Genomic DNA, 72,089 nt, shown 5'->3' on the forward strand with positions numbered 1-72,089 from the left:
AGACAAGTTGCTTCTTTTGGGTGCCTCAGTTTCTTTAATTGTTTAAACTGTTTTAATGTTTAAAGGGGCTGGATTGAATGGTCTCTAAGACCTATTAGAAAGCCCATTTTACGGTCTAAGGTCCCTCCCTGCTCTGATGTTCTGTGTTCTGAGATCTCTCCTAGCTCTGCCATTTTAAGTTCTAAGGTCTCTCCCAGATTTGATATTCTAAGTTCTAAGATTCCTCTCAGCTCTCATACCCTATGTTTTATATTCTATTGTGCCTCTCAACTCTGTCAGTCTACATTCTATGTCTCATCCACTTTGGACACAGCATATGTCTATTAAAAACAACTCATCTACTCTCAATATAAAATAGACGTGGTTGAAGAGCTAGAGAATTCTTTTTTGAATACCTGTTTTGTGTGTGACATTGTGCTGGGTAGAGATCCCCAGGAAAGGCAGCAGCAGCTGAGAAGGCTCAGAAAAAGAAATGAAGCTTCTGGCACAGGTGTAAGAACAATTTGCTTGTAAACTTTATTATTTTCTTACAGTAGAAACATACAGTACAAGCTACACTGAGTATTCATTTTACAGTAAAGCCTGCCAATATAATGTAAAACTAATCTATACCCAAAATGTAAAAAAAGAAAATGGCACGTTATTTTTTCACATCATCTGCATTTTTTTTTATTTTTTTATATATGGCATTAATTCTATAAGAATCATTTACTCTTTTCCAGCACTACATGACCTAGGTGTCAGCTGCTGCAGCCAATTACTACATTTGTTCCTTCTGAGAGGGTCATGAGAAGGGTGAGACTGCATGGTGGCAAATGGATTCAATGAGGAGTCAGGTGACCTAAGTTCTGGTCCCCATTTTGCCACTAGCTGTGAGACCTTGGCCAAGTCATCTCCTCTCTGGGTCTTGGCCATTATACTAGATCATCTCCAAAGCCCCTATCAGCTCTACAAGTCTATGATTCTGCCACAAATCTCTCCACTGATAGCCCTGTATTGAGCTCAAAGTGGAGAAACTGTTTCCAAATATGATTTCACATTCAAGAGGACATGAAAAGCACAGCTTTCCGTCCAGAGGGCTTAATGCTACAGCACAGAGATATGGATCTTAACCCATCTGATGGAATCTACCCTTTTGAATATGGCCTCCTCACTAGCAATAGGGTTCCTGGAGACTGGTTCTTTCTTGGGTGACACTCAGAAGCTTCTGTACGAGGAAAGTATTGTGACTCTACTCTTTTTCTAATACTACAGATAATTTTAAAATACTCTAGCACTAAAATTCAGAACCACAGGGTCCAATTTTGCCTTTGGTTGCTATTCTTTGGAGCAACTCCAATAGGAGGTATTTTGGGCTCCACTAAAGACAAAATTTGGTCCATCGTTTTAATTCTGTGACATTGGAATGGGTTGTCCCTGTACAGAAATGGCTCAGGCTCATGTGTGTTAGGCCACCTTGTCATTAGTCAACAGGAAATGGGATCAGTTTGAAGAAGATGTATCTGACATTCCAGAACCCAAGAGGTTGACAACAGCACATAGAGATTCCTTCCTCTACATGACCACTTCAGGCTCAATATTAAAGAGCAAATCATCATTTCCTCTTCGAACTTCAAGAAGTAGGGGTGACTCTTTCATCACAGCTTCCTGCAGTTCGCTGGAGTTCTTCAAGGGACGGCCATTTACCTTCACAATGATGTCTCCATCTTTGATTCCGCCTCTGCCAAGGAGATCAGTTGGAATAATTATAATTCATATGTGGCATAACATCAGGTGTTCAGCTGTGGCCGAGGTTACTTATTCTTAACTTTATTTGACTTAGAGATGGTGAACTTGAGAATATGCTTTTGCTACTTTTTGCTGCCTGGGCAACACAGTATGGTGTATTGGAAATATTACATATAATTACCCTAATTCAGGTTTCATCACTTTTGGCTTGAAATATTTTAATAATCTCCTAATTAATTTCTCTGCTTCTACTCTCTCCTTTCTCTAATTCATCCTTCACACAACTACAAAAGTAATCTTTCTAATATACATTGGTCAGTCATTTCAGTCAGGTATGACTCTTCGTGACCCCATTTGGAGTTTTCTTGGCAGAGATATTGGAGTGGTTTACCATTTCCTTCTCCAGCTCATTTTACAGATGAGGAAAGAAAGGCAAACAGGATTCAATGACTTGCCCAGGGTCACACAACTAATAAATGAAAGATTTAAACTCAGGAAGATGAGTCTTCTTGACTCCAGGCCAGCATTCTATCCACTGAGATACTCAGCTGCCCTTTTTAATGTATATGACCTTTCTAATGACCATACCAATCTTTTACTCTAGAGACTTAAGTGGCTACTCATGGCCTCTAGGACAAAATGCAAATTGTTTTATTTGGAAATTGAAGGCCTTACATAATCTGGATTGACCTAGACTCATTTTACATTGCTCCCTTTTCACAAATCCCCCTCCTGAACTGGGTCATAAGGTTCATAAGATGTTAGTGCTGCAAAGACCTTTGAAAGAATCTAGGCCAAATGAGGAAACTGAATCTCAGCGAACTTAAGACTTATGTGGGTCATTTGGCTAGTAAATGGTAGAGCTGAGATTCAAACATGACTCCAAATCCCTGATTCACAAATCTCTTAATTCCCAGATCAATATGCTTTTCATTATACTACACAGCTTCTTCCAAATGATCAGCAATTCCATGATCCTGAACACATGGTCAAAGTAAAACAAATGCCCCAACTTAGCATTCCTCTAGGTTTATCACGAAAAGTTCAAACAAAAAAAAATCACACCCTAACACCCTTTATCTTGAATAACTACAAAACACAAGTTAAATTAGAAACATAAATCTAAATAGGTTTTAACTGCCTGAATGATGTCTTTTAGACTCAAAATTGTTCTTATTTGCTCACCTTTGAGATGGTGAATTTGGAACAACCTCATGTACATAAATCCCACTGCTGACATCAGGAAAATCAGAATTGTTATCCTTCAGTTCTTCCACCAAACTGAAAAGAGATTAAAAAACAAAACAAAACAAAAAATGAAAAACACATTGTTATCATTAATTTACCTTAAGGTCTTCATGAGAAATCTAAGGCTCAGAGACAATCGAAGCACTTGCCGTCGATTGCTCAGACAAATAGGTGAAGTGACAAGGATGTAGTGGACAGATCACTTGTCCTTCCCACCACACCCCCTATTTCCAGCTCTGACATTCGACTCTTTAAAGCCCCTTCTAGCTCTGACATACTTTGTTCTAAGACCCCTTACAGCTCTGATGTTCTATATTCTATGAACCCTTCCAGCTCTGACATTCTGTGCCTTAAGGTCCCATCCAGCTCTGATGTTCTAGTTTCTAAGTTCCGTTTAGTCTTGAACATTCTAGGACTCCATGCAACTAAATAACAGGGACAGCTAAAGAATAATTAGTGAGAGTTGCAGTACATGTGGTAACTAGGGAGGTTTTCCCAGGAGTTCTAATTGATGTAGAACTACAAAAGTGTAGGTTAGGGAGTCCTTGGAATCTGCTGTATCAATATATTCTTCCTAAGAACTTTTCTTAGTAGATGTTTACTCCCCTAATAGCCAGGAATTGAATTAAATTTAAAGAACTTTGTTAAGTGCCTACTCTGTTCAAGGCACGGTGCTAGGCACTATATAAACTATATATGATGAACACACCCACAGGTACCATGTTCTAAGTTCTGTTCTTTTTTTGGGGGGGAGTGGTGTTCAGATGGTGGCACAGAGGACATGAATTGGGTTTGAAGAAAAAGAAGAAATAAAGTTAAATTGATTTTTAAATTTTTGTTTGTAGTGGTGGTGGTGGATGACTGGACAGACAAAGCATCCTGGCACTCAGATATATTTCTAAGAGGTAAATTTAAGAATCAATTGTTTCATTAACAATTGAAAATGGAGAGGTGTGAATAAATTCCTTCCTTCCTAAGTTCAAAACAATTAAAGCCCTTTATAAAGCCATAATCACCCTAGAGTCTGGGCTTTTGTGGGGACACATAGGAAGGACAAGGAAGGAGATACATGAGCATTCTGGAGACTGTAGTTTGTAGATCAGGCTTCTTTATAACCTCGTATGGCTGCCTGCAGGGCAGGTAGGTGGTGCAGTGGATAGAATGCCAGGCTTGGAGTCAGGAAGACTCAGCTTCCTGAGTTTAAATCTAACCTCAGACATTTGTCAGCTGTGTGACTCTGGAAAAGTCACCTAACCCTATTTGCTTCAGTTTCCTTATCCGTAAAATGAACTGGAAAAGGAAATGGCAAATCACTCCAGCATCTTTGCTGAGAAAACCCCAGTTGGTGTCATGAAGAGTTGAATGCAACTCAACAACACCAACAGATGGCTGCCTAGGATCTCCTTTTTGTGTTGAATAAGTAGGAATAGAAATATCCTCTCTTGGGGGCAGCTAAGTGCACAGTTCATAGAGCACCAGCCCTGGAGGCAGGAGGACCTGATTTCAAATCCGGCCTCAGACACTTACTAGCTGTGTGACTCTGGGCAAGTCATTTAACTCCAATTGCCTTGCCAAAAAAAAAAAAGAAAGAAAGAAATATCTTCCCCATCATTGGCTAAGTGAGCTATCTGTCTAGACAATGATGGTATAATAACCAAGGAAGGCCATTAAACCTTGGCTTGATGTTGACTGACAACTCAGCCAGACAGTGATATGAATCAAAAATTGTATCAAGAGTAACCTCCAGCTTCCACAAATGTTTTCATTTCTGGGGCTTTATTAGTACAAAGTTTTTGTGCAGAGCCTTTATAACCCTGTGGTTGGAATAATACTGATCATAGATTTATAGATTCAGAGCTAGAAGTAATTTTAGAACTGATTAAGTCCAACTCCTCAATATGTTATATATCAGAACACAGGAACACTGAAATCGCCATGTGGGTTCAGCCCAAGGTTCTATATCTGATTGGAGATTCCAGGGACAGAGTGTGGGAAGATACAACTATCCCCCATGGTGCTACCCTGGGAAGGGTATTCCTAGACAGGGGTAGGGAACCCATGGCCTTAAGGCCACATGTGGCCCTCTAGGTCCTCAAGTGTGGCCTTTTGACTAAATCCTTAATAAAAGGATTTGTTCTGTGAAGTTTAGATTCAAAGGGCCGCACTTGAGGATCCTGAGGACCACATGTGGCCTCAGGGCTGAAGGTTCCCCACCCCTGCCCTAGGACATATTGATTTCACATAATAAACAATTACAGGTTTTTGTCACGTGGAGCTGGTGTGTTCCAACAGATGTGATTTGGCTCAAAATATTTTCAAATGTGCAATCACAAACTAACAGGAATGCATTCAGTGGAGAGGAACCAAGATGGCGAAAGGACAAGACACTTTATCAGATGAGGCCTGGTTGAAGGAACCTGTAATGTCTAGCTTGCATAAGAAGAGTCTTAGGTGGAAGGGGGAGAGAGGGAGAGATTTGATCTCTGCCTTTAAGTATTTAAAGGTCTGTCCTACAAAACGTGGAGTAGACTTCTTTTGCTTGGCCCAAGATAGCAGAATTAGGACAGATAGGTACAAGTTGCAGAGAGACAGAGTTAGGCTCGCTGTAAGAAAAAACTTCTAATAAAGAGATCGGTACAACAATGGAACAGGCGATCTTAGGAAGCAGTGGGTTCTCTTTTGCTTGGGGTCATCAAGCAAGGCTTAATTACCCCTTGCTGGAGATATTGTAGAGGGAATATTCTATAGGCACAGGTTGGACAAGCTGCCCTCCGAGGTTCCTTCCAACTCTGACTGTCTACTGCGCCATGATTTTACCCTGAGCCGAATTAGGAGCACGAGAATGAATACACAGAGACAACTGTAACAGTACTTAACATGTTATGGGATCCCCAGCCCCCTCAGACACCTACACTGGTGTAATGGTCCGCATCCGTATGCCAATGAAGCGCTTCTTCACATCTGGAAAAGAAATGGTAAGATATTGTTAGTTTGGCATGACCAGTTTCTTCCTTGAGATAATGAGCCTAGCAGAGCTCCCCAAACATTCATTTCTCTCCTTTGCACCCTCAATGATATAAACAGGAAATTGGCTTATTATTCACATAGTGCATGGTACAAGGCAGTACACAGTACAGTAAGAAGAACCTTGGCTCTGGAGTGAGAGAATCTGGGTTCAAATACTGCCTCAGATGCTTACTAATGATATGAGACCTTGGGCAAGTCGCTTAACCATCCTGGGCCTCTTTTTCCTCATCTGTAAAATGTAGACTCTGAGGCCACTTTCAGCTCTGGGACTAGAATCCTATGATCTTGACTTAATAACTGCCTTCATGTTTTTAAAGAACTGTCAAGTCAAAGATGAATTGTATTTACTGTATTTGACCTTAGAGGTCAGAACTAGGAGAAGTTACAGAAAAGCAAGTTTCAGCTGAATGTAAGGAAAAGTCTCATTAACACTTGATGGAATGAGCTGCCTCAGGAGGAAGATGGTTCCCAATCACTGAAGTCTCTGTTGAAGATGCTATAAAGGGGGCTTATGCTGGCCATAGTCCCTTCCAACTCTGAGATTCTGTGGTTCTAAGATCCTTCCTAGATCTAACATTCTGGGAGTCCTACCACTTTATCAAGCATTGACCATATGTCTAGTCAATGCTGGGGATTGTTATTGTTCAGTTGTTTAATTATGTCTGACTCTTTGTGACCTTGTGGACCATACTGTCCATGGGGTTTTCTTTGCAAAGATACTAGAGTGGTTTGCCATTTCCTTCTCCAGTGGATAAAGCAAACAGAGGTTAAGTGACTTGCCCAGGGTCCCACAGCTACTAAGTGTCTGAGGACAGATTTGAACTCAGGTCTTCTTGATTCCAGGCCCAGTACTCTATTCACTGAGCCATTTAGCTACTGGAGATTAGGAACATACAAAGAAGCATATGACAATATGCTGAATCTTATATTTATCATTTAAAATTTTTAAGCACAGAATTTGGACAATACAGCTTTGCTTTTTGTCATAAAAATAGCTATCTAGCCCACCAAATACACAGGATGCCCCAGAAATCTTAGTGTGGTTTTAAGCGATTAGGCTATTAAGCTTTAGTAATTCAATAATTATATTTAAATAATTTAATAAGCTTTATAGCTTAATTACTTAAAACCACACTAAGACTTTTGAGGCACCCTATGTTAAGGTAGCTTAATGCAATGGAAGGAAGGTTAGACCAAGAAACGGGGAAGCATCATAGTCCCAGCACCACCATGGCCTTTCCTCAGGCAAGTTTGTTAAACTCAGAGCCTCAGTCTTCCCATTGATCAGGGGGGATAAATTGTGCCTCCAGTGATGTTATAAGAATCAAAAGAGGTAATGAATATGAATAAGCTTTTTATGTTAGAAACCTCAAACACCATTCTTATTGGGCTATTTTTTAAAGCTGTCTTAACAAGATTGTGCAAGCTTTATTATTATAAAGTTACAGATAATATCAACTCCAGCCAGGCATATGCTTTTGAGAAATCATCATGTGTTTGAAGAAAATCCTCTTCCACCTGTTTAACCCAACTGGTGATATTACTATGGCCCAGTCTACACCTTGCCTTGCATTTTAGGTCATTTGTATGCATGTGGGCAAAGAATCATGTTCTTGTCATCTGTGAATCCCTCCACTTCCCAGATCATCAGCATATTCTCAATAAATAGAATTGCAAAGTTAGAAAATGTCCTAGAAGTCATTCAGTCTATTCCTCCATCCAAAGCTCAATATCCCTGATATATGGTAACCCCATCTGCTCAAATATGCCCATGGATGAGGAATTCACTACTTTTTGTGGTAACGCATGCAGTTTTAGGGAGAAGGGAAAGTATTTATCCTCTAATTGTTAGGAAATTCCATCTTATATTGAAGAAAAATTTGCCTTTTATCTTCTTTTCATTGGTTCCATTCCTGTCCTCTGTTGATCTGACAAGTAATTTTGCACATTAATTTCAATCTCATCATCTTAAAGAAATAATAGAAATGTGCCAAGTCAGCTGCACACATATTTTAGCCAATGAATCAGTTCTCTGTGGACAGAACTTTGTCTTAGAACTACAGTTCATCTGTAAGATCTTTAAGGATAAATGGTGCCTTAAATTTTGGTAGCTAAGTCCTCATCCCTTCTCCCAGTGCTGGCAACCAGTAGGTAAGTAACAACAATAACAAACATTGGGTTTGGGTCTCAGAAGGTCTGGATTTGAATGCTTGCTCTGCTATTGACCACCTATGTAGCTCTGAGCAAACCTCATCTGTCAAATAAGGTGGTTGAAAAAGATCCCCTTTAAGGTCCCTTCCAGCTCTTAATCTATGATCCCTGTTTAATCTATGTAATCTGTCCAATCTTAATCTATGATCTCTGTTTGCTGAGCACTGGGAGAGGTAGGGAGACATCAAGTTTAGAAAAGAAAGAACTTCTGCCCTTAAGGAGTTTTATGGTCTAGAAGGGGAATGAGGCATAGATGGATAGCTACAATATACACTGTGACTTGATAAGTGCATTGAATGGTGCAAAAAAAAAAAAAAAGCCCCAGTATGTGAGGTCTGTGTGGGAAAGTTAATGCTCACCTGGGGTATAGACTCCTAGGTACTTCAAATACCAAAGTACAGTAAAAATCAACAACCAAAGTATGCTTAGGGAAAAGAGGACGTTTAGGTTAATTGGGTATGTTTTCTAATTAACAAAAAATCAACTAGGTAATTCTTTTTGTTTTCTCTCTCATTGTTGAAAAGCCTCTTTATAAAGGGTATGGTCTAAGCAGCTGGGTGGTTCAGTGGATAGAGCACCAGCCAGCAGTCAGGAAGACTCATCTTCCTGAGTTCAGATCCTGTCTGAGACTGTGTGATCCTGGGCAAGTCATTTAACCTGTTTGCCTCAGTTTCCTCATCTGTAAAATGAACTGGACAATTGACAAGAAAACCCCAAATGAGGTCATGAAGAGTAAGACATGACTGAAAACATGAGTTCATAGTGTGGTGAAAAGAGAATTGGATTGAGGACCAGGAGACAGTGGTTCTGGATTCTAGCCAATTCATTTCTATTCACGGAACCTCAGTCTCTTCATTTGTAAAATGGGAATATTTCTACTAGCCCTACATGCCTCACAGGTTTATTGTAAAGATGAAATGATATAATGGGTATGAAAGTGCTTTGAAAATTCATGTTTAATCACTCTTTCCTGCTTCAGTAAATATTATATGCTGAACATTATGAATTTTTGAATATCATAATTTTTGTAGTAGGAACACAAGGTCGTCACTTAGGTCCTTTTGTGCAGGGCAGCGATTGCAGAAATTCCAGGAGCAGGAGTTATAGCATAGAAGTGAATTTTCTAATTAAATCTCTTGACAGTTTCTCCTAAAAGTGAGTCCTATTTACCCAATGTTTCTCAGCAATTGTAGTTCAGATGATCAAATCCAAAGTATCAGGCACCTCAATCTCATCAACTGAGAACAACCACCTTACAACAAAGCCCTGTCTGGGGTCAGTTGATACCTAATTGATGAGGTTTTTATTGCAGAGTTCTTCTCATTTCTAGTTTGGATTGTAGCAGTGCTAATAGGCCTTTGGACAGAAGAATAACACCTGGCGTATAGGGAATGATTAACACCCGTTGACTGTAGATTACAGGCAGCCTGGTACGGTGGAACCTGTGGATACTGGAATTGGGAGTAAGAAAAGCTGGGCCTGAGTCCTAACACTGCTACTTCCTAGCTCTGTGCCCCTGAGCAAGTCATTCACCTTTCTGGGTCTCAGTTTCCCATATGTAACATGGGACCAATAATACTGATATTACCTAAACTACAGTTATTCAAAATGATGTAATATATGAGATCAGGGATATAAAGTATATGGTAGACTACAAAAGGTTATAGAAATGCAGACTAATTTAATTACTCTACAAAACTCCCCTTGAGAAAGAATTGGGAATAGAAAGAGAACTAAATTCAGAATTGGGATGGCAGCGTTCTTTACACAGGCAGTAAGGATAGTCACAGTAGGACTCACTTACTGTCTGTGTCAACTTGGGCAAGTAATTAATCTCATTGTTTTCGGTCTCAGTTTTCTCATCTGTACCATGAGAGGGGAAGGGTTGAGCTACGTTATGTATAACTTCCTTCCAGCTCTAAGTCTTCTGGTCTACTCAGAAATGCATTTGAAGGCATTCACATGACAATGTGAGAAGCAGTGTGACAAGTAGACAGAGGGCTGGCCTGAGTCAGGAAGACCTGGGTGTGAGTCTTGCCTCTGACACATTGTGGCTGGGTAGTTCTGGACAGGTCACCTCCCAGCAGGTTGTTGAGGACCTTTCAGAAGGTCTCAGGACCCCAGGAAATTCTTAAGAAAGGGGAGTTGCAGTAAAGTTGACCATCTGCCTTGGTAGAGGGAGATTTCCTTTCCACAGTTTCTTACACCAATGAAATTATGACAGATTTGGACCTAAAAAAGAACCAGAGCAGGTTTGGCCTCCACATGGTTCATAGAGACTTGTAGGGATGGATTCACTGCCATCACATATACTTTGGGGAAAACATATCCAAAATAGAGTTCAAGAAGGCACTCTATTCTCTGGAAGGTTTGAAGAATTATTATTATTATTAACAAAAATACAATAGTTGACATTTATATAGAATTTTATGGCCACAAACTTTTTTCCCACACATACATGATCTCATCTTCATAACAGTATTATGAGGTAGGAAATTTTTAAGGATTACTATGTTCATTTTATAGATGATGAAATTGATGCTCAAAAAAGGAACCCAGGAATATAGTTATGTAACATAATAGCTTAGTTTGTATATGTTTGCATGTTGGCTCCCCCGTTAGATTGTAAGCTTTTTGAGGGCAAGGACTATCTTTTACCTCTTTTTGTATACCCAGCACTTAGCACAGTGCCTGCCTCATACCAGGCACTTAATAAACGTTTATTCATGATTATTGATTGACTGAATATTCTGCCTGGCCACAGAAGACAAAAATAGGAGCAATGGTAATAGAAAGGAAGATTTCAACTCAGGGTAATAAAAATAAAATGTCCTCACTATTAAACTTGTATAAAAGCAGAATTGGCTGCTTAGCTTAGGAAGTAATGATTTCCCTATCCCAGGAGGCCTTTGAGTAGTGGCCGGATGGTTGCTTGTGAGAGATCTTGTAGAGGGGATTCCTGTTCAGATATGGGTTCTTGGGATCGTTATGGATGGATTAGACACCATTTGAGCTCTCTTCCAACTTCCAAAATGAGTAAGTCTGCATATGTGGCATCTTAGAATTATTAGGGTTTCTGAGAGCTGATAGAGACCAATGCCTTCATTTTACAGAGGTGGAAACTGAGGTAGTATGAAATGAAGTGACCTATGCAGTTACCTAATTAATAAGGTACAGTACTGAGATTAGGACCCAGGTCTTTTGGCTTTTTTCACCACACTGACAGTGAGTCTCCTGCCACATTCTTTCTTCAGCCTCATTAAATTTCCTATTGTGAGTATCCTAAAGCCCAACAAACTGAAAACCCTGGCATGAGCTTGGAAATGACCAAATTGTTTCCACTTCAGGGGCCAGATGGCACACCTGAGAAGCCAGAGGATCCAGCAGGGAGCGTATGCATAGCCTGTCTCAGAGTAACTCACATTTCCATGGGCTCAGGGCTCACAGATGACTGTTGTCAGTTGGTCAATTTCTACACATGTCATGGGGCTTCAAGGATTTTTAAAAAGTGGCATTAACTATTCACACTGTAAACAACAAACAAAAGCTTCATACCCTTTACATATTGCACCAGAATTCCTGGTGAGGATTGTGACGAATGGAAACATTGGAGGCTCTTTAATTTAAAATGCAGAGATAAAAGGACTTTGGATTAACAGAGTTTGGATTATCTTTTATTATTGTTATTATATATGGATTATGCTTTTATTAAAGGAAATGGCAGACTCTTGAATCAGTTGAGGGACCCAATCTGTGCATCCTTTTTGGTAAATGGAAAATGGCTTAACAAAGTTTGGCTATATTCTGAAGAATTACAGGATTGCAGAGTATTTTCTTTTACTGGTAGGTGAGGTATTAAACACTGTACAGGACAGTACCTGTCCCCTAAGAGTTTATATTCTTAAATACAACCATAGACACCCATCCATTTTATTTGAGCCAGTCTGGTGTAAATATGGAGAAGCGACAGTTTCTCTGTCCTCTCTGGTCAGACCAAATCTGGGCAACTATGTTCAGTTTGGGGGTTCATGTTTTTGAAAGGACATTGACAAGTTAGAGTTACCAATGGAGGACAATCAGATGATGAGGGGACTGGAAACCAGGTCATATGAGGATTAATGAAAGAAACTGGGAATGTTGATCTTGGAGAAGAGAAGATTTGGGGTGGGATAAGAAGGGGATTATAGCTATCTTCCACTATATGACAGGTTGTTATACGGAACAGAGATTACATATTTTGTGAGGCTCCAGAGGGAGATGCTAGGATAAATGGGTAGATAATCCAGAAGAATGAATACATTTTAGCTCAATATAAGGAAGAACTTTCTAATAAGAGCTATTCAAAAATGCAATGGGCTGTGAGGTGAGGTGGTAAGCTCCCTGTAACTTACAGTGTTCAAGAAGATGTTGGTTAGGCCCATATTGAGGATAATTTAGAAGAGATTCCTGCATTGGGAGGAGAGTTGGTGACCTCTTAGGCCCCATCTAGCTCAGATTCTCCTGGAGAGAATATGTGAATAAGAAAACCAAAATGGAAGTTGGATATGGTGATCATAATGTAACCTCGCACGACTGCATGGGGCTCAGTGTCCTTAGATGGTGGGATCTAAGGGGAAAGTGGTTATGGTCGATGTCTTCTCTTTCCCAGATGATTATGTTGGAATCTGAACTGGAGCTTTAAAGCGATGGAAGGTTAACAGCTATTTGAGAAGCCTACAGGTTCAGTTTCAAAGAGGTGGTGTTGGGAAAATGACAACAAAAATAAGGACCACTGACATTGATGGTGCTTTAAAGTTGGTGAAGCCCATTCCAGACATCACCTCATTTGATCCTCACAGTAGCCCAATGAGATAGGTATTATTACCCCCAATTTACAAATGAGGAAACTGAGGCTGAGAGACGTTAAATGCCTTGCCTAAAGTCAGAATTAGCCTCAAACCCAGATCTTCCCCTTTCCAAGAAATGAACAGCTGAAACTGGAGAGGAGGTTAGCTCAGCAAATGAAAACTCAGTGGGGAGAAGAGAAATGTGGTAGGAGCAGAGAAGGCTCTGAATGAGAAGGGCTAGTCACCCAAATTCAAGATGGAACATTATTGGGCACCACTGATTTTATTAAAGGGCAGAGCAATAATGCCTCACACTACCCTAATGCTACATAATATAAAATATTTAGGATTACAAAGGAAAGCAATTTAAATACAGTTATCAAAATATTTAAAAAAAAAAACAAACAAGTTCACAGACCACCCCTCCACCCCCCAGCCCCTGCCCAAGTTAAGAGCCCCTGGACTGGATGATCTCTGAGATTCTACCTTGCTCTGAATCTTATGATGCTATGAGATGAGACTGTTGATGACAGGCAAGGAAGAAGTTGAGCTTGACAACTACCTGAGTGTGAAGTGATGTGGGTGAGGGGGCACAGAAGAGACAGGGAGAAGCTGGGGATGACTCACTTCGTGTCTCAACTCTGTGTAAAACCTTTGGGGGAAAAGGGATGAAGCTAGCACCAGGAGACAAGACAAGCAACATCTTCACAACATATTGCTTTGATCCAAGCCCAAGGGACTATTTTCTTCTGCTTTGGCTCTCCATGAGAAGAGAGTTGTTAGACTTGGCACGGTCGCATCCCTGGTCCAGGGCTGGCTCACATGCTTTATTCTCAGGCGTCAGCCTTTGTTTGCACCCCCACGTTAACTGGCCGAAGCTGAGACCTCACTCTTCAGGGGAAGTGGGCATTTTACAGGGAGAATTGTTTCTTGTTTTTGTTTTTCCAATCTTCTGAGGGTTGGTTTTTCTAAGGTCTCCAGGCAGGGACTTTACCTTTATTTTGCTTGTCGTAGGACTCGGTGAGGAAGCGTGTGATACGATCTGAAGGAATAGCGAAGGAGATCCCAGCTGCAACTTTTAATGTGTTTATTCCAATGACTTCTCCATCCTGTGCAAAGAGAGTGGATTAAGTGGTCACTAGAGGACAATAAAGCAAGCCACATTGCCCACAACTTTAAAAAAGAAAGATAAAAGTTAGTCCAGGTTTCTAGAAGAAACAGCTGCCCAGTCAGTGTAAAATGCCTCACTCTAAAATGCTTCCCCAAAGTAACCTTTTAAAGCTGACTGCTTCACTTATAACAGCCAATTTCCCATTCTATTCTCTCCAAACTCAAGGAGGAGCTGAATGAGCCCAAACCTGACTAGCGCCTCTAAATGGGTGAGAGTTGGCTTTCCAAGAGACATAAGAAAAAAAATAGGAATGTCCTCCTTAGATATGCATTTTACAGATAAAGAAATGGAGGCATGGAGCTAAATGGTTTGCTTACTATCACATTGCTAGAAGTTTTCATACTTCTTCCATCACTCACACTAAATTCTAAATAACCCATGTCACAGCTTACTTAGAACCATAAAATTCTGGAATGGGCTTTTCAATATAGAATGTCAGACCTAGAATACAGATCACAGAGTATTAGAGTAGAGATTTTTTCAGAGATCACCTGGTACAAACTACTTATTTACAGATTTGGAAACCATGGCTCAGAGAGAGGAAATGATTTCCTTAATGATTTAATTTAACTCAATGACTCCAAAGCCCTTAGCACAGTCTGATGGCTGTGACATCAGAGAAGAAGCACTCTCATCTGCTTTGCTGATGCACCCCAAAAACACTGGGGTTTTTCCATCTGACTTGAAGCTGAAACCTTCCATATGTGTTCTTTTCCCTTTTAGAATGTGAACCCCTGGAGAGCTGACACTACTTCGATTTTTTAATTTGTATCTTTAGTGTTTTGCACACAGTAAATGCTTAAGAAATACTTTGCACACAGTAAGTGCTTAATAAATGCTTCATTCATTTCTATATTTGAAAAAAGAAACTTTCCAACAATGAATGTCCCTTTCTGTCTTCCATTTCTACCCTCAATGTTCACCATACTTTGTCCCCTGCAGTTCCCAGACACAGCTCAGCTAGAGAAGTTTTGGAGGAGTCTGCCAATCTCAGGGTGATTGATCCTAAAGTTCCAGGAGATGGGAGGTGAGGTGGAGGGCCCTTGCACAGTGGAAGTCTTGGGGAAATCAAGCAGCATTCTAAATGCCCCACAGACAGGCTTCTTGGAAACAGCTCTAAAGCCAAAGCTCCTAAGAGTTTCTCCTCTTAGCAGTAATACTATCTGATATTGAAGACTTAATCCTGTTTTATGGAGAGACTAATGATCCACTCGGTGGTTTGCCTGGGCCCTTTGCTCTCCCATCATGCTCCTTCTTGGTAGTCACTTCCAGGCTCATTAGTAAGAAATTTCTGGAAATTCAAAGAGACTTTTGATCTAAAACCAGCTTTCAATCATGTACTTACCAGATTAACTAGAGGTCCTCCTGAGTTTCCATACTGTAAAAAGAGAATAAAAAGCAACTATTAGATTTTCAATTTTAGGAAAAAAAAGCTATATTAAAAATATAGTTCAAAGAAGTGCCATAAAACATTGGAGCTGGAAGGGACCTTGGGACCATAGCACACAGCTTCTAATCACTTTCTAACTGTGTTGCCTCCCTAGGTAGAAGGTAAGTTTCTTGAAGGCAGGGACTGTTTTTTGCTTTTCTTAATACAGTGTTTAATAAATGCTTATTTAAGAATTGATTATAAATATATACAGGAAATGGGGTATAGAAATCTATCCTGCCTTATAGGAAAATTGAAGGGGAAGGGGATAAGAGAAGTGGGGAGATAGGAAGGGCAGATTAGAGGAAGGGGTGTTCAGAATGCATGCCATCTTGGGGTGGGGGGAGGGGCGAGATGGGGAGAAAATTTGGGACTCAGAATCTTGTGGAAGTGAATGTTGAAAACTGAAAATAAAAAAATTAATTAAAGAATTGATTATAGTTGGAAGGCACAGAGGACACAGTGAGCAAGACCTGAAAGAATCTTAGAACAGGGACCAGCGGAGCTCAAGAGAATATTAAAACATCAACGCAGAGCTGAGAGAGTCCTCAATTTTATACAGGCTCAGAGATGTGAATTAACTTCCCCAAGGACACACAGAGGATTAGTGGCAGAGCTGGGGAGTGAAATCAAGTCTTCCACTTCCTAGTCTGAGACCTTACCATTGTACCACAGTGCCCAATTTTCAAAAGGGAACTCCTAAAACATTCTTACTAAATGGCAGATTCATTGATAAAGGTGTACAACCTCCCAAGGGGATCAACTTTGAAAGGGTAAACATTCTTTTGGATGGAAGATTTTTTTGGTCTGTTTGTTAAAAGATCTGTCTCAGATTATAGCCATTTTTTGTACATGATTACAACCTATCTTGAGCCATCACAAAGAAAGAATGCATCTTAAAAATCAATTATAAAGAACTATATAAATGTGGATTATCATTTATGTGGAAATACCCAGAAAAAAACGATAAAACCCTATGGAGACTCAAGGATGCAGTAATGAGCTCTCTGTCACAGAAGTTGTGCAAGTGGAGGCATTTTGTCTCTGTTTTCCTAATGAAGTAATATTTAAAAAAGGAAAGTCATTCACGTCCCCTCCCCCTCTCCTACTTTAAGCACTAGCAGCTACCTACCATTCATTTGTCCTAAGGTGTGTGGAAGGGTGAGGTTTAAACATTGATTTGTCTTGAGGAAAGGGCTCTGAACCACATGATTTTTTAAACATTTTTTTTACTATGAACTTAATCATCTACAAATCCAAACACTTAAACAAAGAAGAACAAAATGAAGGATTATAAATGAAATGGTGAATTTCTGTTGCACCGAATTTGTTTTTTAAAAATATATTTACACATATACATATACATACATACATATACACATACACACTACACCTCTCATGAAGTCTTTTTTTTTAAGTTCAGTGACACTCTGACAACTCTGTACTTATTTGTTCCTCTGGATCAGTAAGAACTCTTCTTATTTTTTCACAAGTACACAAATGTTCCTGATTTGGGTGGTGCTTAAGCCTTAGGAGCACTTTAGAAGGAAACATCCATCCATCATTCACTCCCTATTCCCCTGAGGGAAAAGGTTGAAACTTTATGGATCCCAAGGTAGGAGGCATCTTCCCAGCTGAACTAACAAATCTAATTCAATAAGTCAATGCCAAAAACAACAATAATGATTTTTAAATGCTGATTTTCCATACTAAACTGTAATGAAACCACCTTTTTTGCTCAAGTCAGACTACATCTGGAATATTATGTTCAGTTCTAGGCATGACATTTTGGGAGGGACATTGACATATTGAGTACAGGGGAGGGTAATCAGGATTATGAGAGGACTGGAAATTATGTCATATGGTGACTAGTTAAAGGAACTGAAGTTTAGCCTGGTGTCTTAGGGGAGACATGAAGGCTGTTTTTATATATTTGATGGATTGTCCCATGGAGGAGGGATTAGCTACTCTCTAAAGGGGAGAGCAAGTAGAGGATAATATAAGAAAGAACTTTTTAGCCATTAGAGCTAGAAAATGAACTTCCTCCTGCCTTATATGGTGAGTTCCCCATAACTCTTGAGTGTCCAAGCAGAGAATGGATGACTATTTGTTAGATATGCTGGGAAAGTGAACTAAGGTCCCTTATTAATTCACTTACCAACTTAGTTTCATCAGCTGTAAAATGAGGATGATAATCCCTGTTCTATGTACATCACAGTCCATAACTCATAAAATAGAGGAAGCCAATTTATTTAGAATATGCCCCCACCACGTACCTAAGGGATTTAGTACTATTTCATAATATCACTTCTTTTGGAAAAGTAAACAGTCATTTAATCCATTCCCAGACTAGAAGCCTTAATAAATGTGAAACTTCAAGTAAGTGGGCCAGATGGGTTTGGCATAACCATAACTAGGGTGAGGTGACTGGTACTTTGCCCCAGGCTGCTGAATTTAGATGGCACTGACAGTGCTTTCAGTCCTTCAGCAGGGCAGAAGCAACAGAGCTTAACACCTAATTAGCTAAAATAGGAAAATAACAGATGAGTGCTTTTTCTGGCAAGCTTTCCCTCCCAGGCTTCTGTTAGCCCTGGGCAAAATTGATGAGGTTTGCTCCAGGCATTAAAATTTTTAATTACGGCACTGGTCCTTAGCTCATCCATACAAATGTATTATATGTGTGTGTGCACACATATACATATGTATGTATGTGTATATGTTATATATGTATATATAGATACCTATGTTTGACTATATATACAATACATATATGTGTATAGGTATATATTTATATATACATATATATGTGTGTGTGTATATATATATACACACACACACACACATACATATAGTTTCCTCATCTGCAAAATAGGGATAATAATAGTACTTACCTCCCAGCATGTGGTGAGTATCAAATAAGATAATATTTGTAAAGTTCTTACCACAGTGCCTGGCACACAATAGGTGCTTAATCAATGCTTGTTGCCTCCCTCCTGTCTGCTTCCTCTCAGATGTACCTATACGTGTTCCGATTCATAAGCAGAAACCAGCCCATCTACAAACATCATTATTGATGTTGGACAGTTCAAATACAGCTATTGGCATCAACAATATGTTATCAATATTAAATGGGTGACTTACATTGATGATGGCATCTGTTTGAATGTAGTCCATGTCAGAATCCTTAAGACCCAATTCCTTCCCATCTCGCTGGGCTGTGCTGACAATCCCTGTTGTGACTGTGTTTTGTAAGGCAAAAGGACTCCCAATAGCCACCACAAACTCTCCTGGCCTCAGGTCTGCTGAATGACCCAGCAGTAATACAGGTAGTTTTTTCTAAAGGAGAGAAAATTGAACATAGGAAGATGAATGCCAGAATTCTTTCATTCATTCAACAAATGCATTGGTCAGATTTCTTAGGAAGAAAATAATGAGTTACTTTTTAAACTGTACCTATGGTTTCATGAATGTGGGGTACTCCCAACGAATGACTTCCTTTCCCGATGCCCATCAGCCAAAGCTCTGCATCTTATTGTCTTAGAGAATTGCCCAGGGATACTGAGGGGTAAAGACACTTGACCAGGGCCACACAACCAGCATGTGACAGGGACAGGACTTGAGGCTGAGCTTTCCTGAGCCTGAGGTCAGCTTTCTATTCAGTTAGTCATGCTGCTGCTCTCAATGAAAGGTAAAGGTGATAAACTTTTACCTGCTCATATTAATAGTAACAACAATAATAACATGATATTTTGGTATCCAGATAATAATAGCCAGCATTTTACAGAGTACTTCAAGGTTTGCAAAGTGCTTTACATATATTTTCTCATTTGATCTTTAAAATCACCCTGGGAGATAGGTGCTATTATTACCTTGTCTTTGCAGATGAGGAAACTGAGATAGACAGAGGTTAAGAGACTTGCCTTGGGTCACACAGCTAGTAAGTGTCAGGCAGAATTTGAACTTGGGTCTTCTAAAATCCAAGCCTAGCATTTTATCCACAGCATCAGGTCTTTATGTGGAGTTGTTATTATTATTATAATTATTATTATTTTGGTGTCAGAAGAAACCTAGTTCAAATTCTGACTGTAACACTAGATAGCTACATAGCCATAGATGAGTTATTTCACATCTGAGTCTCAGTTTACTCATCTGTAAAATGGCCACAATACTTTCACTCGATACCTAAGTATCTTGTGGAGAAAATGTGTTGTAAACCTTAAAGTAGGGCAAAAAAATGGGCAGCTAGATGGTGCCATAGTGTTTAGAGTGCCAGGCCTGGAGTCAGGAAGACTCATCTTCCTGAGTTCAAATCCAGCCTCACACCCTGGGCAAGTCACTTAACCATGTTTGCCTCAGTTTCCTCATCTGCAAAATGAGCCAGAGAAGGAAATGGCAAACCCCTCCATTATCTTTGCCAAGAAAACTCCAAATGGGGTCACGGAAAGTCAGATACAATTGAAATGATGGAACAATAAGAGCAAGACCTTAAAATGCCATAGAAATATGAGTTATTATTCTTTATTGTTATTATTATGATTTATGTGGAGCTCTGTAAAATGTTTTTGTCTACGGAGGCGGTATGGTATAGCAGAAAGAGGATTGGCTTGAAGTCAGAAGATGAAGATTCTATACGTACTCTACCTGAATGATCGTAGACAAGGCACTGGGCCTCAGTTCTTTCACCTATTGAAAGAAGGGGTTGGTGGAGATGACCTCTGAGATCCCTCCCATCTCTAGCTCATCTGTCCTATGATCTTCATGACAGCCTGGAAACTGAGGCTCAGAGAGATGACTTTCCCAAAGCCAAAATACGCTCAATTCTTAGTATGTCCAAAGCCCCAGGGCCCCATCTAACTCAAGATACAACTCCCTCCCACACCAGTTCTCTCCTCCACCCAGGCAGGATGGGGGAATGCAAACTCATTTGAGTTTGAGCCTAAGCTAAACCTAATTATAGCCCCAATCTATAAAAGTCACGCAATGCATACCAAAGCCAAATATAAACTGTTTCTGGATGAAAGACAGCCTAGTGTAGTGGAAAGAACTCTAGCCTCTCATTTGAGTTCTCTTAATTCACTCTATGGCCTTGGGCAAATAAGAGCTGGAAGGGGCTAGATGTTCTCTAAGAACAACCTTTTATTTTAACATTGAAAAAACCAGTGCTCATGTACTTGTCTCTTTCGTTCCCTGGTACTCCATTTCCTCCCTTTGTAAAATGAGGGCTATCTCTAAGGTCTCTTCCAGCTCAGAAATGCTATGTCCAATGTTGGTGCATTCCTCTTTGTGCAAACATCAATTGTGAAAGCCCAAGTTTGCACAAAAGGTAAAGAGCTGAAGATTAAAAACTTCACAGAGTTCCACTTTATTGAATAAGACTCACCATTGAAGTATCAAAGGGGGGGCCCAAGGTTGCTTGGACATTTACAAAATTAGACCAAACCCACCATTCCATCCCTCCTCGATTAAATGAGTTCAAAAGCAATCCTTGTGTGACTTTGGACAAATAACTCGCTGATCCTAAGCCACAGTTTTCTAATTTGTAAAATGAGGGAGATCTCTTCAAGTCCTATGATCCTGTTGGTCCTAACTCTTTGACCCCAAATATTAAATGGAAACGACATGCATTTGGTGAAATGAGAGGCCCTTTCAACTTTCTTAGATGATCATTCTAGACTTTATTAGGACTATTATTACTGGGGAGCAAGTGCTTTGGTTGGCCTATGAATTAGGAGACAGGGAGTCTTATTTCCCCAAGTTTTAATTTCATGACCTAAGTCAGTCTCTGAGCCTAAGACTGATATTTGTAAAATAATAATATGCACTTATCTGCACCCTCTCACAGGTTGTCTGGAGGTCAAATTTTAATAGGTAAACAGAAAACTTAGCTGGAAAAAAATTTTTAGAGCTGAAAAGAACCTTAGAGATTATCCATCCAACCTCTTAATTTTATAAGTGAGAAAAATGAGGCCTTGCTTTCCTAATTTGGGACTGTCTCCCCAGGACTACCACTTTAGCAAGGACCCTGGCCAGACTTCACTTAACTCTTGCCTGCACTCATTCTTTGGACTTCTCCTTCTCCTAGGCTGTCACCCTAGAGAAACCCTTACTCTGGGACCTTGCCTGCCCGATGGGTGACTCCCTTCCTGAGACCCACCATTGTAGGAGGGCCCTAGTCATGCTTCATCTTATCCTCAGGGACACTTCTCCTCCCTCTCACCTGCCTTCCTTGCCTCTTTCTCCATCTATCCTTCTCCTTTCCATCTCCCTCACATGTTTGTCTTTCCTCATTAGATTTCCTCCATTGAAGGCAGAGACTCTTTTGCCTCTGTTTGTATCCCCAGCACTTAGCACTGTGCCTGGCACATAGTAGGTGCTTAATAAATGTTTCTTGGTTGATTGATGGAATATTGAAAAGAGGGAACTGAGCTAGAATGGTTCTAAGTTCCCTTCTAGGGTTAAACTTTTAGGTTCTAAGTTCTCTTCCATATCTGGCATCCTGTGAGCCTACAGTGCTCTTGAAACATTCAAGAATTCAAACTATTTTCTGCCTGATAAGAACACTATCTTCACTACTTGCTTACCTTGGGATTGATCTTGATCGTGGCAATGTCAGACTTCTTGTCAATGTCTTTAATTGTCGCCTCATAAGTGTCTCCACTCTGCAGTTGAACCTTCAACTGCTGTCGTCCAGAAATGGCATTGGTGCTTGACACTACGTGGGCATTGGTCACAATTAAGCCAGATTCCGAAATGATAAATCCAGATCCACTGGACAAGGGCACATTTCGACCAAAGAGGGGATGCCTGTGGCAAAGTAAGCACAAACAGGGACCTTTTTAGGTGCTGTCGCAGTGGTTGGGAGGCTATACCCAAAGTTCATCAGCACATAGCATGCAGTGTGACCATCATAGATGGTCAGAGCTGGATAGAACCTTAGAACATAGAACATGGAAAGTCAGAGCTGGATGGAACATGGAATGCCAGATCTAGAAGAGGCCCTAGAACATAGTGATGTTAGAGCTAGGAAGGGCCCAGTTATTATCTTGTTTAATATCATCATTCTACAATTGGGGAAACTGAGGGCCCGAGAATGTGGCTTGCCTAAAGTCACACAGGTATTGAATACCAAAATTTGAACCCAGCTCTCTTGATTAAGATTCTAGTGCTCTTTCCTTTACACCATAAAAGCAAGTCATCAAGAAGCATTTATTAAACATCTGCTATGTGCCAGACCCTGTACTAAGCGCTGAGGATACAAAGAAAGGCAAAAGACAGCTAGCCTCTGCCCTCGAGGAGCTCACACTCTAATGGAGGAGACAACATGCAAACTATGGATAAACTAGATCTATACAGAGCAAATTGGTGATCATCTCAAAGGGAAAGCACTAGTGTTGAGTCATCATGAGAAATTGTGTTACCTGCTGAATAATTCAGACAGTCTATTTCAATACAGTGAATGGTTTGAAGGACTAAGTTTCTTTAGGCTGTTGAGGAAAAGACCAAAGGGGACTTGGGAAACAGGATGGGTGTCTTTAGTTATTTAAAGGAGGACTATGTCCCACTCTTCGTGACCCCATTTGGGGTTTTCTTGGCAAAGATACTGGAGTGGTTTTCCATCTCCTTCTCCAGCTCATTTTACAGATGAGGAAACTGAAGCAAACAGGGTTAAGTGATTTGCCCAGGGTCACAAAGCTAGTTAGTCTCCAAGTCTGGATTTGAACTCATGAAGATGAGCCTTCCTGATTCCAAACCCTGTGCTCTAGACACTGTGCCACCTAGCTTCCCAGGGGTAGATGTTACAGGGAAACCAATTTGGGCTCAGTATAAAGAAGCCATTCCAACAACCATACGGGCTAGCTTGAGATAGCAGGTTTTCTAGAGGGACGCTTCCTCCACCAGGCCTAGAGGGCTGCACTGGGGGATGCCTGGGGTTCTTTGCTACTGTAGGACCCTATAATTCCAGCATTACCTACTCACAAGAGCAAGTAATTGGATTTCAGAGTTTGAAGTGGTACTTTAATAAAAGGGTAATTAAACTAAATGGGGCTTGGTCCTGAGATGATTAAGGAATAAATTGTTTACTTTCTTGATGTAAATCAACTCTTTAGTGCCAAGATTGTACTCTTTAGACCAAATGGAGCGGCCATATATGAAGTAAAATGCTCAGGTCTGGAAAGGTTCTTTCTCAGCAATGGGATGTAACAGAGGAGACCTGGGTGTTCATGCTAGATCACAATTAACTCTATCACCTGAACTCAGATAAGTCTCTTCATCTCTCAGTTCCCCCTCTATTAAGGAAGGGGGTTGCCAAACACCTACAATTACCTAGGAGCCCTTGGGAAAATTATTTAACTTCCCTGGGCCTCAGTTTCCTCATCTGTAAAATTCAGGTGTTGAACTAAGTGGCCCCTGAGGTCTGTGCTCCTATGACCCCTGCCAGATGACATGCTCTGCGTTAGCTTCTGATGTTCTGATATTATTTGTTCTATGTTCCCTTCTGGCTTTAATAGTCTGTGAGTCAATACCAACCCTTTTACAGAAATTCGTTTTATTAGCTGACTAAGCCAGCCTTTTGCTCTGTCTGCAACCTGTCAGCTCAGTGGCTTATCTGCCTTCTTCGAGCACCTGCAAATTTCTGCTGATTATATTTGTTTTGTCTCACCTTTCAGACAGCAGACTCCTACAGGGTGGGGACTGTATTTGTCTGTCAGTATATACCCCAGGGACCTATGGCAAGTTCCATGAACTCTATGGAAATTCAACGAATGTTTGTTGACTGACCATTATATTTTGTTTACTAGATCATTTTTATCAGCATGGCCCAGTCAAAAGGGCGGTATCAGGTAATTTTATCAGTGTAGCCCAGTCAAAAGGGCAGTGTCTGAGAATAAGGAGACAGTGTCCAGTCTGGGCTTCATCACTAACTGAGTAACCCTGGGCATGCACTTCAGAGTGCCTCAGTTTCTTTGTTTGTAAAATGAGATAATAATACTTGCCCTCATAGGACTTTTTAAGGTCAAAATAAGGTTAATACATATAAAAATATTTCCAAAAATGTAAAAGTTAAATGCATCATATTAACACCAGGTATTATTATTGGGCAGCTAAGTGGTGCAATGGATAGAGAGAAAGACATGTCTAAGTCTGGTCTTGGACACTTTCTAGCTGAGTGACCCTGGGCAAGTCACTTAAACCCTGTTTGCCTCAGTTTCCTCATCTGTAATGTGAGCTGGAGAAGGAAATGGCAAATCACTCCAGTATCTTTGCCAAGAAAATCCCAGATAGGATCACAAAGAGTTGGATATGACTGAAAACAACTGAACAACAAATTGTTGTTATTATTTTTTCTGTTATGTAAGTTCTTATAATAATATTATAACATCATCATCATCATCATCATCATCATCATCATCATTATCATCATTAGATGTCTGTGTGGGATAGTGAGAAGAGCATTGGATCTGTAATCAGGACTCCTGGGCTCTAGTCTTACTTTTTTCCAGTTATTGGCTGTGTGACCCTAGTATGAGTTATTTAAATTCTCTAAGCCTCAGTTTCTACAACTCTAAAATTTTGTACCACTTCCCTCACTTTGTGATTGTGAGGAAAGTGCTTTGCATACCTTTGAATGCATTTTTGTTGTTATTGTCAGTTTCAGTGGTCTAGGAAATTCGCACTGAGGAAACTCCCTCTATTAATCTAGATTGGCAAATTTTTTGGCAACTTGAAATCTTTTCCTCCCTTGTTCCTGAATGTGCGCTCTCTCCCCTCCAGCTTTCTAAATCCCTTTTATGCATTGCCTTCCCCCATTAGAATGTAAGCTTTTTGAGGGTAGAGACTGTCTTTCTACTTGGCTGCAAAAGAGTTTGTACTACATGACTTCCAAAGTCTTTGGTTCTTTGGGTGCATGTCCTATCATCCCTACCAGACTGAAATCTCTTTCAGAACAGATAAAACCAGGTAATTGAATTTCAGAGTTTGATGTGACCTTAATAAAAGGGACTTTGTAATCAGGGTTCTTTAGGCAGTAATTAAACTAAATGGGGCTCGGTCCTGTAATGATTAAAGAATAATTTGTTTACCATCTTGACATAAATTAACTCTTTGGTGCCAAGAATAATCCTTAGTCGCTTAGTCCTAATGGAGTGGCCATTTATCAAGCTCTACCCTCAGGTCTTGAAAGGGCCCTTCTCAGCAATGGGATGTAATAGGTCACTGGGTCTCTAGTGTCTTATTTTTCATTTTATCTTCGCTAGAATTGATCACGGGGTCTTGTACACTGGAAGAACTTCACAACTTTGTTGAATTTGAAAAATGTTCTGCCTGTTTACGGAACATAAAAATGGTGGCTGTTCCTTCCATCAGCCTGTTAGTGGATATTTGTTGATCACTGCTCTTCACCACTTGTCTTTAAGAGACATTTCCAGAGTTGTTACGTCTTAATCCTTTTCACACACTCAAATTGGTTGTCTTGCCATTCCTGACATGTGCCTTTTCTCTCACAGTCCCTGCCTTTGTCCAGGCTGCCCCTCAAGCAGGGAATATATTCCTTCCTCAACTCTTCCTCTTACATCCAATTCTTTTTTTTTCTTTTGCTTTTTTTTGGTGAGGCAGTCGAGGTTAAGTGACTTGCCTAGGGTCACACAGGTAGTAAGTGTCAAGTGTCTAAGGCCAGATTTGAACTCAGGTCTTCCTGACTCCAAGACCGGAGCTCTATCCACTGAGCCACCTAGCTGCCCCTATCCAATTCCTTTCAAAACTCAACTAAAGTTCCACTTTCTACATACTGCCTTAGGACCTGATACCTGTCCCCCAATCTCGACCTTGTATTTATCTTAAAAAAATTCTGTATTTACTTATATGTGTGCTGATTAACTCGTTCTTCCCCCTCCCCCCAGCACATAGTAGGCATTTCATAAAGGTTTGCTCACTATTGCTATTTGTAAAATCCTGTGCTTTGCTATGTGGGGGCAGATAAAAGGCTAATTCTTGGCCTCAAGGAATTTATAGTCTCTGCAAGGGAATTTTTTGTTGAGTTGTTTTTCAGTTGTGTCTGACTCTTTACATCTCTATTTGGGGTTTTCTTGGCTAAGATACTGAAGTGGTTTGCCATTTCTTTCTCCAGCTTATTTTACAGATGAGGAAACTGAGGCGAACTGGGTTAAATGATTTGCCCAGGGTCACAAATCTAGTAAGTGTCTGAGGTTGGATTTGTACTCAGGTCTTCCTGACTCCCAGCCCAGTGTTCTATCCACTGCACCACCTAGCTGCCCCATGCAGGGGGATAAGAACCATAAAAATTGTGTAGTTCTTCTGAAAGCACAGATCTCCTTATGTCATTCTCCTGCTCAAAAACTTTCAAAGACTCCCTATTACCTCTAGGATAAAATACAACTCCTCAGACTAACGTGTAAGGCCCCTCACAATCTGGCTGTAATCTGTCTTTCTAGCCTTATTTCGCATTACTCCTCTTAATGGGTTCTATTTCAGCCAAATTCCCCAATCTTGTCCTGTCTTCTCTTGCCCCTTCACATTCACGCATAAACGTTCTTATTCCTTAGAGGAAGAACACAAGTTCTAGAATGAAAGAACTTCGGTTCAAATCCTGCCTCTGACATTTATTACATGTGTAACTATGGGCAAATCACATTGAACTTTTCTGGGCCTCAGTTTCCTCATCTGTAAAATAAGTAGCTTGGGCTAGATGACTTCTGAGGTCTCTTCCAGCCCTGAAACTATAATCCTATGAGTCCCATCTCTACCCATGAAATCCTCGTCTTTCATCAAGGTCTTGGTCATGTTTGGTATAAATTTTCCTCCGTACCTCAACTAAATGGAATTTACCCTTCTTTGCACTTTCCTAGATCATTTTATTTGGCTCTCTCCCCTGGGTCCCTCTGATATTCGACCCTTTAAGGCACTCATGTATACACCTGTCCTAGCCACCTAAAGAACTATAAACTCATCATGTGAATAAACTGTAAACTCCTCGAGGACGGGCATAACTTTTCTCTTTTTAGAATTTCTTTGTATCTGTCAAGTTTAGCATAGAGCCTGGCGCATCATCAGTGCTTAATAAATGTTTGTTGAAATTAATTGACTGAAATTAGAGATCGCTTGAGCTGGGAGGGCCTGGAAGGTGGTCAGAAGTCAGATTGGCAGGGAGGAAACCAGAGAGAGCATCTGAGTAGGAGAGAACAGCCTGAGCAAAGATTTGGAGGTCAGAAGCAGCAGGATATGGGGACTGGAGGTGAAAAGGAGAAAAGGGGTGGGGAGGGACATGGAGAAAACCATCCAGACTGGGATAGGGGGCTTAGGTTTTATTCCCATCAAAGCAATCATTGCCAAAGGAAACACAGAAAGCTGAGGGGAGAACGAGGGTGGCATGGGCAGGAATTGGTGACGGCAGGCAAGCATAAGAGAGAATTACCTACCTCAGAAAAAGTTCAATGTGAACCACGGCTGGGGCAATCTTTTCCACCACATCCGCAATGAAGTTAAACTTGTACCTCGGGCTGGTGAACTGTTGGTGACCTATACTAGCAGAAAGAATTGGGTATGTTAATAAGAAGATGCAGCTTTCATGATCTACCTGGAAAAAAAATAGATGTGGGAGAGCTGAGCTCTCAGTGGTTTTGATTTAATCAGTTTTATGACTATAATGACAAAGGCCTTTCTTTTGTGACTTCTACTTACGCAAAACAGAGGGGAAAATTGCTAGACAGATAAGTCAGAGAGGGCAGTGATTATTCACTCTCCAGATGACCTCTTAGCTTGAAAAGAGGAGTCAGGAATATTCCTGACCATTCTGGACTCCACTGGAAGGTTTAAAATTGATGAGTTAATATTTTTTAAAAAATTTACAACAGGTTTTCTGGAATACGTGGACTTGGATTCCAATTCTAGCTCAGTTACTACCTGTGTGACCATGGGCATGCTACTCTCTTTGGGACTCAGTTTCCACTTTTGTAAATTAAGGGGATTAAGACTTGAAGCCTCTTTCCAACTCTAAATTCCATGATACTATGACATCTATATGTAATAATAAATTGTAATAGCTAGCATTTATATAGCACTTTTAAGGTTTATAAAGTGCTTTCCATATGTTATCACATTTGATCCTCATCCCTTTGAGGTACTGTTATTATTATTATTATTATTATTATTATCATTATCATTATCATTATCATCCTCCCCATTTTTACAGAGGAAAGAAACTGAGGCAGTTGGAGGCTATGACTTGCCTATGGTCACACAGCTAGTAAGTGTCTGAGACAGTATTTGAATTCAAGTCTTTCTGACTCCAGGTCAACACTTTATACATTGGTACTACTTAGCTGCCTTAAAGAGGGGTTTACTTACATTAGATGGCTACAAGCATTCTGGAAAGCAGCATGTGTATTATGAGATAGAGTACTGAAGATAGAATACTGAACTTGGGACCAGGATGACCTGGGTTCTAATCCTTGCACACATTACTTCACTGTTCTGAGACTCAGTATCTCCATCTTTAAAATAGTGGTAGAGGCAGCAGAGGTGGCTCAGTGGATAAAGCACTAGACCTGGATTCAGGAAGACCTGAGTTCAAATCTGGCCTCAGAAATTTACTTAGCTGTGTGACCCTAGGCAAGTCACTTAACCTGTCTCCCTCAAGTTTCCTTATCTGTAAAATGGGGATAATAATAGCACCTACGTTCTAAGGATGCTATAAGGATAGTATGAGTAAATCTTTGTAAAGTGCTTTGCAAATCTTAGAGCTCTAATAAATGCTAGCTATTATCTACCACTCAAAGAAGTTGTAAGGAAAGATTATTGTAAAGCTGAATGGCTTTTAGACATGGGAACTATGATGGTGTTTCTGGCCTTCTGACCTGTCGCCCTCACTTTAAAATCTATATTCATTCATGATTAAAACAAAGAATAGTATGGCCCCAAACACCTAGAACTGGGAAAAAAAAGAAAGGAAAAAACCTCATCCTTATCATCAAGGCCTCATTTCCAAGCCCATGAAATTACCCTTCCAATATCCAACAAATATCTAGTAAGCCCTTTCCGGGAGGCAGCTTGGTAGCATAAAAAGAGCACTGTCTCTGGAGTACAAAGCCTACTTCAGATGCTATCTACCCGTATTAGTTAGGGTTCTTCATTTAACCACTCTGTCTGAGCCTCAGTTTCTAAAATGAGGGCACTGGGCTAGTCAATCAGTAAGCATCCTATGTGCCTACTATGGCCTACTATGTGCCAGGCACTGTGCTAAGTGCTGGAGATATAAAAAGAAGCAAAAGACAGTCTCTGCCCTCAAGGAGCTTACAGTCTAATGGGGGCGACAATATGCAAACAACTATGTACAAACAAGTTATATATGGGAAAAATAGGAAACAATCAACAGATGGGACTCACTGGACTTGAGAAGGGTTAGTAAAGGCTTGCTGGTAGAAGGTGAGATTTTAGTTGGGACTTAAAGGAAGCCAGGGAGGTCAGTAGTCAGAGTGGAGGAGGGAGAGCATCTCAGACATGAGGGACAGCTGGAGAGAATGCCTAGAGTAGAGAGATGGAGCATCTTGTTCATGGAACAGCCAGCAGGCCAGTGCCACTGGATTGAAAAGTACAGTCAGGGAGTCAGGTGTAAGAAGACTGGAAAGGTAGGAGGGGGTTGGGTTATGAAGGGATTTGAATGCCCAAATGAGGATTTTTGCATTTACTCCTCAAGTCAACAGGGATCCACTGGAGTTTATTATCAGGGTAGTGACATGATCAGACCTTCTCTTTAGGAAAATCACTTAATTGACGGAATGGAGAATGGATTGGAGTGGGGAGAGACTTGAGGTAGGCAAACTCACCAGCTTGCTATTGCAATGATCCAGGTGTTAAGTGAGGAGGGCCTAAACCAGAGGGTTGGCAGTGTCAGAGGAAAGGATGCGTGTTCAAGAGATGTTGCAAAGGTGAAACCAGCAGGCCTTGGCAACAGATTGGAAATGGGGGATGGGAGATAATGATAGAGGGAGATGGCTGAGGATGACTGAGGGACAATAATAGGGAAGGTGGGAATGGAGGAGAGTTGGGAGGTGGGGAGATAATGAGTTCTATTTCGGACATACTGAATTTAAGACGTCCACTGGGCATCCAATTCCAGATGTCTGAAAGAGAGGTGGAATCACAAGTTTGGAGGTCAGCAGAGAAATTGGAGCAGGAAAGGTAGACTGAAAATCATCAGTACAGAGATGGTAATTTAATGCATGGAAGCTGATGAGATCACCAAGAACTCAGTGGATAGATTTCACGAGGTCCATAAACTTGGAAGGGAGGAAAATTATATCTTTATTTTCACTGACCTCTAACTGGAACTCTGCAATTCCTTTAATTATGTAAGGGCATTATTATGATGAGTATACACAGGCTTCACTAGACTGTCACAGGGGTTTATGACAGAAATAAAAGTTAAAAAAAATCTCCCCTAGATGGTCTCTGAGGTACCATCCAGCTCTAAATCTATGATTCCATGATCCTACAAAAGGCAAAGTACAGTGTTAGGCCTTAGGGGAGAGAAAAAGTCTAAGATGCAGGTTTCTGTTTTCAAGGACAAGGTATTCCTAGTATCCAAGTCTAGTACAGAGAAGAAAAAATAAATACTACAATAAACAACATTGCATGGCAAGGATATCATTGACTAGAGAGAAGGGTCAGAGGGGATAAATGAGCAGGCTAATTAAGTAAGTGGTATAGATTTCCAATCAGACCTGGATGCTGGCAAGGCTTCAAGTCATGAAAGCATGTTTTCAACTGAGGAATGTTTATCTTGCACTTAGTTAGCTGGAGGTAGTGGAAAGAATGTTGGGCTTGGGGATAAGAGACCTGAGTTTGAATTCCGACTCTGCCACTTACTAGCCATGCAACTCAGCCTCATTTTCCTCATCTGCAAAATGGGAATAATATCTGTACTACCTGCAGCAGTGGTCCTGAAGATAGTACTTTGTAAATCTTAAGGTGTAAGATGTAAACGTGAGTTATTATGATTAGTGAGAAGCATTTCATTTTGCCTCGGCCCAGGTTTGCCAGGCAGTTCATGAACTTTGATGAAACTTTTTTGATGTATTGAATTTCACTCACTGTTAGCAAACAAGCCAGAGGCATTTAAGAAATGACTGGCTTTTCTTTTCTTTCTTCAATTATGGGCATGTGCCAAGGTCTCCCACTTAGTTGTGAAGGTACTGACTTAATTTGGAACAAACAAGGCTCAGTATTTGCCTTGAAAGGCTTCAATTTAAAAAATACTCGTACACTCCCCCCTCCAAAAGAAAAAAAAATGGAAGAAAAAATGTTATTGGAATTCAATCCGCCAGCAAACTCCTGACATGAAAGATGAAGCTCAGTGCTCAAAATTAGCCTTGCTGTCCAGCTGTGATGGCAGGCAACCACAGAGTTGGACAAGACCTCAAAAGTAGTTTAATTTAACTCCTCAGACCTGGGTTCTGCTCCTAGCTGTACTATTTATTACCTGCATTAGCTTGGGCGTTCAACTTAACCACTCTGGGCCTCAGTTTCTTCAACTGTAAAATGGAGAGATAGGGCGAGATAACCATGAATTTAGCAATTATCTCATCCAATCTCTCCAATTTCAGCTCTAAATCATTTGAATCTATGACACAGAAAAGAATCTCCCACAACAAGGTTATCCAGCCTCCATTTGAACACATCCAGTGATGGCGACCTTACTATCTCACAAGAAATCCATAGTTGAGAAGTTCTTTATCTTAACCCAGAGTCTGCCTCTTGTGGCTTATATTTTTGCTCCTAACTCTGTCATCTGGGGCTAAGCAGAACAAATTTAATCTCCTTTTCCCTTTGTGATCAAGTCCTTCTGAAATCATCTTGTCTCCAGTTTAAGCATCCATACATCCCTCAACTGTTCTCTAATCTTCTCCCTATCCTAGCTGTTAATTGTCCCTCCTAAAGTGTGGTACCCAGAAAGGTACTACTCCAGAAAAGATCTGATAAGGGCAGAGAACAGTAGACCTACCACGCCCCTTGTGACACAAATTGATATTCTGGAGAGAGGAACCATCTCTCTAAAGCCCCAGAACCTTCTTCCCAAACAGGACAGTGATTAATTATTAACATTCATATGAGCCTTTGAATTTTTGAAAGCACTTTAGATACATTATCTCATTTGGGACTCACAACAACTATGAAGGGTAGGTTCCACAGAGTCTCAGAGAGGTTAAGAAGTGTCTTGGCCATGATCACACAGCCCATAAGTCTCACAGGCATAATGTGAAACAGTCTCCCGGACTCCAGGACCACTCCATCCTCTACAGTACTCCTGGGGATGTCAGTGGATGTCAGAAAGTTCAGAGAAAAGATAATGGCCTATGATTCTACAGAGGACTCCAGCCCAGGAGATATGGAAAGCTCTTATTAAGGACAAACTTCAGATAGCATACACTCAAGGAGGATTTGAAACATTCCTGATGAACTTATTTTATTTGTCGCTTGTACCCTACAAGAGAAGAAGTTGTTTTGGGTCCCAGGCAAAAGCCTCTGTTCTCTGCTGGTCTCAGTCAATCCCTCAGGGCTCTGTTTATTCTGTAGTAATCCATCAAAGACATTTACTCCTTCTGGCTGCTAAATGTGGAGACTAAAAAGAACCTCCTGCCATTAAAACACCACCACATCTCATGCCGCTTTATTTATCCCCACCCACCCAACTCCGACCTATGCTGCAGGGCTGACCCAGTACAAGGGGACTTTGATTCTAGGCTTATAATCAGGCAGATTCTGATGTAAACTGTTCTCAGAGGTTAGACTCCAGCTGTTTATCTGGGAAACAAGATACTACATCAGTGCTAAGAGGCAACATGGAGTCTCCTATTCAGCCGACCGCAACGATGCCTTAGACTGAGGCTAGCTCTAGGTAGAGAGACAGGAATTCTAATCTCCAGGCACATGGGGGGGGGCGCTCAGAGGTGAGGCAGTGCAAAGGGTTATAGACAGGGAGTCACAAGTCCTGGCTCTGAGATAAATCAGCATTTATTAAGTACCTACTGTTTGCCAGGCATTGTTTTAGGTGCTGGGAGTACAAGTACAAAAAAGAAAACAATTTCTCCTCTCAAGGAGCTTATATTCTATTGAGTCAGTGCTGACATTTTGGAATTCTGGGAGGGAATCTAGGGATGTGGGGTGGAGAAGGAAGGAAGAGTCAAGGCTTTTTATATGCTTCCCAACCTCACAGATGAATCCTCAAGATGAAAGAACAAGATGGAAGAAAAGAAATTTACATTCCCCCAAACCAGTCTTCCTCTATATATTACATCAATCTGGAAAGACCTACATTTAAAAACAAAAATGAAAATGACTGCCACTCTGAGCTGCTCCTGTCCTCATGCCAGTATTCTGAAGTCAACCCTCAACTTAGATGGAATTCTCCAATAATCTCTTTTCTCTGCCCACAAAAAGTAATCCATAAATCCCCCCAAAAAAACTTTGGTCCCCTGGAACAATAAAGAAGCCCTATGGGGGTCTCTCTTGTATATTGCTCTGAAAGAGGAAATTAACAAAAATTTAGTATGGCTGGAGAGAAGCAGGAGGCCACAAGGGTTAGGAATTTGTGGCTTTTCCTTTAGCTCAAAACATTCCTGTGTGACTGCTTTTTGGGTGGGAGGGATGGGGAGAGACTAAAATTGCATTCATTTGAAAGGAAAGGAGACATCTATACCTTCAAATTGTATAAGGAGAGTCAGAATTTCCTGACCAGAAGAAGGAAAATATTTTCTTTGGCAGTCACCATGATGTCCCCAAAATCAGTTTAGGAGGCAGCGCAAAAAGGTGTAGATTTGGAGTCAGAGGACCTGGGTTTGAATTCTGGCTCTGATCCTTACCTCCTGTGTGACCTTCGACAAGTCACTTTTCCCCTTTCAGGGCAATTCGTGAAATGAAAGGTTTGATCTCTTGGAGGAAACTAGATAGTGAAGGGGATAGAATGCTGGATCTGTAATCAGGAAGACCTGAGTTCAAATGTAGCCTCAGTCACTTACTAGCCTTGTAACCTTGGGCAAGTCACTTAAACCTCAATCTTCCTCTGTTCCCTCATCTATAAAATGGAACAAAAGGTGAACAACAACAAAATGGGGATAATGACAGCACCTACCTCTCAGGCTTTTGTTGGAAGAATCAAAGGAGATAGTGATTTATAAAGTGTTTTGCAAACCTTAATGGGCTCCATAAATGCTAACTAGCTATTCTGGCTCTAATCTCTAGATCTGTGTGAATGACCTCTCGATAGACAGTCTGGGTACCATCCAGAGGTTAAGCTATGCCCCCAGAGGGACCCCTCTAAGAGAAACAGACCACAACACTAGCCACCATTCCACTGTCTCAAAGTCCCCATTTCATGTTCTCAAATGGATTCTTTGAAACCCTGAGAATTACCCTCCAGTGGTTTTAAAATTATATCACAGAACAGGCTCCTTAACGACTCCCTTTCTTTTACAACATCCCCCCCCCCCCCCCCCCCCCGCTCCGCCCCTTACTGAATAGCATCACTCGGGGCCAAGAATAACCTCGGCGGCTTCTGTATAATGGTTTCTGTGAGGTTTAACCAACGTCCATCCAGCAGGCCTGCTAAAATTCAGCCACTGTGTCACTGGAGTGGGGGATGGTGTTTAGGAGGAAGAATTTAACTGAAAACTGAAGTCACAGCTGAAAGTCTCACAGAACTCAGACACACCAAGGCAAAGTGTCCTAGATTTTGATTTTTTCCCTTGTCTTAAAAAAAAAAAGAACAGGAGGCTTCTCCTCATTTTGGAGTCGTTATTGTATGGGCATGATTATTCCTCAACTTATTCTAATTTGGAGACTGCAGTGGTATTGTATTAAGAGCTGAGGCTTTGGAATCCAAGGACCTCGATTTAAATCCTGGCTCTATGGCTTGGGAAAAATCTCTTCGTTTCCCTGTACCTCAATTTCTCCACCTGTAAAATGAAGGCCTTGACATTTATCAAAAGGTCTCAACCTGGGGTATGAAAACATTTTGTAAATTACTATATTGTCCTATTAAGATATTCCAAAAGTATAGTATTGTTAGTGAATAAGGTATGTTGATAAACATTTAATAACTTTATGATTCTAAAAATGTTGTATACCAGTTGTCTTTACGAAAAATTGATATCTTTATTTTTATTTCTTATGTGTATGTATATTCATAATAAACTCTAAAATTTATTTCCTTTCATACTGAATAGAAGATATGGAAAGGTTTGGGAACCAAAAACATTGGAAACTCCTAGCCTCGAAGATCTTAGGTCACCTCAAAATCCTATGATACTCTAAAATGCCAGAGTAACCTAGAACCCCAAGCAGAAAGGAGGAATGATTTCAATTCTCTACACGGCGCAGGTAAACTGAGCATTGTTTCATTTGCATTCCAAACCCCGAGTCAGTAGAAGTGATCCACATTAAAAATGTTGATAAAAAGATACTTATTTTTTTCTCTGAGAAGTGGGCAATGATCAAGTTTTGCCTCCTAGGCTCAGGAAATCCGAGCTCTTGGACAGTCTAGGTTTTCCTTGCCTTCTGGGAATCTTTCCCTGATTGACCCCATCTAGGAGTGTGGGATTTCAAGACGCAAAGGGGCCTTGAGATCTTTTGGTCTAATCTCCCACCCTTGTGTAAAATATGAGGAAGCTCAGGTGCAGAGAGGTTTGGTAAACAACTGCATTTTCCTAGTAAACATTCCAAAAGTAACATTTTTAGCAAAAAAAAATTGTTTCAATAAGCTTTCATGAGAGCTAATAGGAAGTATAGCCAGAATTTGAACCTACCTCTTCAGATTCTATATCCAATACTTTTTTCTGTTATGCCACATTGACATCTCACTGACTGATATTACACTTCTGTTCTATGGCATTTCAAACCTGTGGACTTTGTACCATTTATAAAAGTGCCAACAACTACTGTATGTATGTATATTTTATTACTCTGTGTGTATATATATATATATATATTTATATACACACATATATTGTATAATACATATACTGTATAAATACACACACTGTATGTATGTTTTATTATATGTGTAAATGTATGCATATATTATACTATGTTTATATGTTATGTGCATAAGTATATATAGTATATAATTATATATAGTATATGTATATGTAGTATATTTAACTCTCTCTCTCTCTCTCTCTCTCTCTCTCTCTCTCTATATATATATATATATGTGCACATATAGTTTACAAAGCACTTTTTCCTAAGTCATCTCATTTGTCCACACACCTTGTGAAGAAGGCAAGGGAAGGCTAATTCCTGAGGAAACCCAAACACCAAGAAATGAAGCATAGAATCTTGGAGTTGGAAGGGACCTTGCAGGTCAATAAATCCAGCCCTTGAATGAAGCATAAATTTCTTCTGTAACATCTTTGACAGGTGATTATCCACTTTAAATACCATGCCATTCATAGAGTTCAAGTTTAGGGAAATAGTCAAGGAAGATAAGAAATTATCGACACATTTAACTTGTAAAACTTTTCTCTGTCACTTCACATCAAAAAGTCAACTGGCCTTGGCAGTCAGCGGTGATGTCTCCAGGGTATAACGTCACACTTCAAGAATGAAGCTCTTGTAGACTCATGAGCTCACAGAATGTCAGAGCTAGAAGAGACATCAGGACTCCAGCTCTCTTGTTTCACAGATGTGGAAACTGAGGCCCAGAAAGAGAAAGTGACTTTTTCAAGCCAATCAAGCTAATCAATAACAGAGCTGGGATTAGAACCCAGGTAAATCTAAGTCCAGGACCTTTCCTACAGTGCTTTCACATTTTAAAAGGAAGGAAAGGATGGGAAGAAAATTCAGTCCTTTTGTGTCTGCCTAAATCTGTTGCTTGGCAACTTCTCTGACAACTTCTGCGTCTCACTTTAATTGAACACCAAGTTTTCTTGATGAATGCCAAGCTAATCTCAGAGCCTGATCAGAAAAATAAATAACTTTTTGGCTCATCCACTCAAGCACTAGCTGAATAAGTCCCATACATGAACCAACATGGGAACAGAGCATTCCCACTGTGGAATTGTGTCAAGCAGGTCTTAGGTCAGACAGACAGAAGTTGTCTCATCAAAGCAGACTGTTGTCTGACTTGAGTCCTAACAAAAAAAAATCTTGGCTCAGCTTGCCTTCATTCCATCATTATTCATCTGAAATTCTTCTTTGTGTAGAGGGAAATAGGAGACAAAATTGCATCTGGCTATTTTCTCATTGAATGGTAGTCTTGAGATTCAGGAGGCTCCAAAGTTAATATCATAATTTTTTTTTTAAGTCGTCAACTTTGAAGCAGGGAAAGAGGGGAAAGGAACAAACATTTATTAAGCACCTACTATATGCCAGGAGCCATATTAAGTGTTTTACAAACATTGAAGCCTTTAATGACTCAGCTTTAGTTTGCTTTCTTGCTGATATTTAGAACAGCCTGTATGTGGACCCTAGGGACTATTTAGTTCACTACCTTACCTGAAAAAATGAACTCCCTCTATAATTTCCCTGACAAGTCATTCTGTCTCAAGTTGAGGACCTTGGGTGACAGGAAACCATCCTTGAGACCGCCTGTTGCAAGAGAGTCAGTGTGGTACACAGGATGAAGTATTTGACTTTGGGTCAGAAAGACACTGGTTTGAGTCCTACCTCTGATACCTATTAGAAGTGTGACCATAGGGATTGAAGTACCCAGAGTACTTCGAGGTAGCTAGGAGGGACAATGGACAGAGTGCTAGCCCTGCAATCAGGGATACCCAAGTCTTAGATCTGATTTCAGATACTTACTGGCTGGGCAAATCACTTCACCTCTGTCTGCCTCAGTCACCCCATCTGTAAAATGGGGATAATAATATCACCTACTTCCCAGGATTGTTGTGAGGATCAAATAAGACATTTGTAATGTGCTTTATAAGACTTAAAACACTATATAAATGCTAGCTATTATTATTACTATTAGTATTATTATTGCCACCACACAGGGTTATTCTGAGTGTCAAAGTATAGACAAAATACTTAGAAAAGGTAATAAGTGCTATATAAATGTTAGCTCTTCTTATACCATGTGCTGGGCAGCTGGAGTTGTTAGAAATTTCTTTAAAGAGTGATGGACAATCTGTTTCTCTCTAACTTCTACCCCCTGGGACCAAGCAGAACAGGTCTAACTGTCCCTAGACTTGAAGGCAGCTATCATGTTTCCCCTAAAACTTGTCTACTCCAAGCTAAAGTGAGAAGAAACAAAAATAGTTTCCTTTAAATTGTCTTCGGATGGCGTGGTTTCAAAGCCCCTCATCATACTCTGTCCCCACCCCACCTCCCAACCCCACTGAAGTCCTCCAGCTGGTCAAGTTTGGCATCCCTAGCAAAGAAATTATAAACATACTACCCTGGATTTCTCCAGCCCCTAGGACAATTGTGGGAGTTGTAGAACTGCTCAGGAGTCTCTCTTATTGAGGACAGTATGTGAAAATGTCATTTAGTACAAAGAGCCCTGGGCCAAGAGAAAGGAGACCCACACAACAGTCCTGCTCCTATGTGTCTTTGCTCAAGTCACCTTAACCTTTCTGGGTCTCAGTAAAAATCCTAATAAAAAAGGAGAGGGTTTTTCCCTTATAGTTCTATAAATTCATGAGTCTACAAAAGAATCCTATTTGAGAGTTTATCATGAGTCACTAGAAACTTAACATTTCTGTCAGAGTGAAGACGTTTTGCAAATTAAACACTTAAGTTTACTAAACGTCTAGACTGTTTTGCCCTCTGAATGTGCTTTGAATCACTAATGGTTTTTAATACATAAAGACAAATTTTCTTTTGCCAGTGTACTGCAGAAAGTACTATAGGAATTTATACCCTACTATGACCTGCCTGACCATTAAGGTTTACTCTAGCTCTGAGATTGCACAATTCATCTGAATTCTTTGTGTGCCTGAGTTTCTTCATATGTAAAATAGGTCATACATGCATTACAACACTTCTAAATATCTATACATACATTATGAGTATATAGAATATATTTATGTATATAATATACAAAAAGCACACATCATATATGTGTGTATGTATATAAATACATGTATACATATATACATGTGTGTCTGTAGTTATATGTGTATAGTTGTTATTAGAAAGTTGCTTTGATCAAAAAAGTTAAAAAATATGTCATCTTGAGGCAAACCTGGAAAAGAGCTTCTCTGGGCTTGGCTAGGCTGACAAAAATTTATTTTAAAAAAGAAAAAAAATGGGGCAGCTAGGTGTTGCAGTGGATAGAGCACCAGCCCTAGAGTCAGGATGACCTGAGTTTGAATTCGACCTCAAACGCTTACTAGTTGTATGACCTTGGGGAAATCACTTAATCCCAATTGCTTCCAAAAATAAAGAAAAAAATAAAATAACCCACCCCATTTTAGAAGAAGCCTTTTTAACTTGGTAGGACTTATTGATCATGGGCTCCACTGGTGTAACTTTCAGTAAACCAAGGTCCTGCCCATACTACCAGATAATGGGAGATTTTAGTGGATATCTATTGATCTACCTATCTACCTACCTATCTATCTATATCTGTATTTATCAAAAGATATCTGTATCTATCTATCTTTGGAAAAGTCTTCCCCCATGATACTTCTTTTATTCTTATGGGCTTTTAGGTCATCTGCACACATAGATTGTCCCCAGCAAGAATACAAATTGTATTCTAGAGTCCGCATGATTTAAGGAAAAGAACTCTGGACTTCAGACTTGGGTTCAGCTCTGATTTGTTCTAATGGTTAGCCATGTGTTACTCCAAGGAAGTCTCACCATCTCTCCGAGCCTCTAAAACTAGAATAGTAAGATGTTCACTATCTGGTTTATGTAGTCATTGAGAACAAAGTGCTCTGTAAACCTTGAAGGACTGTGGAAGTGATAACTATAGTTTCTTCAGTTCTTAGGGACTGAACATAGAAACGATGTGACGATAATAAGTTTCCAGGTTAGTGAACAATAACTGTTTAGCCCACACTGTAAAACAGACTACTATTCCTGAGTTCCAAACAGGTTTTTTAAAAATATAGTACTCATTCAGCTACATTTTGAGTTAAAGTAGGCTTCAGGTACTTGAGAAATTGTCATATTGTTTCTATGGGAAAATTTTTGCCTAGTAAGACTCAGGATATTGGGAACACATCTTCCCTACTTGCAGCTGCTATGGTCACCAACTTCTTAAGGAAGATGGCAATACTTTTTACTCCCTGGGGCTCAAAGGAGTCCTTCTTGACCACAATGCAATTCTGACTTCCGTTTTCATACCTAAAGGTAGTATTTTTAAGTCAGATATTTATAAGTCAAGGAGCACCTGTTTTCTAGTTGATACATCCAAAGAAAATTTTGAGATGTTATGTTGATGCAAATATCTACTGAAGCAAAGCAAACAAACAAACAAACAAAAAACACTCTAACAGGGAAAGACATTTAAATTTCTAAAGTTGTCCTTAACAGTCATTAGGGCTTAATTAAATTTAAAAATGGGGCAGACCAACATTTTTTACTTCTTCTTTTTGAAAAGGGAAATTTTACATCAAAAGCTTACCTTTTATGAGCTCATATTTTGTAGTTATCAGCCTATACAATGTGACAGAGTGGGGGAAAAATACTGGATTTGGAGTCCGAAGACCTCAGTTCAAATCCTTAAAATATGTTATGACCTTGGATAAACCTCTCCAGGCCATGGTTTCCTCATCTGTAAAATGGGGCTGGGGTGGAACCAGATGAACTCTAAGGGTGCTTCCAGCTCTAGATCCGTCTGCTCACTGATATTCTATAATAGTTTGGATTTGGTGAGGCAGGTCCACCTAGAGAGGTGGAGGGGGCAGGGGCAGAATGTCTACAGTGAAGTCCTTTAAATCTCTGTCCTTCGTCCTGTTCTCTTCAATATTTTTACCAGTGACTAGGAGGAACCCGCAAATAGCATGCCTTACCTATTCTGCAGGTGACATGAAGTTCAAGATAGGCAGTAAATAAATATCCTTGTTAACAATTAGACTCTAAAAATATATTAGCGAGATGAAACTATTTGCCAGTGGAACACAGAGTAATTGCAGAGCTGGATTGACCCTTGGCCCTTTGGAGAAAAATCAAAGCTACCAAACAATTCCACAACCTGTCAGTGCTCTGGTGATTTGATTGGCCTTTTGTCCTCAGAGCCTAAACAATAAAAAGGGAGGGGTAGGGCCAGGTGGCAGGTAGGTGGCGTATAGAGTATTGGGCCTGGAGTCAGGAAGACCTGAGTTCAAATCTGAATTTGGACACTTACCAGCTATGTGATCTTGGGCAAGTCACTTAATCCTGTTTGCCTCAGTTTCCTCATCTGAAAAATGAACTGGGGAAGGAAATGACAAACCACTCTAGTAACTTTGCCAAGAAAATCCCAAATGAAATCACAAAGAGTCAGACATGACTAAAATGACTGAACAATAACAACATGTTTCTCAAGCCTTTAGAGATATCTGTAGATATTGTGGGGGGAAGAGGATAGGCTAGAGGGTTTATGAGGGTTTAAGTTTATGAAACTTACTGTGTAACCTTGGGCAAATTATCTATCTTCCCTGGGCCTCATCTGTAAATGAAAAGGTTGAATTAAATGGCTTCTGAGATTCTTTTCAGCTCTGAAATTGTGAGCCCTAACACTCATTTTACTGACATACCAAAAGCCAAATTTTCTTCTCTTCAAGTGCCGTATGTTTGGCCAAAAGGAAAGGCAGTATCCCTAAGGATCACTCCTAAGTTCATCTGCTCTGAACTCCCACCTGACTCATTGGAATGGTTCCTTATTTATTCCTTTAAACTTTTGCTCTTTGTTGGAGCTCAGAGTCAGCTTTCTAACAGCCATACGGCCTTGGGATTCTCTTCGCTCGGAAACAGAAGAGGCCAGGAGAGTATTGAAAGGGTTGTGTTTGGGAAGCAACAGCTACAGATGTCAAATGTGCTGGTCTTTAAACATCCTAACTGGTGGAGTTCTTGGCTCCCTCCACCTTGGCCAAGCCTCTTGGCTTCCCAGTGCCTGTCAACCCAGCTGTGAGATTGCGGCAAATACAAGTCCTCCTTGAAAACCAGATGTTATATCTGAGCTATGGTATCCTGGGGAAAGAAGAAACACACATACCCACACAAGTGATCTGTATCATTAACTCCAGATTCTAAATTCCAGTCTTCAGACAACCCAGAAAGCTGTAACAAGGATTTTTTTAAAAAGAGGCACCTTTAGCATTTAAATAATTAAAGCTGAAAGAAGCTGTCAAAACCTGTTCTTCATAGGCATACTAATATTGGATGGATAAATTCTTTATTTTAAGCTATCCTGAGTGTTCAGTTATGAATTAATCACATGCTCTGACCTTGGTTTAATCGGGATGTCCAGAATATATCATGATTACAAGATCAGGTGTTCATGTTGTTTGATATGAAAAGGACACTTTAAAAAACACACACACACACACACAGATCAGTTGCCTTTTGTGAGGTGGTGAGCACCCAGGAACTTTTGGCCATTTCCATGAATGCAAATATCAGAGCTATTTCTCCCTGAACACTTTATAAAGTGTTGTGAGAGACTTGGTTAGAAATCCTTTCCAATTGATCCCAAGCCATGAAGTGCCCTCAGAAGTAAATTGGGTACCTGAAAAGGTCATTTATCATATTCAGTCATATCCTTTGAAATGGTGGCCACACAACTCAAAGGAGGCAATCACAGGTCGTAAGTTAACTTCTCAGATGGAAGGACAGCAATGAACGGCCTAGGCTTTCATGTTTCCTTGTTAGGTTAATAGCTTCAGAGGAACTAGAAGGACTTCAGAGGTCATCTGGACCAATCCTCCCATTTTACAGATGAGGAAACTGAAGCCTATGGATGGGAAGTAATTGCTAAAGGCCACACAGCTAGGAAGTGTCAGACCTAGGAATTCTGACTCCAAATACTTTGTTCTTTCATTTATAGCAGGCTGCTTTCCCCTACGCCACCATGTGGGGAAAGAGAGGTATAAACTAAAATGCTAAGCTAGTTCAGTAGGGGTGGGATAGGGGTGGGGGGTTATTTGGGGACGGTAATAAGTAACCTGGGAAGGCTTCATAGGAGAAAAGGTACTTGAGCTGGTCCCTGAAGTATAGGTAGGATTTCAGCTGGTAGGAATGGATCAGGGAAGAGGGTATTCCAACATGGAGAACTGTAACTAATAACAACAACAATAACAATAATAGTTGGCATTTATATAGTGCTTTAAGGTTTGCAAAGTACTTGACCTATATTATCTCATTCGATCTGCTTTTGACCTACTCAGATTCATGCAGCTCAGTAAATGTCTTGAGGCTGGATTTGAACTCAGGTCTTCCTAATTCCAACTTCAGCATTCTATCATCTAGGCTTGACCAAGCTAACTTACATAGTTTGAGTTTGGTCTGGGGTGTGTGTGTGTGTGTGTGTGTGTGTGTGTGTGTGGTGTTGTTGTTGTTGTTGTCGACCTAGTGTGAACAGGGGCTTAGAAATGAGAAGCTAAAGGATGTGGCTAGAAAATAGTGAGTAGACCTGGGTAGCAGACTGTTGTGTATATGAAAGAGTAGTGTGGAAAGGTAAGTATTTATTATTGAAGGAAAGAAGAGCACATGCGAACTTAGTTCCGATGGCACGTGATAAGTTGTAGGATACACAACCAGGGGTCTGTAGAAAGGCCCAGGTGACCTCTACCCTGTGATTTTGGATCAGAGGAGTCGATTTTGTTTTTCTGGGGTCAGCCCTCCCTCTACCCCCCCAGGCTGAAAGAGCTAGAAACCCCTGGGCTGAGTGTACACGGGGATAGCAATTGCAGAGGATTCTCCCGCAACACCCTGACCCGCAGCTTGACTCCTGAGATGTAATAACAAGGGTCCCCAATCCCTCTCCAAGTCACATCTGGCTTGGAGATTGTGTAGTCCAACTCGCTTACTTTATGGATGGAGAAACTGAGGACCATGCTCTTCGATCCAGTGACATTGGCCTCTTGGCTGTTCCATGAGCAAGATACTCCATCTCTTGGCTCTGGGCATTGTCTCTGGCTGTCCCCATGTTCTCCCTCCTTCACTCCAATTACTGACCTCCCTGGCTTGATTTAAGTTCCAACTAAAATCCTGCCTTCTACAGGAAGCCTTCTGCATCCCCTCTTCATTCCAGTGCCTTCTCTCTGTTAATTATTTCCTATTTATCCTGTATATAGCGTGCTTTGTGTATATTTGTTTGCATGTTGTGTCCTCCATTAGATTAGCTCCTTGAGGCCAAGGACTGTCTTGTGCCTTTTTTTTTTTTTTTTTTTTTTGTATCTCCACTGCCTAGCACAGTACCTGACACAAAATAGGCACTTAATAAATGTTTATTTATTGATTGATTAATAAAAGACACTGAAGCAGTGAGAACAGTTTATGTTTGTCTAGCACTTTCCAAAGTGCTTCTTGTACATGACCTCACTTGATTCTCATAGCAACACTGTGTGGAAGGGACTTATTATCCCCATCTCACAGAAAAGGAACTAGGTTCAGAGAGCTCAAGAGAAGTGACTTGTCCAAGGTCACACAGCTAGGTAGTGGGAGAGCACTGATTCTAATCTAGGTCTTCCTTGATTCCAAAGTCACTCACTCTTCTTTCCACTCTGCCATTATGGCTCTGGTAACTCCCATAATCAAACTCCATTGTATAGGATTCAAGATGGACCCACCTTGTGCCAAATTCCATACTTGATTGAGTCATGTTATGAGAAGACTCTTGTGTCCTAGGAATGGCATTAGCTTGACCCGAGCTCAGAACACCTACTCTGGAGTCCTGGCTCAGTATTTTAAAAAATCATTTTACCAATCCAACCATCTGTTTTTCTACTGTGCAAAATGAGGAAAATATTCCTTATAATATCTAATTTTCAAGGTTCTTGTGAGGAACAACTGAGATTATGGATGAAATTGAATTGTAAAGTATGATGCCACTGTGAGCTGTTACAATCCTTCTAAGGATGTCATGATCATTTTGTAAATGATGATGTTTTAAAGCCATTTCATATTGAATATGGAACAGAAGCCATCAATTCATTTTAGCCATTGTTGAGAATATTTAATACAGCATCAGAGAAAAATGGAAAAATTCATGATGAATGTAAGAAGAGACATTGTGGTGCAATGGGAAAAAAAAACCTGTGTTTGAAGTCAGAGGACCTGATTATAAATCCTGACCTACCTACTCAGCTCCTATATGACCTTGGGCAAGTTTACTCTGGGCCTCAGTTTACACATTTGTAAAATGAGGGAGTTGGACTTAACTGATTTCTAAGATCCCTTCCAGTTTGAAGAAAATAAAATCTATGATCTTATGACATAGTCTCAATGATCATTTGCAATGTGAACATTTCATAGGGTCACAGGTTTTATAGCCGAAAGAAAGCAGAAATTATCTACTCTGCTCCCTTCATTTTGCAAGTTGGGAAACTGAGACCCAAAATGACTTTCTCAAAGTCAAACAGTAAGAAGTAGAGTTGGGACTAGAACTCAGGTTTCCTCTGACTGCCCAGGTGATGCTCTTTCCACTATATCATGTATTTCTTCCTTGGGTATCCAAATGAATGTTCCACACAACTTCTTGGTCAGGTTCCACTCAGAACTGGCTCCACCCATAATTCAGTTCAGTTTAATTAAACAATTTAAAAAACTGAAAGGTCAGCCACTTATATACGCTCTGTGACTGAAGGATGCTGAGATCTTTTGGCTCCTAAAATGTCTCCCCCTACAAATGGGAGGGGGAGGCAGATTCAGGCCAATGATTTCATCATGTGGGAATTCCCTATGGGTAAGCTCCCTCCACCAGTGCAAGTCAGGATCTATAACTGAAGAGTCTTAAGGAACTGCCTAGAACACAGAGAAGTTAAGTGACTTGCTTAGGGTCACCCAATAACAGAGGTGAGATTTGAACTCAGGCATCATCCAATCCAAGTCAAAATCTCTATGCATTATGCCCCTCTTGCCTTTCATGATAAAGCTCTAATAATAATTTCATTTTTCTATACTTATTGCAGTTTATATAGCTCTTTCTTCTAAAAAAAAAAACCTGGGAAGTAGATTATGCAAGGTTCATTATCCCCATTTTACAGATGGGAAAGCTGAGGCTTAGAGAGATAAAGGAATTTGGCCATGCAAACACATCCCGGTAAGTGGCAGAATACATTTACTGCGCTATCCAGGAAGATTAATGCATTTGCTCCCCAACACATCAAGGGGAATTAGAACTTGTTTTATCAACACGGTTACATTAGAAATGCAAAGTTTTGAGGGACTAGGACCCAGATTAGGGAAATTTTGAAAGAGAGGAGAGGAGGGGAAAGAGAGGTGAATCAGTGAATGCTGGACCTGGAAGGGAGGCTTAACAGTCATTAAGGATGACTCTTTCATCTCACAGGTAAAACTAGTGTTTAGAAAGTGGGATATAACTTGTCTTAGGTCACAGGACAAGTTAATGGCAGAGCTAAAATTAGAAACTCAGGTGTTTGTGATCCCCATTGAATCATACTGCAGTAACTGTGTGACCCTGGGCAAGTCACTTCATTTCTCTGAGCCTCAGTTGCCTCATCTGTGAAATGAGATGTCATCTCTAGAGAACCTGTGAGGTCCCCTTCCAGCTATAACTCTGTAATCTTATAATCCTATAGTCTTTTCTTAAGCATTTCCTAGGCTATTGGACACTACAGTAGGGAGACCCAGCTATCACTGGGTCCTTGGTTTTCTTCTCATTTTTGGAGCAGCCTATTCTGGTCCATTCCCCTTTGAATCAGCTTCCTAATCAGGGCACATTTGTATGCCAAGAAGCAGCTTTGCAAACATTCCTGGACAAGGAACCAGGTGACGTTGTTCCAATGTCCACTTTCCTATTAACTCTCTGGGCCCTAAAGTATGGGTAGGATTTCTACAGGTGGAGATGTTTGTGTTGGGGTTACCTCCTCTCTCTGGGCCTCAGTTTCCTCATCTTTAAAATGATGATCTCTAAGGTCCCTTCTAGTCCTGTTGTCTCATGAGTCCATGTTCTAAGTCTAGTTCTGACATTCTCTGTTTTGAGGTCCCTTTTAGAGCTATCCAAAAGTATAATGGGAGAGGTAGTAGATTTCCCCTTACTAGAAGCTTTCATGCAAAAATTAGATGATCAGTTCTTAGGGATGCAGTAAAAGGGGATTATACTTGAAGAGTGGGTTGGACTCCATACTCTCTGAGAGTCTTTCCAAGTCTGAGACTTCTGTGATTCTTTGATTCCGGCTCTGATATTCTAAGCCTTAAGGCTCTTCCCAATTCATACACTAGGTTCTAAATTATAAGGTCCCTTCCAGCTCTGATATTTTGTCTCCTAAATTCTAAGTTCCATTCTAACTATGACATTCTAAGATTTCTCCCACATCTGACACTTTAAAATTCTAAGTTCCTTTCCAGAACTGATAATCCATGTCAATCAATCAATCAATCAATCAAGAAACATTTAGTAAGTGCCTACTATGCTCCAGGCACTGTGCTAAGGGCTTGGGGGTACAAAAAGAAGCAAAAGACAGTCCCTGCCCTCAAGGAGCTCACAATCTAGAATGGAAGAGCCAAGAAGCCAACAAATATATGCAAAGAAGTTACAAACAGAATAAATAGGAAATAACCAGAGAGGGAAGGCATTAGAATTAAGAGAGGTTGGGAAAAGCTTCCTGTGGAAGACGTAATTTTAGCTGGGACTTAAAAAAAAAAAAGCCAGAGGCCAGTAGGCAAAGAATGGAAGGAAGGGCATTCTAGGTTTGGGAGACAGCCAGAGAAAATGCCCGAGGCCGAATTCCTTTGGGAGCTTGCTCTAACTTTGCGATTTCTAAGGTCCCTTCAAACTCTGCCATGCCACGTTCCAGCTCTCTCAGGCTAGACCTTTCTGATTCTTGACCTGCCCCCTAGCTGCGCACTGTGGGCCCGCGCTCCTCTTACCCGATTCACAGGCGCCCTTCTGGATCTGAATGACAGCGGGCAGCCCCTGCTGAAGGGCTTTGCGGCTGGCAGCCTTCAGCCGGCACACATTGTCGTAGGTTCGCCCATCGCTGCCGCACACCTGGTAAGTCAACTTGCACTGGCAGACTCCTTTGGCGAAGCGCTTGCCCGCCGGGTGGCCACACTCCAAGCTATCTCCGCACGGGGGGTCATCCTTTCTGCCGCACGCATCGCCCTCGGCTGCGGCGCACACCAGGCAGCAGTTACAGCTGTCGGGCACATAGCCTCCGGGGCAGCTGGGACTGGGGCACTTGGAGACGTCGCACCGCGGTGGGCATGCCAGGGGCTCTGCCCGGCCAGGGCGCAGCAGCGCCAGCAGCCCCAGGGTGCACAGCAGGAAGGTGCTTTGAAGCATGACAACCCCTCTCCACTTAGTCTCAGGGCTCGAATGCTGCAGCTGCAAATGATTTTAAAAGACCCCTGCAAAAACGTAATGGGACAGCTGAGAAACAGGCAGACACACCAGGGGCGCCAAAGGAGCGGACGGGCCAGACGGGGCAAATGAGACTTAGTGCAAAGCCTGCTTAGCTAAAGGCAGAGGAAGCTGCCCCTGAGGAACGGGGCTTGCTGCGTTCTGTCGGGAGGGTTCTGGGGCCCAGAACGTACGGAGCACTAGCCCCTATGGGGTTAGGCAGAGATGGACTCGGAGCTGGGTGTATCAAGAGTTCGGTTCAATTGAGACCGGGGCTGGAGAAATTTCCTGGGGCATGCAAAATGTGCCGAGGATCTCTTCGGCTTCGTGCTAGGTGAAGGCAGCGGCTTCTACCCTTGCTCTGCTGGCAGAACAGAGCGGAGCCAGATTTTAAAGCCTAGCCAGGCATCCAGTGCTCCTCCCCCAACACACACCCTAGAAAGGAAAGAGGGAGGGGGTTGTGGGAGTGGGGTGGAGAGGACTCCCCAAATCTGGTGCGGAGCTTTGACGCGGCAGCCAGCGAATATCCGGGGAGCTATAGTCTTGCCGCGGAAGGAGGCAGGGTTGCAGGAGTCGGAGCTCAGGCGCAAAGAGGTATGTATGTGGGCTGCGCCTTAGGGGCAGCTGCAGCTGTCTAGGAGGAGGCGTCTGGGGCCAGCTGCGCTCCCAGCCTCCGGGCCAGACCCCACCTCCTCAGAGAGCCAAATCCAAGCTCCTCTTTCCCCAACTCCAGCTCCTAATCTCCCTCCTCTTCTTGTCTCTCCAAACTACTTTCCTGTACCTTCTACTCCCTCCTTTTCCACTTACTTTGTCTACCTTCAGCTTTCCATCGTCCTCTTTTTCCTACGTCTCTGGCTCTCCTATTCACTTTCCCTCACCTTTCCTCTTCTGAACTCTAAATGCTCTCTTCCTCTACTCTGCTCTCTTCTTAGTTCTCCTCTTTCCCTTCCATTTTCTTTCTCCTCTTTTTGCCTTCTCTTCTCCATTCTTCCCCATCTATTCTTTCTCTCTCCTCCCTCCTTTCTTGTCCATCTTCTTCTTCTTCCCCAAGCCCATTCTCTACCCTCACTTTTCTTCCACCCCTATGTCTTCCGAACCCCACTTCCTTTTCTATCCTAGAATAGTAGTCTTCCTCACTTGAGGTGTTCAAGAGAGGACCACTGTTGAGTATGTTTGAATGAGGCCTATCAGCCAGGTATCATCATACTAGGTCCCTTTCCCTCTGAGATTGTGCAGTTGACAGAGTAGTTATTACAGTTTATTTCGGGCTTGTGGTTCCTGTTGGGACATCTTTGCACCTATTTGCCTGAAGCGTTCCTGGACCCCAAGTACATTTTTAAAAGTTTATTTCCCTTCTCCCTCAGAAAGCAGGAAGTTTGGGGATGCCTCCTTGTACCTCTTTGAGATGTTCTCATATTTGTGTATTTCTCCAGGCAGCCTTTAAGAAAATAAATGTTTGATGTATCGTTTAAAAAAAATAAGGCTGGAAGCTAAACTGTGGGGTAATATTTCAAACAGGCTGGATTGTACCTGGAAATAATAGGGCCTAAGAACCATTCGAAAGGGATCATACTGCATGCTTCCTCAGGCTAAAATAAGGGGTCTGAGAGCCTGTACGTTTAAAAGTGGGAGAAACAATCTTAACCATTTTGCCTGGGTAATTGCGGTAGTGCTGGGGGTGGGGTGGAATCTACAGACAGATTGACCAAATAAAAACTGTATTTCACCTTACTGGCTACCTCTTTTAGTGACCAATTTCTATTAGCTTATGCTAATGTTTTAACATTCATTCATATTTTAACATTCTTTTTTTTTTTAGCTACTCTATATTAAAGGTGGAGATTCAAACCAATGTCTTCTGTCTCCAATTCCTAATGCTTTTTCCTTCCTTTGTGGTGACAAATTTTCCTCCAAGTAAGGAATTATTATTATTTTTAAACAGCTGAAAGTTACTTCAAATAAAATGGACCGCAAGCTTACCATGAGTCAGTTGTGTGATGCATCTTCCAAGAAAGCTCATTCAGTCTTAGGATATACCAAGACAGCCATAGTGTTCAAGACTAGGGAAGTAGTAGTCAGTCCTTCTGAACTCTGCCTTGGTGAGGACACATCTGGAGTATTATGGTCAGTTCTCAAGACAGCTCTTTTTTTTTTTAATGGTATTATATTTTTTCCAATTACATGTAAAGGCAATTTTAACATTCATTTGTTTAAATAAAATTTTGAGTTCCAAATATTTTCCCTGCCTCCAAAACAGTAAGCAATTTGATATAGGTTACATATATGCAATCATGTAAAATGTATTTCCATATTAGTCATGTTGTGAAAGAAGAAACAGTTTGCAGAAGAAAAAAAATTACAGTTTGCTAAAGGAAAAAAAAAATGTACACAAAAAAGAAAGTGAAAATAGTATGCTTTGATTTGTGTTCAGACCCTGTCAGTTCTTTTACTGGATATGGATAGCATTTTCCATCATAAGTTTTTTGGAATTGTCTTGGATCATTGTATTGCTGAGAAGAACTAAGTTAATCGTAGTTGATCATCACACAATATTGCTGTTATTGTGTACAATGTTCTCCTGGTTCTGCTCACTTCACTCAGCATCAGTTCATGTAAGTCTTTCCAGGTTTTTCTGAAGTTCACCTGCCCATCATTTCTTATAGCACAATAGTACTCCATTACATTCATATACCACAGCTTGTTCAGCCATTCCCCAATTGATGGACATCCCTTCAATTTCCAATTCTTTGCCACCACAAAAAGAGCTGCTAGAAATATTTTTGTACATGTGGGCCCTTTTCCCTTTTTTATGATCTCTTTGGGATGCAGGTCTAGTAGTCGTATTGTTGGATCAAAGAGTATGCACAATCTGATTGTCCTTTGGGCATAGTTCCAAATTGCTCCTCAGAGCTGCTGGATCATTTCTGCGGACCACTCTTGACAAACAACATTGATAACCTGGAGAGGTGTCCAGAAGACAGCAATCAGAAAGGTAAAAAAACCTAACAGTCGTGCTTTTGAGGATTACTTGAAAGAAATGAGGATATTTGGCCTGAGAAAAGAAGCCTGGGGGGAGAGAGAGCAACATTGCTAACTATATCCCAGTATTTGAAAGGCCTATCATTTGAAAGGGCAATTAGACTTATTCTTTTTGGTCCTGGACTGGGGAACTGGAAACAATGGTAAAAATTTCAGTTCAATGTAAAGAAAAACTTCCCAACAGTCAGAGCTGCTAACAAATGAATCAGCTGCCTTGGTAGAGAGTGAGTTTCTTATGATTAGAAGAATTTAAGGAAAGACTGAATGACTACTTGGGCATGTTCCAGAAGGGGATCTTAACTTATTGTGGGTAGTGGACCTCTTTGACATTGGGATAAAGCCTGTGGAACCCGTCTGAGAATAAAGTTTTTAAATAATTGAAGGAAATGCTAAACTTCAGTTAGAGGGTAGTGAAAATAAAGATGTGATTCCCCCTCCCCCATACAAATTCATGAGCCCTGAAGGGATACCTAAACTCCAATCAATCAATAAACATTTATTAATCAAAAAATAAAATTTTATTAAATGCCTACTATGTGCCAGGCATTATATAAGTGTTGGGGATACAAAAAGAGGCAAGACAGTCCCTGCCCTCCAGGAGCTTACAGTCTAATAGCTAAGAACTCCTGATTAGAGAGACATGTTCAGACATGGGTTAGACTCTACAGTGGCTGAGGTCTCTGAGATTCTATGAATCTGAATTTCTTCCTTCATACCAGAAACTCCTTCAAAACAGAACAAAACTTTTCTTTCCATAGATACTTTCACATGTGGCTTAAGGTCAGATCCTACTATCTTGCATAAATATCTTTATTATACCATTAAGATGAGTTAACATTAATTATGTTTGGTGGGAATGGAGAATGTTTCACAAGGCTCTTTCTCCAATAACTAAAAATACTCCAGGATGTTGCAAAACCAAAGTTGGCAACTACTGTCTTAGCAGCATGGAAAGTGTGAAATTTATCCAAAAGAAAAGAACAGATGGGCCGCTTGGTGCTAATGTCCTCATCTTTAGTTACAAACAGAATCAGAATGGTCTTCATGTTTCTGATATCCTCTCCTCCTTTCTAGCATTTTCCTGGAGAGACTATTTCCTTATGTATGGGAATAATACTGTTTATACTTCCTACCCATGTTTGTTGCAAGGACAGCCCTATAGACATGGAAATTATTAGAGTTTGTACAGGTTTAAAAGAAAAGTCTTTTGATGGTTAGCTTTGGGGACACACATTGAGCTAGAAGAGATCTACCTCTCCTCTTCACCCTTTGAAACTTACAGATAAGAAAATGGGGTTCAGAGAGTTTACCCAAAGTCACATATCAAGTTAGTGGCAGAGCTTAGATTATAACCCAGTCCAGTGCTCTTTCCGTATTCTGCCCACAATGACTGTATTGACATCTACAAAGACAGAATAAGAAAAAAAAATAATAAAATATAAAAGCAAATGAATGTCTTTTAGATGGAGTGGAGCATGATGAAGAATTCTCATCACAGTACAAAAATTTAAAACATTCCCATATTTTTCCTTTTATTTTATTGATAGCTTTTTATATCACTTTCATTTCTGAATGTCCCTGTCTTCCCTCAAAGAGCCATCCCTAGGAACAAAAAATAAAAAATAAAGAGAAAAAAAGCAGTTCAGCAATACATTAAGTGTGACAGTATTTTAAGTATTCCACATCCATAGTCCTTACCACCCTGCCCTCCCAACCCCATTTCCATACAAAGAAGGCAGGCAGATACATTTTCTAAACTCTTCCAGGTGAAACCGTATTGGTTAATATAATTGCACAGCATTTCATTTTGTTATTTTTTTTACTTATATTACTATAATCATTGTAGAGATTGCTTTTCTGGTTCCACTTCCTTAATTCTGCATCAGTTCACATAAGTCTTCCCATGCTTCTCTGAATTCATGTAATTTGTGTTACTAAACATTTTATTCATATATTTCATTGTATGTCACTTTCATTTCCAAATTTGTTTCTTTTCTTCCTTGACCCAGAGAACCATTCATTACAAGAAAGAACAAAAAAGGAAGAGAGGAAAAAAAAGGTTGTTCAGCAAAACTTACTAATAAATAAATTTGTCAACCAAGTCTGAAAAACATATAGAATGTTCCATACCAATAAAAGATACATAGTCTCATTACTTTTTTTGGGGGGGGGATAAGCTTCATCCTTATAATTATACAACATTTAGTTTAATTTTTATTGTTTCCAGTTATGTTGCTGTAGTTATCACTTATATTACTTAGCTGCTTCTACTTATTTCATATATATATTCCTGCGCACCTCCGAAATCCTTCATATTAACTAAGAAGCTTGATGAAGGCATTGGTGTAGGTTAGATTTTCCTTTTGTCAGTTTATTTAATTTAACCATTAATTAATATAATTTAGAGCTGATGAAATCAGCTCTCTAATTCACTTAATAAACATACAGCTCAATAAAGATCAAACTGTTCAAGCTGCTCAGAGTTCTAGAAGATGAATAAAAGATATTTCTCCTGAGTAAGTGGCAAAGCTGGGATTTGAACCTAGTTCTAACTAAAGTCCAAAATTCTACAAGAGACTCCAGGAGAGAGGGTGCCATTGGACTGAACTTTGACGGATGGGTAGGATTTCAATTGGCAGACATAAAGACAGAGGTCAGATATGATTAGAAATACTGACCTAGTTTTTATGTTCCTACTATAACTTGCAAGGGCCGCTAGGTGGCACCATACTGCACAGAGTGCCTGTTACCTTCCAGTGTTCAAATCTGTCCTCAGACAGTGGCTGGGCAAGTCACTTAACCCTCTTTGCCTCAGTTCCCTCACCTGTAAAAACGAGCTGGAGAAGGAAATGGCAAACCACTCCAGCATCTTTGCCAAGAAAGCCCCAAATGAGGTCACAAAGAGTGGGACATGACTGAAAAACAACTAAACGACAATAATTTGCAACATCCTTTTCTTCAGACATAGTATTATTACTGGAATAAGAGAATATCTTATGGTTTCAAACCTATGGTAAAATGTAAAATGAGAAGGTTAATCTGGATGGTTTCTTCTCAGCTTTCTTCTACCTCTAAATCTGATTCTCAGTTTCACTTGCCCTCATATTCCTACTTGCTGATGCTCTTTCCCTTCTATGTTCCTTCTGTTCTACATATACATATATATATATATACATACATACACACATATAGATAGATGGATAGATAGATAGATGTTAAACCCCACCCTCACCCCAAGGTAACTCAGTGATAGAATGTAAATTCCTTGAAAGCTAGAATTTTCTATTTTTGGTCTTTGCATCCTTATATATATAGCACAGTGACTTGTACATCTTATGCACTTAATATGTGTATTTAAAATTGAATCGAATCAGACATTTGAAGCAAAAGGCTTTCCTGAAAAATATAAATCTGATGAGTCTAGAGGAGAGTAGGAATGGAAATTCTGGAAGAGGAGTTGTTTCTTCATTTCCTGGACAGTCTGTCCTGTCCGGCTTAGACAACCATCTTGGTTGATTTCGACTGCACCATCCAGCTTGGCTCGTCTGAGTCCCTTCCTAGGCATGGGTCCTGGGAATTCAGGCTATGCTTCTCTGCTCCCAGCTCTCCCCTTGTCCATTTGATGCTTCAGTTGTTCACTAGGGGAGTGGGTTCATTCCATTTAGGAGTTTCTTCCTTGAATACGAAACTTGTCTTCCTTTGTTGTTTTGAGAGAGTCTCACAATCTGCAAGGTCGGCAGGAGAGGATCTGCTGGGATATACAACTTCTCTGCCTATGGCATGGGAGGGGGACCTCCCGCCACTGGGATGAACAGTAGACCTTCCCACCCCCACCTCCAACCCCACATCTATAACACTTAGACTGGAAAACAAACCAGCAGATGGGGACTTGGAGAGACTTATGAGATCCACAGCAAAGTCCGGAGTGCATGGAGACTGAAGCAGTTCCATCCCGGAAATGAAAAACAGACAATCAGATAAATACAGGGGAGTTTGTTACTACATTTTGTGATGTTCCTTGGGTTTCTATTCCAAGCCAAACTCAGGCAGTCACTTATGCAAATAATGTCAAACATGTGCTCTCAATTTAAAGGCACCAACTGTAGGATGACACCGGATACTAATTATTTGGAGAGAGAGTCCACAGTTGAGTCCTGTGGCAGACATTAGTTGATTGATTATTTGTTTTTCTGCCAAATAAATGAGCTTACTTAGCATGTAGCCCTTTCCCTCTCAGCCTTCTCTACCCCTCCCCAACCTTGCCCAGTGAAAGCACCACTAGATCACTTTCTCTAGAAGGTTTCATCTTTCAGAATTTGCTGGAGTAATTTCCCCTACTTGAAGAGAATTATTTAAGGGCAAAAGGGAACGCTGTCATTATGTAGCTATAGCAATAGGAGTCACAAGTTCTGCATTCAAATCCTGATTCTACCATTGGATAGTTTGATGCCACCCTGGACCTATCATCTCAAATTCAGTTTACTCATCTATGTAGTGGTAGCTAGATGGTGCAGTCGGCACTGGGATGGGAATCAAAAAGACTCATCTTCCCGAGTTCAAATCTGGCCTCAATCACTTACTATCTGTGTGACCCTGGGCCTGTTATCTTCCAGAGTCCAAATCTGTCCTCAGACAGTGTCTGGGCAAGTCACTTAATCCTGTTTGCCTCAGTTTCCTCATCTGTAAAATGAGCTGGAGAAGGAAATGGCAAACCACTTCAGTATCTTTGCCAAGAAAACCCCAAATGGGGCCACAGAGAGTCAGATGTGATTGAAAAATGACTGAAAAACAACAACACAGCAGGGATAATAATGCCTGCACCTTCTGACTTCTCAGGGCTATTGCTAAATTCAAATGAGATCATGGATGTGAAAGGGTTTTGTAAACTTGGAAATAATATGCAAATATAATTTATAATTATCTGACTGAAGGGTTTTTCCTACTGTCGGGTCCTATATTCTGTTCTCCATCCTAAACTAATTCTATGTGGGCAGTATAGTGCAAACTGGAAAATGCAGCAGAAGGGAAGCTTGGAACAATAACAGACTTCCTTGTTCCAGATGGAACCTTGAGGTATTCGGAAATGAAGCACACCTACTCTCTCAAAGAACAGTCAGATAGCTTTTGACTATGAAAGTGATAGTTACATAAACTGTCAAACATCTCTAAGGCTCCAGCCTTTAGAAATATGTGAGGGGGGAAAAACTGAAAACTTTATTTGATTTTTTTAAAAAGCAGACATACTGGTTTAAAGAATTGTTCTTGAAACCCATGCCACTGAAAAGACTATTTCTAGAAAAGCAAAATTTTTTTTCCTCCTGTCTTCAAAAAATTTATAATATAACAGGGAAAACAACTAGGTATATACAAGTTACATACAGAAATAGACAGATAGTGAGATGTATTTAAATTTGAGGTAGGGAAAAATATCCTAAAAATTATAAGCACTCTCAAGAAGAATAGACTGCCTCAGGAAGGTAGTAGGTTCTAGAGAAGTAATTTTTTCTAAAGCTAATTGACATTTGAAAGGTTAGTAATGATAGGTGATAACTAACTTTTAATGCCTTACAACCCTAGCTTGCTTCAAGGTCTTGGGAAAAGAGTGGGTCTCAGACTAGCATAGTCATGTGAAAGCTATCTATAGACAATTTGAAAAATTATTTTCATTTCTATAGAAAAGAAATGGACATTCTTTTTAAGTATTCCTCCAGCATATTTTTAGAGAAACAGAAAGGAGCTACTTCAAATATTCAAACTCCTTGCAAGTAGGGATTATTTCATTGTATTTGAATGTGGTGTCAGCCACTATATCTGGCATATAACAGCAGGCACTTAATAAATATTTTATTGATTGCTTCAACATCTGTGTGCTTTTGAGCAAGTCTCTTCTCCACTAGGAGCCTCAATTTCCTCATCTGTAAAATGACTAAAATACCATTAAGCTCCCTTTCAGTAACATACTATGTTCTATGTTCTAAAGGTTCTTCCAACTCAAACATTCTATTCTAAGATCTTTGCAGCTGAATCATGCTTTGTATATACCAATGACCCTTCCAGGTCTGAGATTCTATTCTAAGGTACCCTCTAGTTCTGACATTTTTCATTCCGCTCAGTTCTAATAGTCTACAAATCTATATGTCATCTTTCCTTCTATAAGATGTCCTGGTTCAAAAGCTTACAGCACAAAAAATACCAAATAGCAACAGTAGTTTAGTTGCGAAGTCTAGTTATCTTATATCCTAACTAAGACCTCCCCATTTTCTGCCCACCATGACTGAGGCCAAGAAACCTGGTATTACGACATGAGCCCAACTCACCCAAGCCAGATGAATTTGTCATTAGAAGCGAAAATACCAACGAAATGTGCAACATTAAGTTGCAGAAAACACAGTGAATCATACCACTGGGGACACTGCACTCAGCCTGTTTGTCCTGGCACATTTCTTCAAGTGCAGAGTACTTAGTAATGTGTCACATTGGCACTGGGACACTCAGCAGGCCATGGCAGATGTGTCCAGTGGCTCATGCTAGAATCTATACACTCTGGTGAAATTGTGAACCTTGCTGTCTAACCATCACTTCTCCTTTGGATGCTCATTTTCCTTCTCACTGTGTTCTTCCCCCTCTTGCCCTACCCTCACCACTTTCCCAAGTACCCAGTCACCCCTTCCCCAAGTGTCCTGTGGCTTCGATCCACTCCTTCCCCAAGTGCCCAATGACCTCCATCCACCCCTTTCCCAAGTGACCTCCATCCAGGCTAAGTATATTAGAAGGAAACTCAATAGGCATTTAGTTCAATCTGAAGTATGAATCTCCACTATAAAGGAAGCAGTATTGTGGTGTGGTAGCTTATGCATTGGACCTGGAATCAAGCACACTTGGGTTCAAATCTAGCCTCAGATGCTTACTTGCTGTGTGACATTAGGCAAGTTATTTAACTTCTCGAAGCCTCAGTTTCCTGATCTGTACAATGAAGGGGCTGCCTTTGATGGCCTCTAAATTTCATTCCAGCTATAAATCCATGATTCAGCTTTTTCTTAAACATCTTACTTCTATGTGACCTTAGGAAAGTCTCTTAATCTCTCTGGGTCTGTTTTCTCATCTGTGAAATGAAAGAGTTGGGCTAGATGTCTCCAAGGATGATACAATGAAGTCCAGTAATGTCGCAGTCACTACTTTGTGACAGCCAATTGCAAAGTAAGAAAATTCTAATTATTAGTAAATTCTTCTTAGCCTATCCTTAGCCAAAATCTTCCTCCCTGTAACTTGGACCCAATTCTACATTCTGGAGCTATGCAGAATAAAGACTTTAGTTATCTGAAGACAATGACCAATTCCTTCAACTGATCTCCAACTGAAAGGCATTAGCCTTTCTTTGAAGGACAGATCTTTTGAGCCCTCTGCCCCTACTGGCTATCTTCCTTTGAATGCACTCCAACTTTTTAATGCATTCCTAAAAGGTAGCAGCCATAACTGGATACTTTTCTTGCTGTGGACCCATCTCTTCTTCTAGCCCCAATTCTAATCAATAGCTGCTTTCATTCAATCAACACCTCTTATCTTAGGAAAGAGTTGGATAATGAATTCACACTAAAGAACTAATGCTTAATAGTAAGATGAGAGGGTAGGGAGGAAAACATTCTCCAAGAGGGAAATGCTAATTAGATGCTCTTGGGTTTTGGCCTGCCGTTAGCCAAGGGTGATCCGATTTCCCATTTTGGACAGCATTGATCTAGTATTTACCTGTTATTTCATATTTGCTACAATGGCTCTGTGGGACATTACTTGCCCAAACTCAAATGTGTCAAGAATGTTCTAATATCATAACTACCAATTGATACTTTGTTGCCATCTTACTACTGAGATTGCTTCGATGCTCCAATGATGCTTCATGATTTCATCATTTGGAGGCCCACTTGTATCTGGAACAATTTTTGTCCATGTTCTCCCTCATAGAGGAGCTATCCACCATGCCAGATAGCTGCCTTTCTCTAGGTCGTCTAATGCTTTGTAGATACCAGTGAAACAATTGTGCCATTTACTTGTCATTCCTTGCTCTCATTTCATTACTAGACATACTTCCTTTTCCAATTATACATGTCCTTGATAGTGTCTTTAGGGCCACTCTTTATTTTCAGGTCATCAGGAGTAATATACTTCAGCCTACTTGTATCTACCATATGTCCTTCCATTGCCCTGAGATTATGGTACAGGCATACCTTGTTTTATCGAGCTTCACTTTATTGTACTTCATAGATATTATGTTTTTTTTTAAATTGAAGGTTTGTGGCAACCCTATGACAAGCAAGTCTTTCAGTACCATTTTTCCAACAGCATGCACTCATATCATGTCTCTGTGTCATATTTTGGTAATTATTATACTATTTCAAACTTTTTCTGTTATGGTGATCTGTGATCAGTGATTTTTGATGTTATTGTTGAAATTATTGGGGTGTCATGAGCCATGGCCATATAAGGGGTAAATTTAATGGAAAAATGTTATGTGTGTCCTGTCTGCTCTACCCACCATGGACTGTTCCAGTATTTCTCCCTGTCCTCCAGACTCTATGTTCCCTGAGACACAATAATATTGAAATTAGGCCAGTTAGTAACTCCATGATGACCTCTAAGTGTTCAAGCAAAAGGAATAGTTGATCGATGTGGCAAACTGCATTTTTGCCTAATTTTAAGAAATTGCCACAGTCACCCCAGCCTTCAGCCATCATCCTGATCAGTTAGCAGCCATCAACATCAAGGCAAGACCCTTCACTAGCAAAAAGATTGTTGTTATTGTGTCGTTTTTCAGTTGTGTTCAACTCTTCATGACCTCATTTGGAATGCTTTTGGCAAAGACACTGGAGTGGTTTGTCATTTCCTTCTCCACCTCATTTTACAGATGAGGAAACTGAGGTCAAAAAAGTTAAGTGACTTGCCCAGGTTCACATAGCTAGATGGAATCTTCCTGACTCTAGGCCAGGCACTCTATCTATTGTACCACCTAGGTGCCCCAACAAAAATATTACAACTCACTAAAGGTCCAGACAATGGTTGGTATTTTTTAGCAATAATATATTTTTAAATTAAGGTATATACATTGTTTTTTTAATACATAATACTATTGTATATTTAATAGACTACAATAACTTTTATATGCACCAGGAAACTAAAAAATTTGTGTGACTCTCTTTATTGCAAAGTTTGCTTCGTTGTGGAGGTCTGGAACTAAACCCACAATATCTCCAAGGTATGTCTGTATTTCCATGAATAACAGCCATATTATATCACTGGGAAAATGCTTCAATAACTTCCATAAATTTGTGATCCCACAGATGTGGAAACATACTCTCTTCAACAGTGCAGATTGCTCTTCCCCTGTGCTTTCTTATCAGGTATGATTTTTTCATGTCCTCTGATAAATCCTCCATAGGAAGGTTCACCCAAAGTGCTGCAGACCTTCTTCTGAATCTCTTGACATTGCATGGATAACCAGTGAAACATGAAGGTTGTTCATCAATTATCCCTTGCAATGAACCCATAACCAGCCCACCTTTTCTGATCAAACAACACTTCAATGATATCCTTGGCACCATTTCACATGCACGGTCTTTCTTTGGTAATGAGCAACCTACTTGTTCTCATCATTTGCCTTTCCACCATTTTAATTCTTTGGAGACCACAGGATTCCATGATGCACAGCCATACTGGAAGACTGGTAGGATTAAAAAGATGGGCCTTGGTTTCAAGGAGAGGCCCAGGCTCATTAGTAGTACTAAATAATTCCTCAAAGGCAATTCAGTCAGTCTCTTCTTCCAGTTCAATTCTATGCCCAGTTCCCTGTGATTTCAATGTTTATCCAAGATATATACACTGATGGACCAGCTTAATGGTCATGCCCATCTGACTACATGTCATAGTATAAATAAGAGGTGTTCTTCATGCACTTGTTTTTTTTTTTCCTGTGTGGACAGTTAACAACATTTTTGAGCAATTGTAGATCTCATTTGGGGCAGCTAGGTGGTACAGTGGATAGACCGCTGAGCTTGTGGTCAAGAAGACTCATGTTCGTGAGTTCAAATCTAGCCTCAGATACTTATTAGTTGTGTGACCTTGGGCAAGTCATTTAACCCTATTTACCTTGGTTTTTCATCTGTCAAACGACCTGGAGAAAGAAATGGCAAACCACTCCAATATCTTTGCCAAGAAAACTCCAAATGGGGTCACAAAGAGTTGGACATGACTGAAATGAATACACAACAATGGAAGATCTCATTTACGAACATGCAGTGATCTGGGGCCTGATGCAATCAGTACTATATCATCAGCAAACAGGAGCATTTGTAGGACCTCATCATCTATAAGGACTCCATCTTTCATTTGGATTATGCACTAGACAACCTTCAGGGCACTGGGAACTGCTTTGGCAGGCATACATCCCCTTGTTCTATGAGTCACTTGATAAACAGGGGTCAGCAAATAAATTATCTTTATTGTTCTACCTTTAAAAACATTTCCTCTGAACCTCAGTTTCCACATCTACAAAGTGAGGGGGGTTGGCACCAGGGAAAGGGCATTGACTCTGGAGTCAGAGGACCTAGGTTCCACCCTTCTTTCATTTATGTGGCACTTGTGACCTTGGCCAAGTCACTTAACCTTCCTAGACCTCAGTTTCTTCAACTGTAAAATTATGGGTTGGACTAAGTGGGCACCATGGTCTCATCCAGTTCTAGATCCATGTTCCTGTATATGAGCTTAACATATGAATAAGAAATGCCAACTTTGAGGAGGGTCTTTTAAAAAGCATTTCACTCTAGTGAATCAATTTTTTTTTGTAGTAAAAAAACAGTAAACACCATGGAATCTTGTATCTCAATCAAGTAATCAAGAAGCATTTATTTAATACCTATGCTGGGTAGCTGGGGATACAAAGCAAAAATGAAACAGTATCTGCCCTCAGGGAGCTTATATTCTCTCAGTTTACATTTGATTGCTCCACTTCTTTGACAATCATGTGACCGTGAAGATGTGAGCTGCTGTAGAACACTACTTGTGAAAGCCTGACTATTTTCCCAGGATGCTTTAGTTTCTCTAAAGAAATATTCTTAAGTATGATTTGATTCTCATCCATGCCTAAGCCCTCACCCTAACCCTCCTGGCAGCTTAACCCTTTGTTAACTGTTCCATTGCTGACAAGGCAGCATCTCCTTTCTTCAGAAATGACTTGTCCCTTAAATGTGGCAACACTTTCAATGACCTTTAGATTGTGCCTTGAGCTTGAAATGCAGAAGGTAAATTTACTTCCAGTTCCCAGAGGGAAGCTACAGTGATACCAGCAGGAGGAAGGGTAAACACATGATCTGACTAGTTTGGAAAGAGCATGAAGAATTTAGAGATGACATTCACAGGACTTCCGCTTTCTGCTTTTTGGAAGATGGCACCAGGCCACTGGTGCTTGCCACCATTTTTTCCCCTAATAACATCTACTAGAAAACTACCCAGAGCTTCAAGGTAATTTTACAGGATCAAGAAACATAGAATATGTGATGTAGTGGAAAGAACCTTGCACCAGAAGTCAGGAAATCTGCTATATAGACTCAGAGCTGTCATTAATTCTCCCTTAGGCAAACTATACTGAGTATCTGATTCCTCCTCTATAAAATTAGGGAGGGATGATCACTAAGTTTCCTCTAAGCAATGACTTCTCGAATATCTGACACCAGGATCCTTCTTCACACCATCTGCTGGTTTGCTTCTAAGGTCATCAAAAGTGATGACCCTGATCTCTAGGAGAGGGGCCATTCCTTGTCTACACAACACCACTGAGACCGGATACTTCCCTGCCTCTCTTTGTGACCAGCCTTTGAATACTGTAGCCAATTTCCATGGAGCCATTTCTCCTTCAGAATAGCATAATAGAGAGGTTATTGGTCTTCAGGACTGAATGAGAGATGCAGATGTACATAGTTAAGTGATCCTTTTTTTTCCTCCCTCCTTTTTAATGTATATCCATGGGCCCTGTCAACCTCACAGAACTGTTATGTGGATCAGATGAAATCATGCCACTGGGGCTGTGGGATTTAGAGCTGTCAGGGATCTATTTAGAGATGATCACATCTAACTTTCTCATTTTAGAAACAAGGAAACTGACACCCAGAGAGGGAAAATGCCCTGCCCTGGAGTCAGGCAAGTAGTAATACTAGTAATAGCTAGTATTTATATAGGTTTACAAAGCACTTTTCAAATATTATCTCATTTTATCCTCTCAACCACCATGAGAGGGAGGTGCTATTATTAATTCCATTTTATAGATGAGATAACTGAGGCAGACAGCAGTTAAATGACTTGTTTTGATGTTAGGGAAATGAACAATAGATTAGCTAAGAAACATAATTTGGACCAACTAGGGTTTATTGAGTTCACTAGCAAGGGAGTTTCATCTAAAGAGGCAAAGACTCCCCGAATGAACAGCACACAAGGTCCATATAGCTTTTAGAGAGTGAGGAACAGGGTGGGGGGATGGGTCAAAGGTTGATTGATCAAAGTCCCTGTTGCTAGGGCCTAAGGTTGATTTAGTACAACAATCCTTCCACCCAGTTTCAGGGTTAGGGGTCTATGCACAACAGGATGCAAGGGAGCTCTAGGCTGCCTCCCAGAACAGACTACACAACAGGGCATCATGGAATGCCGCATTCTGAGTCCCATTGCAATTGCCAATAAGAGAGCATAGACATACATGTGTGAACAAAATGGAGTGATCCTCAAAATGTAGTAGCTGTGGGTCCATACTTGCTCAGGTTACATAGTTGATAAGTGTCTGAATGAAGTAGGATCCAAACTCAGATTTTCCTAATTCAAAGGCTAATGCTTTATCCATTGCACCATGTAGCCACTTAAAGCGGTGAGTAGCGGTGTCTTCCAATACCAAATCTAACGCTCTTTCCATTGAATTATTTTGGATGTAGCAGCTAGGGAGCTATGAAAGACTCAGTCAGTCATAGAGGCTTTGATGGAGAGGTCACTTTCCCCTGGAGAAAGGGTTGAGGGGAAGAATCAGGGAAGACTTCATGGAGTAGCTGGTAATTGTGCAGGTCAGTATGTGTGGCTAGGGCTCTGGTTTCTCTCATCTCAGCACCAGTTTCTCTCTGAATGGCCTTGAGGACAGTAAAAAGCAGAATGATGTCACTGCTGTGTTAAGAAAGCTCCCTGTAGCAATAATTAAGTGTATAAATCACTTAGATGCAGAATTTGGCTTTGGGTCCTTGGAAGAAAGTCCTGCTTGTCAGCATAACATTGCTCATGTTAACCATAAATACCTGCTCAGATGGATTTTCATTTACTGAGTGAAAAAGCTCATGCAACTCTGTAAATACTCCTTGGAAGTGATTCGGATTCTTCTGGTCCAAAGAATATCATCAGCCACTTGCTTTAATATTTCAGGCATGTGGGATTTCATCTGTGTGAGTAATAATAACAAGTCAAATTTCTATAGCAGTTTGAGCTTCACAAAATGCTACCCCTTCTCCACCCTTAAAGCCATTTCGTAGTGCTAATGTTATTATCCTTGCCTATGATCACACAGAAAGTCAGTGGCAGTGCTAAGATTCAACCCAGGTCTCCTCTCTACAATTCCATGGCTATACCTTTCAACCTCAAAGCTTCTGTTTATTCCCTCCACCAATATGGATCCTAATTTCTTTACCTAGGAGAGAATCAATCTATGTTCCTGGGACAGAAAAAAAATCATCTCCTGGTGACCATTTGGTGATGATGCTGCCTGTATTTGGTGAGGCTGGTGCTGGCACAATGAGGCCAATGAGTTAATGAGTCCAACTAAAAATCCTTAAATCTTGGGAAGACCTACCAGAGCATCTACTCCAGTGATACAGCCTTTAATATCGAAGAGTCACTTCCATGCCAGAAGGGGGAATCAGGAGAGAACTTGATTCTAACATCATCATAATAAACCTCACCTCATCATTTACCTATCTGTCTATATTGTTAAGATTTACAATAAAGCAGAGCATAAAATCTGTCACACACATTCATAATATCTCTTATGTTGGTGTCCTGCTTTCCCCTTTCACAGCCACCACCCTACTTCAAGCCCTCATTACAATAGACTTCTAAAAGGCCTCCCTGCCTCCTTTCTCTCTGTTTAATCCATCCTGTATGTTGCTGCTAAATCAAGCTCCTTAATGCATAGATCTGATTATATCACTCTCTTGCTCAAAAAACATTTATGGTTCTCTATTAGTTATTAGCAAAGATCCAGATCCCTCAACCTGACATTCAAGGTCCTGCATAATCTGGTTCTAATCTATCTTTTCAGCCTTAACAATTCACTTTAGCATACCTTATCCTTCAGCCAAACTGAAACATTCCCAATATCCTACGCACATACTATTCTTTCCCACCTCCACATCTTTTTCTATGCTTTTTCCTAGATTTTTGTTGTTGTTGTTGTTTTTTGTTAGGCAGTGGGATTAAGTGACTTGCCCAGGGTCACGCAACTAGTAAGTGTTATGTGCCTGAGGCCAGATTTGAACTCAGATCCTCCTGACTCCAAGGCCGGAGCTCTATCCACTGTGCAACCTAGCTGCCCCTCTAGATTTGTAATACCCTTTCGTCCAGCTATTTCTCTTGACATCCTACTCACCTTTGAAGACCCTACTTCAGGAAATCATCTTTGATAATCCCTGGTAACTGCTGGTTAGAACAGTGGGTAGAGTGCTGGACCTGGAGTCAGGAAAACTCATCTTCCTGATGAGTTCATCTCGAGTGTTCTTCAAATCCAACCTCAAACACTTACTAGATGTGTGACCCTGGACAAGTCACTTAACTCTGCCTCAATTTCGTCATCTGTAAAATGAGCTGGAGAAGGAAATGGCAAACCACTCCAGTATCTCTGCCAATAAAACCCTAAATAGAGTCACAAAAAGGAACAATTGAACAAAAATAACAATATCTTATAAATTCCTTGAGGTCAGAGAACATCTCTAATTTATTTTGGTGTGCCTCTCAGTTTCTAGTATATTATATCATATGTAGTAAGCTCTTATATATAATATATATATATATATGTTGAATGAAATAATATATAACTTCATGAATGAACAAATGAATGAATGAATGAGTATAAAGAAGATTCTGGTTACATCATGTTACCTATAATACCACCCAAACTGAAGTTGCCTGTCCTCTCTGCTACTAACAGGCAGTATCTGCAAAATATCCTTTTGGTTCAATCAAACATTTAGTCCTATCTGTTTTGTCTATATGACACCAGCCATTCAAGGGGTGGGGGGGGGGAGGGAGGGAGAAACAGAGAGACAGAGAGATGAGAGAGAGATAGACAGAGAGACAGAGACACAGAGACAGAGACACAGAGACAGAGATCAGGTGACAGATCTAACTGGCTCCATACCATGCAAACAGAGCCATTACCTCTTCAAATTTGAAACTTGACTCATTTTAAAAGTTGAATTCTGGCTTTACAAGATACTTTTGCACTTTGTGAAGAATGGAGTCAGTCCTTGGCAAAACTTTGATTTAGGGGAAAAAATGCTAGTGATACCATCTGCAGTGAGCTCTGATCATTAGGCCATTTTTCCTTATATCTAACCTAGATCTGCCTCTCTAGCTACCACTGGGACCAAGCCTGAAAAAAAAGTCTTATCCTTCATCCACATAATAAGCCTTCAGATAACTGAGGATCACTATCATGTTTCTGAAAGTTTCTCTTCTAGATTCTCTAGAATCTTCTAGATTCTAAATCTCCTCAGTTCCTTTCACCAGTCTTTACATGGTATGATCTCATCCCAGTAGTCTTCTGGATAAATTCCAGCTTATCAACATCCTTCCTAAACTATGGTACCCTGAACTGAGCACAGTGAGTTCTCTCTGGGGTATTAGGTCTGATCAAGGCAAAATGCAAGGGCCTCATCATCTCATTCATTCTGGACGCCCCCTTCCAGCCTTTATCACATCCTTGGGCAGTTGGCTGCCATATCACACCAAGGACATGTTGAATTTGCAGCCAACTAAGACCTCCAGATCTTTGCCCCATGAGTTGCTGTCTAGCTATTCCTTTCCCATTCATAAAATTGAACTCAAGAATATGGCTTTATATCCATATCATTAAATTTAATCTTACTTGATATGGCCATTATTCTAAACAATCAAGATCCTTTTAGATCCCAAAATTTTCACCTTCAGTGTTAATTGTGCAGATCTATTGTGCAGATGTATTTTAATTTTTTTTTAAATAGATCCCTGGGACCTCACTCCAAGTTGATAGCAAACCATTAATGACTACCCTTGGGATGTAGTCATTTCCCCATCTAGCAGACATTGCTCTGCCTTGCCCTCAAGGATAGTATGAGATGTGTCAAATGCCTTGCTGAGAATCCGTATGTATATCATTTCTCCAATCTACCGATCAAATTATCCTGTCACAAAAGTAAATGAGGTTGGACTGGCTAGTCTCAACCAGAGAGGTGGCATAGTGAGTAGAGTAGTGATGACGTGAGTTTGAATCCTGCCTCAGACTCTTTACTAGCTGTGTGACCCTTGACAAGTTACTTAACTTCTCCCAGCCTCCATTTCCTTATCTGTAAAATGGGGATAAAAGTAGCATCTACCCCATAGGGTTTTTGTGAGTATCAAATGACATAATCTATATAGAGTGATTTGTAAACCTGGAAGCACTATATAGTTAGCTGTTGTTGATTATGTCCCAAATAAATGTCACAGAGAAGATGGTGACTTCTCTACAGGTTATATCAAGTGAGATTGGAGACTTGATTCTGCCACTTACTATTTTTTTTTGAGATTTTTAGCAAGCCACTTCCCTCTTCCTCAGATTCATTTACTACTTTGTAAAATTAGAGGCAACATAGCATGGTGGAAAGAGAAGGCCAGGAAGACCTGGGTTCAAGTCTTAGCCTTGACACATATTGACTGTATGGCCTTGGACAAGTCACTTTACATTTCAAACACTCCAGGCACTCTCTAAGACTGTAGGTAACTTGCAGGAAAGCTGCCATATGTATTGAAAGAGGCAGTTTTCTCACTGGGACTTGTCAACATCGGTGAAATCGCAGGTTCAGTGAGAGGTTGGAAAAGGTCACCACCAACGTCTCTTCCAGCTCTAACATCATACGGTTCTCTTTCTAGATCCGTGAAGATACGTGAAGACACAGCCTGTGCTGAGTTTCCATTTATGCTTCTGAGTCTATGGTAGCAATTTGTCGAATGAGCCTTGGCAGAGTGACCTCTCATTATGATGCTCTGTCATTATAAAGATGGAGATTTTCCTTGGCTCTCCCAAACCACAAAGTACTTGGTGTTTGCTCCTTCTTTCTGTGACTTCACTCTCCTGCTGGACCCTCAAGCTTTTTGTCTGCCCACTCAACAGAGACTTTTGTGGAGTCCTTGGATCCTTAGAGCTTAGGACTGGCTTATGAGATAAGATAATGACAACAGTGATAATTGACTTCTCTAGGATGCTTTTACAGCTATTTTCTCATTCGAAATGGACAACCTTCGTCTGGTAGAGAATGCCTGCATTATTATTATTCCCATTTTACAAATAAGGAAGTTGAGACTTTCCTTTGAAAATGGCTTTCTTTGCCATGAAAAATGATCTTTGGAAAGAAGAAAGGAGGGGCAGCTAGGTGGCACGGTGGCTAGAACACCAGCCCTGAAGTCAGAAGGATCAGAGTTCAAATCCGACCTCAGACCAAACACTTGACACTTACTAGGTGTGTGACCCTTAAGTCACTTAACCCCAATTGCCTAAAAAATAAATAAATAAATAAATAAAATAAAAATTTAAAAAAAAAAAGAAGAAAGGAAAAAAAGTTACTAGGGAGTTGCAATGCAAGATAAATGAAAACATATTTAAAGAACACCCAGGTCCAGGTGAGCTCCATCTCAGGGCACTGGAAAAACTAGCTCCTAGGAAGTGTCTTATTTAAACTTTTTGTCTTCTTTAGCACCAAACAGTGAGTTGCACACAATAAATACTTAAGAAATGTTATTAACTGAATTCAAAGCTAATAGGATGAAAAGGAGCTAATTCTTGTTTTGCTGATCCAAATTCCTGCCTTCAGCTGAATGTCCTAGTGAAGTTTTTACATATACACACATATGTATATAATATATCCTATATATTACATAGTGTATATATATAGTTTTGTATATCATGTATACTATGTATTACATTGCATATAGTATTATATATGCTATATAGTATATATACTATATATATAGTATAGACTGTATATCATAGAGACTGTATGTCATATAACATTATATAGTATGTAAAATATGCATACATAAACATGTATATGTGTAATACTTGTATTGTAAAGTTCATTTTTGTTGTTCTTCAGTATATCTGACTCTTTGTGACCCCATTTGGGGTTTTCTTGGCAGAGATACTAGAGTTGTTTATCATTTTTCCTTCTCCAGCTCATTTTTTTAAAGATGAAGAAACTGAGGCAGAGCTAAGTGACTTGCCCAGGGTGACACAGCTAGTGAGTATCTGAGGCCTGATTTGAACTCAAGTTTTCCTGACTTCAGGGCTGCCCTGTACCCACTGTGCCACCTAGCTGCCCCTGTAAAGTACATATTTATTGTTTACTTGTGTCCAAATCCTTGTGACCCCATGAGAGTTTTTCTTGGCAAAGACACTGAAGTGGTTTGCCATTTCCTTCTCCAGCTCATTTTACAAATGAGAAACTGAGGTAGGGTTAAGTGATTTGCTCAGGCTTACACAACTGGCAAGTATCTGAGGCTAGATCTGAACTCATGAAGATGAGTCTTCCTGACTCCAGGACCGGCACTCTATCCACTGTGCTGCCTTCCTACTCAAAAAGTACATCTACATATATATTTATACACATATATGGATATATATGGGTATATATACATGTGTATATTTATGTATATATTAAAGCTTAAAACTATGCTTACTTTTGGGATATCATATACATTCATGCATAAAAATATATGTGCATATGTATACTTTTGCATATTATATATAATTTTCATTTCCATGTATACATATGTAAAGACTTTCTGTCCAAGGGAATATTTTCTGCACTGAGAAACTCTTATGTAACTTCCCTATTTCTTTTGAGCGTACCAATCTGATTCTAGTCATCCAGATTTTCAATCTATTTTCCTCAATTCTTCGTTTTTCTTGCCCCACTCTTCTTTCTCCAATCAATTGCCAAATCTCATGGGTTCTATTTCTACCATATTTGTCATATTCATCTCATTTCTTCCACTCACTCAGCCACCACCAGAGGTCAGTCCCTCCACCCCTCTCGAACTATGTCAGTGACCTTGTCATTCATTTATTTCCTTGCTTTGGCATTTTCTAGCCTCCAATCAATCCCTCCTAGATTTGCCCAAATTATTTTCCTTAAATTCATTTTTAAGTATGTCACTCACCTACTCAAGAGATTTTAATGGCTCTCTTTGCCTCAATGCAAATTCTTTTGTTTGGCTTTAAAGCCTTCACAATCTCATTCTAGCTTACCTCTCAAATTACTGCACCTCAGGTACTCTGTTCTATAGACAGTTCTTTGAATCACAGAATCACAAAACCACAGAATTTGACAGGGGCTTCAGTAGCCATTTCATCTAACCCACAGGAGCGATCATCTAGCATCTTACCAGTTCTCAAAATCAGCCCATTAAGATTTGGACAGCTCTAATTATCAGGAAGTTTGTTTTTTTTTTTTTTCTGAAATCAAGCCTAGGCGGGTCTCTTTGCAACATTTGCCTATTGTTTCTGATTCTCTGAGGTCTCATAGGAGATGTCTAATCTTTCCTCCACATGTGGCCCTTCAGATGTTTGAAGATAGCTATCATGTCCACCCTGAGTCTTCATTTCTCCATTCTCAGTTCCTTCAACTGATGCTCATATAA

The 72,089-nt window shown here is 40.4% G+C and overlaps 1 protein-coding gene across 1 annotated transcript; it reads right to left on the reverse strand.

The window, feature by feature from the left end:
* Positions 1 to 493: 493 nt before the first annotated feature.
* HTRA3 (HtrA serine peptidase 3) lies at positions 494 to 49,632 on the reverse strand. Its single transcript, XM_027835966.1, has 9 exons — positions 48,641 to 49,632; positions 28,075 to 28,174; positions 22,222 to 22,444; positions 18,782 to 18,976; positions 15,557 to 15,589; positions 14,035 to 14,149; positions 5,889 to 5,937; positions 2,914 to 3,009; positions 494 to 1,720 (listed from the first exon to the last, which is right to left on the reverse strand). The coding sequence occupies exons 1-9, from the start codon at positions 49,053 to 49,055 to the stop codon at positions 1,555 to 1,557; spliced, it is 1,392 nt and encodes a 463-aa protein (XP_027691767.1). The 5' UTR covers positions 49,056 to 49,632; the 3' UTR covers positions 494 to 1,554.
* Positions 49,633 to 72,089: the final 22,457 nt, after the last annotated feature.

The sequence above is a fragment of the Vombatus ursinus genome, unplaced genomic scaffold, assembly GCF_900497805.2.
Source record: "Vombatus ursinus unplaced genomic scaffold, bare-nosed wombat genome assembly UNPS02014818.1, whole genome shotgun sequence".
Lineage (NCBI taxonomy): Eukaryota > Metazoa > Chordata > Mammalia > Diprotodontia > Vombatidae > Vombatus > Vombatus ursinus.

What these genes read in the sequence shown, in the direction of transcription:
- HTRA3 (XM_027835966.1), bottom strand. Translation starts at nt 49,055, where the DNA reads ATGCTTCAAAGCACCTTCCTGCTGTGCACCCTGGGGCTGCTGGCGCTG. An exon ending in AAACAGATGCCATCATCAAT is followed by an intron (nt 15,590 to 18,781) that starts GTAAGTCACCCA and finishes CTCTTTTTACAG; the next exon opens with TATGGAAACTCAGGAGGACC. An exon ending in ATGCGGACCATTACACCAGT is followed by an intron (nt 3,010 to 5,888) that starts GTAGGTGTCTGA and finishes ATCTCTTTTCAG; the next exon opens with TTTGGTGGAAGAACTGAAGG.